This window comes from Lolium perenne, chromosome 4 (assembly GCF_019359855.2).
Source record: "Lolium perenne isolate Kyuss_39 chromosome 4, Kyuss_2.0, whole genome shotgun sequence".
In the NCBI taxonomy this organism is placed as follows: Eukaryota; Viridiplantae; Streptophyta; class Magnoliopsida; order Poales; family Poaceae; genus Lolium; species Lolium perenne.
Genome location: NC_067247.2, coordinates 94,956,764 through 95,028,852, shown reverse-complemented (window position 1 = coordinate 95,028,852; position 72,089 = coordinate 94,956,764). Strand labels below are relative to the sequence as shown.

Below are 72,089 nucleotides of genomic sequence, written 5' to 3'. Positions count from 1 at the left end.
GGGCCGAATTTCTCCGTCCGGATGGAAAAAACGTCGTTCGGGGGCCTCGTCGGGGAGACAAGTGGAGATGCTCTTAGAGCCCTGTTTGTCTATTTTTTTTTTGTTTGTACCGTAAAGGATGAAGATCTATAAATTCGGTCCAAAACCGTAGATTATGAAACCAAGCAACGGGACATGCTTCGCATCAACTGCTTATGCCGTGCAATGGTACTCCCTCCGTTCGGGATTATAAGCCCGTAGTACAAGGTATATACATTATATCATTAGAAAGTTTAGATACTTTGCTTTCTAATGATATAATTTTTGTTTTGTACAGTTCAGTTCATATTATGTTGATCAAATTGAAGACCTATGTTTACGCGTTAGCCTTATAATCTCGAACGGAGGTAGTACATATATAGCAGATCTTCACACGCGCCTAAAATGGTTTATTGCACGCAATTAATGTTACCGTCATCACGAAAGGGTGGGCGATGCGCGTCTAGAGTGGTTTCTTTAACCGTGTGTGATGGAGTAAACTTTCGTAAATGATTATAGTCCGACAATCGTATGCGAATAGAATGACCTTCTCAAACGGTTTTTCTCCGTTCATCGCCTATGATCGCAACATATTTTGTTTTTATTCTTTCATGGTCATCTCATTTCGCACACGACTTTTGATATGTCCTCGTATTCGATTGAAACATTGCAAACATTTTTTTCTCCTGACCAACTAGTTCTACCTACAAAGCAATGATAATAGCAGATGTATGCCGAGTTGAATACTCATGAAAATATAGTACCAACTCTAAATTATAATTGAGTGCACATCTGATACATCATATCATATATATACATACATTTGCGACATAGCTACTTTTGATAGCCATATGTACAACACAGAGAGATACAGAGAAGAAGAGAATCTTTAGCTTTTTTTCTGAAATGGGGAAAAATCACCCCAGCTTCTGCATCTAAGGGATGCACATTGCTTTTTTATTAGATTATCCACAACATCTTACATGAGCAATACAAAAAATCAAACTTGAAGCGACCTTGCTAAACCTACAGAGGGATGAAGGGGGTGACAAAACACAACTCACATCATCGAAACAACCAAATGCCTTCCCAAGCCGCCCAATAGCAGGTGAGAAGCACATCCAGTCAAGTAGACTCTCAGCGCACGCCAATACACACGCCACAGAATTCGCTACCGCCGTCTTCCTTGCACCCATCTTCAAGAGGGATCACCGCATTGACCTTGCCAGACCTGTCGTCGATGTCACCATGACACCGGACAAATCCACCATCCTGCACGCGTCAAGCAGTCCGCGCCCGTCTTCGATACCCTGCAGCTTTTCTTGGTTACGTCTTTCTCTCCGTGATGATAATGTACTTTGCAAGGATAGATGTATTTCTACATCTTTCTCCTTGATTCACCTTCAACGTGGAAAACATTGCAGGTAGAACACTCCACTTGTGATATTGCTTCCTCCAGAAGGGTACACGCTACTCGTTGCAGGGGTGACACTTGCGCTTTTGCAAATATTCATTCAAAGAATCTGAAATATAGTAAAAAATGTTTTTTAATGTGAAAATGATATAGGCATATAGAAATAATTATCATATATGCCAATTGAAATAACTAGTCACTTAGGTGCAACTGCGGATGGCATGGTACAAGGTGGAAGGAAAGTTGTGAGCCTCCTTATATTCTTGCCATCAAGCTGTTTTCCATGTGGGCATGACAAGGACATGCATTGTCTGCACATAATTATCATGACTGTGAGAAAAGCTATCATATTTTTTTTTATGTAATCTACACTCAGATGCTACTTTTCGTTTCATTGTTCTTATTCAGTTTTACCAAAATAAGATCTATGTTAGACAAGTACAGAATTTAAAAAATGCATTATTATAGATGGTAATACACAATCGTCCTAGTGCATATGTGGATCTAACACAACTATATATGTCTTGTTATGAAATTAACCATATATCCAAAGGGATTAAAAAAAATACCACATACAAGATAGTGCATAGATAGATCTAAAGCATAGACCACCCTAATAGCAAACTAGTTAACAAATCAACCGTACATTTGAAGGATTTAGAAATGACAAAGGATATAACAACCTTTTGGAGGGAGCAGCCGTGGCGTCGGTGCACCTCACACTTTCCATCGTGCGTGCTAGGTCGGGAGGCTGAGCATCTCCACCAACATCGATGAACAAAGGTGACGAGGCAGATGTAGCTCGTCACCGAAGTGGATGAATATCGCACCAGAGATGCAACATATCGCTGATGTTTGCTTTGACCAGGTGCACCTTTTGTTATATTGCTCGTAAGCTCATAAGAGGGCATGTCAGATGTTATGGGGGTGATGTCCTCTAGAGATGTGTGGTCCCTTTTTATAAGGTAGAGTTCCACAAAATTGATCCTAATTGGCCACTGAACAAAGCACATGATGCGTGAAAGAGAACCATGTGTGATATTTGCAAACGGTTGGCTCATCATAAAACGTGTGTGCCATCATAGTGCACGATTCAGTTCTTAGTAACCGTGTGCGATGTGATATCCTATGTGGAAATCACACCAAAAATATGCCAACATATATATCTACACTCAAAAAAATCATGAATCACTATAATTTGACAAACAAAGTGTCCATGTAGCATGAATTAGAAAAACCTATTTTATTGCTAGTTATATTTGCCAACAATTGGCAAATAACGACACATTACTTGTAGTTATTTCACAAGACCTCAGTTCACAAATTAAGTTCAACACTGATGATGACCAGTACACATCATAACACATTAACCCATGCACATCTCACACGGGGGTTATAACTAGGCAAACACCATTATTTTCAACGGTGAATTTGAACATGTAGATTGTTATCTCATGCAGTTCAAATGTCTTCACAACATAAGGCCAACCGATGGTTAAGATGCCAATATCCCTAGTCTTGTCCATCTTCAGAAGAACTTCCTGCTCGGTGTTGACTAAGTGATGACACGATATACCCATTGGCAATCCATCGGCCAGGGGTACCTCCTTGTGTAGTTGACCGAGAAGTACTAAAATAGAAATAAAATCATTAATATGTAAGTCTATTACTAGTTCTATCTGCATTGTTGATAGAAAATTCCAAGTACCATTAACCATGACTTGCTATAATTAGTTACCATCTTCCTTTTGGCTATGATTACATTTGACTTTGTCATCCGGCAAACATACAAAGGAACATTAGGAACACCTTCATGCACGCACCTCCTAAGCCGATTGAATTGTGACCTAGTCATCTTTAGTTAATTGGCATATACGATGTGACACTCAAACGAATTTTCCCCTGTAACATTATAGCGTACATATAATATACAAAAGCATGTAAAATTCGTGATAATTACAAGATAACTGTACAAACAAGTCCACATAATGATTAATCAAATCTCGAGGATAAACTTTAATTTGTTTTGTTGTTGCACTCTGTGCTGAACATGGCATCGCTACCATGGTAATTTCACTGAAAACTGTGGGCACCATTCCTACATTATCAGAAATGAACAATGAATATCCTATATCTGGATAAAATGAAAACCCTACTGCATAAGAGCAAGAGTGAAAACAAGAAAAGCCTAATAAATCATCTAAGCTTTGCTAGGGGAGATTAATATCCATCTAAAATCTGTACAACTACTATGGATCCAAGGGAGATTTAGCTTCATCTACACTTGGCCGGATATAAATAATCCCCTTGAATTCGATATATACCGGAGGCTGTTTCGTGCAAAAAAATCTAATACTAGCAGAAAAGGGAGGAATAATAACTGAGCCTATGAGTTGTAGATATGCAGTCGAGGAGACGGCTCCTTCAGTTCACCGCCCGTTGATCATAGAAGAGAAGACTAGTAGAGTGAAAAGAGGAGACTAGGGGTCACCGAGGGTATTTCAGATCCATTCTCCACTTAAATGCAAGAAAGGTTGTGCGCTTCCGTCAGTCGCCTAAAGAAATAACGTGTGAAAATACTTATTAATAACTATTTACTCCCCAAAATTACTGAAGTGATGGTAGAAAAATCATAACACCCTTCTCCCCCAATATATTTGAAAATTATTTTTGAACCAATTTGGATAAAAATATGAGGAAAAGACCTACACATGACCAAAGTATAAAATACCATTCGAGATAGCTATCAGAAACAATGACACCAGAAATAAATTAATCAGAAGTAATTGTATACATATGGTTTAGAAGAAATTATCGTATGTGAACTTGCAAATATACGCTGACGCTTTTTCCAATCGAAATTGTTTGCGTATAGTCACACATGGTCCAAATCTTTTTCCGTGTGTTACGTTTTCACATTGCGAGCCAGTTGATACCAGGCATACGGTTGACGTTTTAGGAGATCAACGTAGTAACGCACAACACACGGAAAAGGTCTTTCATGTGCCATGACTTTAGAAGGCCCGATCGTGGTGACATGCTTTACATTGAAAGGTAGATATGTTCGACTTCTCTCTGCACAACATGCAACTTCTCTTTCATAAAAAAGTTTAACTTGGTTTAATCGAACGATAATTCACAATAAATAAGTTATGCATTCTCAGAATGAAAGGTAGATATGCTCGACTTGTCTCTGCATAGAACTGGCCAAAAGACAAACATAATAAGTCGTGGTTAGCCCTGGCCGCATGCTATTTGCTGGGTTATTTCCAAAAAAAAAAAAAAAAAGCTACTAGGATGGGTCAAGACACTCAAAAGGTCAGATATTTTTCCTGCACAAACCTAGGGTCAATACAGTTTGCGTACGTGTTAGCTTAATCATTATCCAGACGGCACAATTGTTGATAAGGGCATCTCCAGCGGCGCGACGCATTTCGGACGTCCGAAATGTCCGTTTACGTCGCGCGGCGGACGCGAGACAGACCGTTTTTGTCCGCGCGTCCGTTTGCACCCTGGGGTGGCTCCAGCGGCGCGACGTATTTCCGCGTTTGCATCAAATATGAAGTTTTGAAACAACAAATAGGATTTCAACGAAGTCATAGTTATTACATTTAAATTTTGAAAAGTCTACATCAAAATCAAAATAAGATACTAGTCCTCTAGGCATGATCTTCATGGCCAGCCATGGTCCATTGATGCTCAATCAGATCCGTCTGCAGCTGTTTGGAGACGGTATCGTTTGTGACTTCTACATTCATATGTAGATAGTCGGCCCAAGTAGAAGCTCCAGGAATTGGCGCAACCAACTTACCTTGGAATTCCCATTGGTGCTCATTACGGCCATCAGGACGCTCGTTCTCAACGATTATGTTGTGCATGATCACGCAGCATGTCATCACCTCATGCATGGTCTTCAGCGACCATGTTCTTGCCGGGTGACGGACAATTGCCCACCAAGCTTGGAGCACACCAAATCCACGCTCCACATCTTTCCTGCAAGCCTCTTGCATCTTGGCAAACCTCCTCGTCTTCTCGGAGTTTGGATTACGGACAGTCTTCACCAATGTGGCCCAGTCAGGGTAGATGCCATCAGCAAGATAATACGGCTTGTCATATGCATTTCCATTGATCTCATAGCTCACCCGGGGAGCTTTGCCTTGCATGAGCCTTTCGAAAACCGGTGATCGGTGCAACACATTGATATCATTGTTGGAACCGGCCATGCCAAAGAATGAATGCCAAATCCATAAATCTTGAGATATTACAGCTTCAAGAATGACAGTCCGTCCCTCCTCATGCTCGCTGTACTGACCCTGCCATCCAAATGGACAGTTTTTCCACTCCCAGTGCATGCAATCTATGCTGCCAATCATTCCTGGGAAGTCTCTAGACTCGTTGATAGATAGGAGGCGCCTTGTATCCTCAACAGTTGGCTCCCTACAGTAATACTCTCCGAACACGGCAATCACGGCTCGGGAAAACCTGTACATGGACTCAAGGCAGGTGCTCTCACCCATTCGAAGATACTCATCGAATATATCAGCAGCCATTCCATATGAGAGCATGCGAATAGCCTGATACGTCTCCAACGTATCGATAATTTCTTATGTTCCATGCCACATTATTGATGTTATCTACATGTTTTATGCACACTTTATGTCATATTCGTGCATTTTCTGGAACTAACCTATTAACAAGATGCCGAAGTGCCAGTTGCAGTTTTCTGCTGTTTTTGGTTTCAGAAATCCTAGTAACGAAATATTCTCGGAATTGGACGAAATCAACGCCCAGGGTCCTATTTTGCCACGAAGATTCCAGAAGACCGAAGAGGAGACGAAGTGGGGCCACGAGGTGGCCACACCCTAGGGCGGCGCGGCCCCCCCTTGGCCGCGCGGCCCTATGGTGTGGGCCCCTCGTGCCGCCTCCTGACCTGCCCTTCCGCCTACTTAAAGCCTCCGTCGCGAAACCCCCAGTACCGAGAGCCACGATACGGAAAACCTTCCAGAGACGCCGCCGCCGCCAATCCCATCTCGGGGGATTCAGGAGATCGCCTCCGGCACCCTGCCGGAGAGGGGAATCATCTCCCGGAGGACTCTACGCCGCCATGGTCGCCTCCGGAGTGATGTGTGAGTAGTCTACCCCTGGACTATGGGTCCATAGCAGTAGCTAGATGGTTGTCTTCTCCCCATTGTGCTTCATTGTCGGATCTTGTGAGCTGCCTAACATGATCAAGATCATCTATCTGTAATTCTATATGTTGCGTTTGTTGGGATCCGATGAATAGAGAATACTTGTTATGTTGATTATCAAAGTTATGTCTATGTGTTGTTTATGATCTTGCATGCTCTCCGTTACTAGTAGATGCTCTGGCCAAGTAGATGCTTGTAACTCCAAGAGGGAGTATTTATGCTCGATAGTGGGTTCATGTCTCCGTGAATCTGGGGAAGTGACAGAAATCTCTAAGATTATGGATGTGCTGTTGCCACTAGGGATAAAACATTAGTACTATGTTCAAGGATATAGTCACTGATTACATTACGCGCAATACTTAATGCAATTGTCTGTTGTTAGCAACTTAATACTGGAGGGGGTTCGGATGATAACCTGAAGGTGGACTTTTTAGGCATAGATGCATGCTGGATAGCGGTCTATGTACTTTGTCGTAATGCCCAATTAAATCTCACTATACTCATCATAATATGTATGTGCATGGTCATGCCCTCTTTATTTGTCAATTGCCCAACTGTAATTTGTTCACCCAACATGCTGTTTATCTTATGGGAGAGACACCTCTAGTGAACTGTGGATCCCGGTCCAATTCTCTATACTGAAATACAATCTACTGTTTTCTGCAAACAATCATCTTCCACACAATACGGTTAATCCTTTGTTACAGCAAGCCGGTGAGATTGACAACCTCACTGTTTCGTTGGGGCAAATTACTTTGGTTGTGTTGTGCAGGTTCCACGTTGGCGCCGGAATCCTTGGTGTTGCGCCGCACTACATCCCGCCGCCATCAACCTTCAACGTGCTTCTTGGCTCCTCCTGGTTCGATAAACCTTGGTTTCTTTCTGAGGGAAAACTTGCTGCTGTGCGCATCATACCTTCCTCTTGGGGTTCCCAACGAACGTGTGAGTGACACGCCATCAAGCTCTTTTTCTGGCGCCGTAGCCGGGGAACTGAAGAAAAGTTACACCACAGGGATCTCTGACTCCCACGTCAACTTTGCGCCAGCAGCTCTTTTTCTGGCGCCGTTGCCGGGGAGATCAAGACACGCTGCAAGGGGAGTCTTCACATCCCAATCTCTTTACTTTGTTTTTGTCTTGCTTAGTTTTATTTACTACTTTGTTTGCTGCACTAAATCAAAATACAAAAAAAATAGTTGCTAGTTTTACTTTATTTGCTATCTTGTTTGCTATATCAAAAACACAAAAAAATTAGTTACTTGCATTTACTTTATCTAGTTTGCTTTATTTACTGTTGCTAAAATGGCTACCCCTGAAAATACTAAGTTGTGTGACTTCACAACCACAAATAATAATGATTTCTTATGCACACCTATTGCTTCACCTGCTACTACAGCAGAATTCTTTGAAATTAAACCTGCTTTACTAAATCTTGTTATGCGAGAGCAATTTTCTGGTGTTAGTTCTGATGATGCTGCTGCCCATCTTAATAATTTTGTTGAATTATGTGAAATGCAAAAATATAAAGATGTAGATGGTGACATTATTAAACTAAAATTGTTCCCTTTCTCATTAAGAGGAAGACCTAAAGATTGGTTGCTATCTCTGCCTAAGAATAGTATTGATTCCTGGACTAAATGCAAGGATGCTTTTATTGGTAGATATTATCCCCCTGCTAAAATTATATCTTTGAGGAGTAGCATAATGAATTTTAAACAATTAGATACTGAACATGTTGCTCAAGCTTGGGAAAGAATGAAATCTCTGGTTAAAAATTGCCCAACCAATGGACTGACTACTTGGATGATCATCCAAACCTTCTATGCAGGACTAAATTTTTCTTCGCGGAATTTATTGGATTCAGCTGCTGGAGGTACCTTTATGTCCATCACTCTTGGTGAAGCAACAAAGCTTCTTGATAATATGATGATCAATTACTCTGAATGGCACACGGAAAGAGCTCCACAAGGTAAGAAGGTAAATTCTGTCGAAGAAACCTCATCCTTGAGTGATAAGATTGATGCTATTATGTCTATGCTTGTGAATGATAGGACAAATGTTGATCCTAATAATGTTCCGTTAGCTTAATTGGTTGCACAAGAAGAACATGTTGATGTGAACTTCATTAAAAATAATAATTTCAGCAACAATGCTTACCGGAACAATTCTAGTAACAACTATAGGCCATATCCTTATAATAATGGCAACGGCTATGGTAATTCTTATGGAAATTCTTACAACAATAATAGGAACACACCCCCTGGACTTGAAGCCATGCTTAAAGAATTTATTAGTACACAAACTGCTTTTAACAAATCTGTTGAAGAAAAGCTTGGGAAAATTGATATACTTGCTTCTAAAGTCGATAGTCTTGCTTCTGATGTTGATCTTTTAAAATCGAAAGTTATGCCTAATAGGGATATTGAAAATAAAATTGTTACTACAGCAAATGCCATCCAAGTTAGAATTAATGAGAATATAAGATTAATGGCTGAACTGCGTGCTAGGTGGGATAGAGAAGAAAATGAAAAACTAGCTAAAGAGAAGAATGTAGCTAAAGTTTGGACTATTACCACGACTAGTAATGCTAATGCTACACATGTTGCTGCACCTCCTACTATTAATAATAAAAGAATTGGTGTTAGCAATGTTTCCACTTCTAATGCAAAGCGCGAGAAACTGCCTGAAATCGCTAAATCTGAAATCGCTGCGATAAAAGCTGCTGAAATTTTTCCAACATTGGGGATGATGATCCCATTGCTTTAGATTATAATGGTTTGAATTTTGATGATTGCCACATCTCTGAAGTTATAAAGTTCTTGCAAAAACTTGCTAAAAGTCCTAATGCTAGTGCTATAAATTTGGCTTTCACGCAACATATTACAAATGCTCTCATAAAAGCTAGAGAAGAGAAACTAGAGCGCGAAGCCTCTATTACTAGAAAGCTAGAGGATGGTTGGGAGTCCATCATTAAGATGAAGGTTAAAGATTTTTATTGTAATGCTTTATGTGATCTTGGTGCAAGTATTTCCGTTATGCCTAAGAAAATTTATAATATGCTTGACTTGCCATCGCTGAAAAATTGTTATTTGGATGTTAATCTTGCTGATCATTCTACAAAGAAACCTTTGGGGAAAGTTGATAATGTTCGCATTACCGTTAACAATAACCTTATCCCCGTTGATTTTGTTGTCTTGGATATTGAATGCAATGCATCTTGTTCCATTATATTGGGAAGACCTTTTCTTCGAACTGTTGGTGCTATCATTGATATGAAGGAAGGTAATATAAAATATCAATTTTCTCTCAAGAAAGGTATGGAACACTTCCCTAGAAAGAGAATGAAGTTACCTTTTGATTCTATTATTAGAACAAATTATGATGTTGACATTTCGTCTCTTGATAATACTTGATACACACTTTCTGCGCCTAGCTGAAAGGCGTTAAAGAAAAGCGCTTATGGGAGACAACCCATGTTTTTACCTACAGTACTTTGTTTTTATTTTGTATCTTGGAAGTTGTTTACTACTGTAGCAACCTCTCCTTATCTTAGTTTAGTGTTTTGTTGTGCCAAGTAAAGTCATTGATAGTAAAGTTCATACTAGATTTGGATTACTGCGCAGAAACAGATTTCTTTGCTGTCACGAATCTGGGCTGTTTTCTCTGTAGGTAACTCAGCAAATTATGCCAATTTACATGAGTAATCCTCAAATATGTACGCAACTTTCATTCAATTTGAGCATTTTCATTTGAGCAAGTCTGGTGCCTCGATAAAATTCGTCAATACGAACTGTTCTGTTTTGACAGATTCTGCCTTTTATTTCGCATTGCCTCTTTTGCTATGTTGGATGAATTTCTTTGATCCATTAATGTCCAGTAGCTTTATGCAATGTCCAGAAGTGTTAAGAATGATTGTGTCAACTCTGAACATGTTAATTTTTATTGTCGCTAACCCTCTAATGAGTTGTTCTAAGTTTGGTGTGGAGGAAGTTTTCAAGGATCAAGAGAGGAGTATGATGCAACATGATCAAGGAGAGTGAAAGCTCTAAGCTTGGGGATGCCCCGGTGGTTCACCCCTGCATATTCTAAGAAGACTCAAGCGTCTAAGCTTGGGGATGCCCAAGGCATCCCCTTCTTCATCGACAACATTATCAGGTTCCTCCCCTGAAACTATATTTTTATTCCATCACATCTTATGTGCTTTGCTTGGAGCGTCGGTTTGTTTTTTGTTTTTTGTTTTGCTTGAATAAAATGGATCCTAGCATTCACTTTGTGGGAGAGAGACACGCTCCGCTGTAGCATATGGACAAGTATGTCCTTAGTTTCTACTCATAGTATTCATGGCGAAGTTTCTTCTTCGTTAAATTGTTATATGGTTGGAATTGGAAAATGATACATGTAGTAATTGCTATAAATGTCTTGGGTAATGTGATACTTGGCAATTGTTGTGCTCATGTTTAAGCTCTTGCATCATATGCTTTGCACCTATTAACGAAGAAATACATAGAGCATGTTAAAATTTGGTTTGCATATTTGGTTTCTCTAAGGTCTAGATAATTTCTAGTATTGAGTTTGAACAACAAGGAAGACGGTGTAGATTCTTATAATGTTTACAATATGTCTTTTATGTGAGTTTTGCTGCACCGGTTCATCCTTGTGTTTGTTTCAAATAACCTTGCTAGCCTAAACCTTGTATCGAGAGGGAATACTTCTCATGCATCCAAAATACTTGAGCCAACCACTATGCCATTTGTGTCCACCATACCTACCTACTACATGGTATTTTCCGCCATTCCAAAGTAAATTGCTTGAGTGCTACCTTTAAAATTCCATCATTCACCTTTGCAATATATAGCTCATGGGACAAATAGCTTAAAAACTATTGTGGTATTGAATATGTAATTATGCACTTTATCTCTTATTAAGTTGCTTGTTGTGCGATAACCATGTTCACTGGGGACGCCATCAACTACTCTTTGTTGAATTTCATGTGAGTTGCTATGCATGTTCGTCTTGTCTGAAGTAAGAGCGATCTACCACCTTATGATTAAGCATGCATATTGTTAGAGAAGAACATTGGGCCGCTAACTAAAGCCATGATCCATGGTGGAAGTTTCAGTTTTGGACATACATCCTCAATCTCATATGAGAAAATTATTAATTGTTGTTACATGCTTATGCATAAAAGAGGAGTCCATTATCTGTTGTCTATGTTGTCCCGGTATGGATGTCTAAGTTGAGAATAATCAATAGCGAGAAATCCAATGCGAGCTTTCTCCTTAGACCTTTGTACAGGCGGCATAGAGGTACCCCTTTGTGACACTTGGTTAAAACATGTGCATTGTGATGATCCGGTAGTCCAAGCTAATTAGGACAAGGTGCGGGCACTATTAGTATACTATGCATGAGGCTTGCAACTTGTAAGATATAATTTACATGATACATATGCTTTATTACTACCATTGACAAAATTATTTCATGTTTTCAAAATCAAAGCTCTAGCACAAATATAGCAATCGATGCTTTTCCTCTATGGAGGACCATTCTTTTACTTTCATTGTTGAGTCAGTTCACCTATTTCTCTCCACCTCAAGAAGCAAACACTTATGTGAACTGTGCATTGATTCCTACATACTTGCATATTGCACTTATTATATTACTCTATGATGACAATATCCATGAGATATACATGTTATAAGTTGAAAGCAACCGCTGAAACTTAATCTTCCTTTGTGTTGCTTCAATGCTTTTACTTTGAATTATTGCTTTATGAGTTAACTTTTATGCAAGACTTATTGATGCTTGTCTTGAAGTACTATTCATGAAAAGTCTTTGCTATATGATTCACTTGTTTACTCATGTCATATACATTGTTTTGATCGCTGCATTCACTACATATGCTTTACAAATAGTATGATCAAGGTTATGATGGCATGTCACTCCAGAAATTATCTTTGTTATCGTTTTACCTGCTCGGAACGAGCAGAACTAAGCTTGGGGATGCTGATACGTCTCCAACGTATCGATAATTTCTTATGTTCCATGCCACATTATTGATGTTATCTACATGTTTTATGCACACTTTATGTCATATTCGTGCATTTTCTGAAACTAACCTATTAATAAGATGCCGAAGTGTCAGTTGCTGTTTTCTACTGTTTTTGGTTTCAGAAATCCTAGTAACGAAATATTCTCGGAATTGGACGAAATCAACGCCCAGGGTCCTATTTTGCCACGAAGCTTCCAGAAGACCGAAGAGGAGACGAAGTGGGGCCACGAGGTGGCCACACCCTAGGGCGGCGCGGCCCCCCCCTTGGCCGCGCGGCCCTATGGTGTGGGCCCCTCGTGCCGCCTCCTGACCTGCCCTTCCGCCTACTTAAAGCCTCCGTCGCGAAACCCCCAGTACCGAGAGCCACGATACGGAAAACCTTCCAGAGACGCCGCCGCCGCCGATCCCATCTCGGGGGATTCAGGAGATCGCCTCCGGCACCCTGCCGGAGAGGGGAATCATCTCCCGGAGGACTCTACGCCGCCATGGTCGCCTCCGGAGTGATGTGTGAGTAGTCTACCCCTGGACTATGGGTCCATAGCAGTAGCTAGATGGTTGTCTTCTCCCCATTGTGCTTCATTGTCGGATCTTGTGAGCTGCCTAACATGATCAAGATCATCTATCTGTAATTCTATATGTTGCGTTTGTTGGGATCCGATGAATAGAGAATACTTGTTATGTTGATTATCAAAGTTATGTCTATGTGTTGTTTATGATCTTGCATGCTCTCCGTTACTAGTAGATGCTCTGGCCAAGTAGATGCTTGTAACTCCAAGAGGGAGTATTTATGCTCGATAGTGGGTTCATGTCTCCGTGAATCTGGGGAAGTGACAGAAATCTCTAAGATTATGGATGTGCTGTTGCCACTAGGGATAAAACATTAGTGCTATGTTCAAGGATATAGTCACTGATTACATTACGCGCAATACTTAATGCAATTGTCTGTTGTTAGCAACTTAATACTGGAGGGGGTTCGGATGATAACCTGAAGGTGGACTTTTTAGGCATAGATGCATGCTGGATAGCGGTCTATGTACTTTGTCGTAATGCCCAATTAAATCTCACTATACTCATCATAATATGTATGTGCATGGTCATGCCCTCTTTATTTGTCAATTGCCCAACTGTAATTTGTTCACCCAACATGCTGTTTATCTTATGGGAGAGACACCTCTAGTGAACTGTGGATCCCGGTCCAATTCTCTATACTGAAATACAATCTACTGCAATACTGTTCTACTGTTTTTCTGCAAACAATCATCTTCCACACAATACGGTTAATCCTTTGTTACAGCAAGCCGGTGAGATTGACAACCTCACTGTTTCGTTGGGGCAAAGTACTTTGGTTGTGTTGTGCAGGTTCCACGTTGGCGCCGGAATCCCTGGTGTTGCGCCGCACTACATCCCGCCGCCATCAACCTTCAACGTGCTTCTTGGCTCCTCCTGGTTCGATAAACCTTGGTTTCTTTCTGAGGGAAAACTTGCTGCTGTGCGCATCATACCTTCCTCTTGGGGTTCCCAACGAACGTGTGAGTTACACGCCATCATAGCCGCAGAGCATTTTTGGTAGGAGGTGAAGCCTAGCGCACCTGTTGCATCGGACCTGCATTGGAAGTAGGGGTCGAAGTTCCTGACGCCCCGTAGAAAGACCAAGAACAGGTCCCTTGACATCCTGTATCGGCGCCGGAAATATTTTTCCGGATAGATCGGATTGGTGAGGTGGAAGTAGTCCTTGTGGAGGCGGGCCTGCCCTGCCACTCTGTTACGTGGCAGGTTTTTCGACCGCCCCTTCACAGAGCCCCGGTGCTGCGGCCCCGGGTTTGAGGTGAACTCGTGGATCATGGAGGCCGCAGTAGTTGCCAATGTGTGCGCCGACTGATCGGACTCGTCGTCCGAAGAGGAGTCAACGATCTCCGCGCGGAACTTCTCCACCATATGCCACGCGTCCATCTGCGTCGATACGAACTGTTGATCAATGGCCGCGCACAAATCGCGCCGAAAAATGGAGAAGGAACCTACCGGCGCAATAGGTCGAACAGGTCGTGGGCGGCGCGGAAGGGCGGCGCAACCGGCAACATTTCGCCCGAAAACAGCCTGCAGGTTCGCGCCGGAGCCAACCCCGAGTATGATCCTGCTCTCCCGTGCGGCGACAACGGTGCCGGCAGCGAGTACTGCGGCGCTGCGGCGGACGGCGGAAGGGCGGGGGCGTCGCACTAGGGCACCAACGAGGGTGAAAAAAGAAATCAGGTCCAAGCGGTCGATTTTGCTCTCGCTGACTTGCGGGACCGGGTAAGAAATGGAGGACGCTCGCCGCGTCCGCCGAGCGTCCGCGGAGACGCAAACCTGCCGCATATTTGGGCCAGGTTTGCGTCTCCGCGGACGGGCCGGTCACTTTGCGTCGTCCCGCTGGAGCAGGGCCCAGACGCATTTCCGGTCATGGCGGACGAAAACGGTCGCTCAGCGACCATTTGCGTCGCGCTGCTGGAGATGCCCTAAGAAAAGTTCAGTCGACATCAGTATACCAGAAAGATCATCATCCTGAGAAGAAAGGTAAAGGTCGACTCGTCCTGACGGACAAAGACCTTTCACCTGTACCCGTGTCCTATTTTTTGTGTGCCGTTCGGAGCGCAATACTGATCAGTATTCAATGCAACTCGCTGGTCGATCAAGCTGACGGTTCCACCGTGCCGTCTTGTTTGAAAGAAAATCTACTCCCGCTCCCAGGCCAGGAGATATCGTGGCACTCCCTCGCTCTGGCTCCCGTGCAGACCATGATTTGTTGACTGAGAGATAGTGGCGTGACAACGCGTCGGGTGGAATCTTTCCTCTTCCGGTGGTCGCCGAGACGTCGTGAAGAAGCTCCGCGTGTACGCAATTTGTTTCGTGCGTGCACGTACGGTTCTCTCGTCGCGTCGTTCCACAACCACAAAGACAGAGTGTTGGCAACTACGACCACTACTGCGCACTCCCCTGTGATACCACGTAGACGCCGCAGAAGCCCCCTGTGTGTTCTTGCATTTTGACTTATAGAGCAAGTTTCAGTTCTATCTAGTTTGATTTTGACAAATTCAGCCGCCTATGCAAAACGATGTCCGGCCAATGTCCGCCTCAGCCTCCGCATCAAAGCGATGCATACGGATAGGCCGAATTGGAGCACCCAGCGCATGTTACCGCGCTTGGGGAGGCGCACTGCCAAATTTAAGCATTGCGAATATATCCATATCCGATTTGAGCACTGCCTAAACTGAAAAATGCACTAAATCACTAACCGTACATGATTTGTGCCATGGTATGATCTACTACGTGAACGATTTGCATATGCTTGTCATTCCACCGGTGTTTCAACAGGGCTTGAGGGAGTGGATCAAGATCCCACCGCCCCAACAGCATGGGATGTACGCCTAATGTTGGTACGACGAGTGGGTGCATGTCACCTATTACTACGGCCAGATGGTCCTGCGGAGGAATTGGCCGGAGATCGTCTACAAGTACGATCTCTAGTAGAACGACATGGTGGAGTTAAGATGACAATCTACAAGTCCAACAACTCCACCCGCAGGCATTATACCTTCCCCTGTCCACAGCTAGGCGACGGCCTCCTTGTTTATCTATGTCTGGCTATATGTAATAGTAGTGTAGCATGGCGAACAGATAAACTTATGAACTAGTGTGGTGGCTTTTGACCAGGGGTTTAACCCTTGATGTTTAAGGGGCATGTCATCCGCTTAATGATGATAACTTTTGATCTGGGGTGTCCGCGTGAACCCCTGATCGCTATACAAATGGGATAACCTGCATACTAATTTGATGGTACCTATGTGTTTTATTTGTGCTACTTGTGTGCTATAGGATTTGTAATGGTAATATCACCACATTTAAAGTAGGTAACCATAACAGAGATCTTTCACATAATAGACCAGCTTTGTTTTCTTCACCAAGTTAAGTCACTTACGCGAGCAAGCAAACAATGGACCAAAACTGCACAAAAAACACGATATAGGAAAGCAAACGGAATGCAGAAACTGACGGGCCAGAACCGAAAAAGGGAAAAAACCATGTAAGCAACAGAACTAACCATTAATGTATTGCACAAAACTTGGTGCACCGAAATAGTGGGTACAAAATCGTAGGTTAAAGTCAAACAGAACATACATACTCGATGGGAAAATAAATCAATTCAGACCGAGTAATTGGAGTACGAATGCGTCTTCTCTAACCTTTTCCATTTCAGATACTTCTCATCAACTTCCAACATGCATGGTTCACCTCTACAACATGCAAAGGACGTGCACCGAATTCAGAATTCCGCACGAAAAGCTCAGCTGCGGGGAAATTCCCATGTCTGAATATTACCTCAAACCTGATATTACCTGATGCACGTGCTCCCCCCGTCTTTGCAAGACCGCATCAGGTTTCTGTTTTCTTACTAATCTATTCAAAGATTTCTCAGATCTCGATCTGAACTTTTCTGACTAGACCACAAACGCGCAATAATGCCTTTTTAGTAAAAATCTCAAAGCTTAATTAGTAGCATCTGCAGAATGTTTGGACTGAAATAGTATGAACAAGAGATTTGCATGCGCGATCCATTTATCTTGAAAGTATGTGGATCTCTCATAGGAATGCCATAGAACTAGTATTACCAATTGTAGATTTAATGGCACCAATTTTGGCGGATAAATCGACCATTACCTATTGATTATTTGAAAACATGGAGAATTTTGACCACAAATATTCTGCAATAGTGCAATGTCATCTACTCTAGCTAGAAAGAAGGTATAGCATTTCTCCGAGAAAAAAGTCCGGGGGACCAAATTCCGTGGCAATTGCTCTCAATATTCCATCCCATATCTCATGGAAAATAACGTGAGATCGGAATATATAATTTGGTTTTCTCCTCTTCTTGACTGAGCGCCCAAGCTGACTTGGAATACGACTAGCCTGACTAAACATATTAGATACAGTACAGTACTATATTCCTTACGCTGAACTTGACCGAAATTAGTTTTTTGCTTCCAAATTTGATCACACGCAAGTACATCTTCGCCCAAATTTGGGCTTCTAGCTGCCAGAAGCAAGTCTACATTTCCAACCGTGATCATCAACTACATATATATCTTCTGGTTCATCTGCCTGTTGCAGTCCATGGATGGAAAGGTGGGGAGACGAGTAGATAGCCATCGGGTGGCAGGTCCTTGTCTGAATCTGAATGAATAAAAAGCCACAAAGTTCCTCCCGTGCTGCACGCAGAGCACCTTCGTCTTCGTCTGGTGTTCTAAGCTGCGCGCGGATGTTCTCTTTGGGGGGTCGGAAGGAAGCACGTCCCTCTCGTCTTTTGGCCGCTCCGGGTCCAGCAGGAGTGGTGTCTTTGTTTCTTCTCGGCGGAAGCTTTGTCGTTCCCATTTGTACTTGTTCCTTCCGTGCTTGTTCTTTTGCCTTTAGACCTTGTGACGGTAGCCGACGAGGGCTCGTCTTCGTCTAAAACCACTGCATGCCGACTGGTCAGATCCGTATTAGGGCATGAGCAATGGTGGCATACACAACTAGCTGCTCCATGTAAAAAAGTTGTCAGAAGCAACATGGTGAATTTTATCTCTCCAATGGAAGCTACTACCTTAGTCAGGAAAAAGAGAGAATGGACCCCACAAATATGACACTATGTATCTCTTTCTCTCTCCAAAAAGCCATGCTTTAAGGCTTAAGATCCCACTTCTTGAAGAGGAAGCTGCCTCCTCATCCGAACCTACTTTGGACCACCCGAACCTAGCTAAAGGTGTGAGGCAGTACCTCTAGGGCAGTGCATTGGGCATGCCCTTACTTCTCTCAAAAAAAGAAGATCCGTATTACTTCTCTCAAAAAAAGAAGATCCGTACTACTAGATCGCACCAGCAACAAAAAAGAATCACGCATTGACTCGTTGTTCTCGTCGGTGTCGGTGCATGGGTGTTGTTGGCTTGTGTTTTTTTGTTCTGACAAGTCCTTGGCTTGTCCCTAGGGTGACGGTTGGTTTCCGTAATTCTCGGGCGAACAGTTTGGCGAACCGGCGGCGATCAGATCTAGCAACCAGTCTCCGTTCCCGTCTCCGACGAGTCCACGCCACAACCCCATTCTCAGTCTTCTCCTTCTCCTGGTCGGGGAAAGGAGGGTTCACCGTGCCTGGTTCGCGGCTCTGGTGCCTTCCGTGTTAAATCCACCCATTCACCATCACCATAGACCTTTCACATGTGCTAGGGCGCGTGATCGTAAAACACCTTCACCTAGAGTGCTCGGGTCAGCAGGGTAGGCGGGGAAGGAAGAGATGGACAGGGTAGAGGGGATGATGAGGGGTTTGAAGCTGTCGGAGGCAGAACGCAGGGGAGTGAAAGTTGGACAGGGCTCGCTGTCCAGGAGCAACAACAGCAAGCATGAAAAGGCGGTGGGGAAGGTGTTGGCAAGCAAACCGGTCTTTACTGAGGCGATCAAGAGTGCATTAGGGCCCATCTGGTGTCCGATGAGAGGTATTGAGTGCAAGGAGATTGGAGAGAATGTGTTCCTTTTTACCTTTCTTCAGGCGGGAGGACGGAAGAAAGCTGTGGAGAATGGGCCCTGGATGTTCGATAAGAGCCTGGTTGTGCTTGAAGATTTTGATCCGACGAAAACTGCGGAGGAATATGGTTTTGAAACCATCCCGATCTGGATCAGAGTCTACAAGATGCCTTTGGGGATGATGAGTAGACAGAATGGCGAACTAGTGGGAGATAGAGTTGGAGAATTCATGGAGATGGAGGGTGTGGAAGATGGGATGGCGGTCGGAAAGTGCCTTAGGGTCAAGGTGAAACTGAACATTACTGAACCCCTTATGAGGGGTACAACCTTGGAGGTGGATGACAAGGGAAGAACCATTTGGTGCACGTTTCAGCACGAGTTTCTACCTGATTTTTGGCATGTATGTGGCATTGTCGGTCATGTGGACAAAGAGTGCAATATAAAGGTTAGCAAAGGAGAAGAACCTAAGTATGGGAACTGGCTAAAGTGGTTACCACCGAAGAGTTTGGGAAGAGAGGGACGGAGAGGATGGAATGACAGTGGGGGAAGGAGGAGCTATGGTGGCTACGGATGGGGTAGTAGTGGGAGCATCCCGGGTAGTGATGGTCCATCCTGGAGGAGAAACGAAAAGCTAGTGCCGAGTGGTCCACATGGAGGAAACGATGGGAAGGAGGTCATTAGGCCTTTGAAGGAGGGAGGAGAGGAGCAGCAAAATAAACACTAACCAGGGACAATTTAAATGGCCTTGGGACGTTGATGGTGATAGAGGAGGCTGAGGGAGCATGTAGAGGAGAAAAGGCAAACCTAGAGGATGGGAAGGAAGGGAAGAAGGCCGGGGAAGGAGAGAGGTGTGTCGGTGTTAAGGAAGGAAATGGGAAGGGAGGTAGATTCAGGAGGCTCCCACGGGCGGGTAAGGAAGGTACAGAAGAGGAGGGGGAGAGGGTAGATGACTGATGCGTGTGGTTGGCACGTCCGTTGGGAACCCCAAGAGGAAGGTGTGATGCGCACAGCGGCAAGTTTCCCTCAGTAAGAAACCAAGGTTTAATCGGACCAGTAGGAGTCAAGAAGCACGTTGAAGGTTGATGGCGGCGAGATGTAGTGCGGCGCAACACCAGTGATTCCGGCGCCAACGTGGAACCTGCACAACACAACCAAAGTACTTTGCCCCAACGAAACAGTGAGGTTGTCAATCTCACCGGCTTGCTGTAACAAAGAGTTAACCGTATTGTGTGGAAGATGATTGTTTGCAGAAAACAGTAGAACAAGTATTGCAGTAGATTGTATTTCAGTAAAGAGAATTGGACCGGGGTCCACAGTTCACTAGAGGTGTCTCTCCCATAAGACGAACAGCATGTTGGGTGAACAAATTACAGTTGGGCAATTGACAAATAAAGAGAGCATGACCATGCACATACATATCATGATGAGTATAGTGAGATTTAATTGGGCATTACGACAAAGTACATAGACCGTCATCCAACTGCATCTATGCCTAAAAAGTCCACCTTCAGGTTATCATCCGAACCCCCTCCAGTATTAAGTTGCTAACAACAGACAATTGCATTAAGTATGGTGCGTAATGTAACTAGTGACTACATCCTTGAACATAGCACTAATGTTTTATCCCTAGTGGCAACAGCACAACACAACCTTAGAACTTTCTCGTCATCGTCCTGTGTCAATGCAGGCATGAACCCACTATCGAGCATAAGTACTCCCTCTTGGAGTTACAAGCATCTACTTGGCCAGAGCATCTACTAGTAACGGAGAGCATGCAAGATCATAAACAACACATAGCTTAACTTTGATAATCAACATAACAAGTATTCTCTATTCATCGGATCCCAACAAACGCAACATATAGAATTACAGATAGATGATCTTGATCATGTTAGGCAGCTCACAAGATCCGACAATGATAGCACAATGGGGAGAAGACAACCATCTAGCTACCGCTATGGACCCATAGTCCAGGGGTAGACTACTCACACATCACACCGGAGGCGACCATGGCGGCGTAGAGTCCTCCGGGAGATGATTCCCCTCTCCGGCAGGGTGCCGGAGGCGATCTCCTGGATCCCCCGAGATGGGATCGGCGTTGGCGGCGTCTCTGGAAGGTTTTCCGTATCGTGGCTCTCTGATCGGGGTTTCGTCACGGAGACTTTTTATAGGCGGAAGGGCAGGTCAAGAGGCGGCACGGGGCCCCACACCACGTGGCCGCGCGGCCAAGGGGGCCGCGCCGCCCTAGGGTGTGGCCCCTCCGTGGCCCCTCTTCGTCTCTCCTTCGGACTTCTGGAAGCTTCGTGAGAAAATAGGCCCCTGGGCTTTGATTTCGTCCAATTCCGAGAATATTTCCTTACTAGGATTTCTGAAACCAAAAACAGCAGAAAATAGCAACTGGCACTTCGGCATCTTGTTAATAGGTTAGTTCCAGAAAATGCACGAATATGACATAAAGTGTGCATAAAACATGTAGATAACATCAATAATGTGGCATGGAACATAAGAAATTATCGATACGTCGGAGACGTATCAGCATCCCCAAGCTTAGTTCTGCTCGTCCCGAGCAGTAAAAACGATAACACAGATAATTTCTGGAGTGACATGCCATCATAATCTTGATCATACTATTTGTAAAGCATATGTAGTGAATGCAGCGATCGAAACAATGTATATGACATGAGTAAACAAGTGAATCATATAGCAAAGACTTTTCATGAATAGCACTTCAAGACAAGCATCAATAAGTCTTGCATAAGAGTTAACTCATAAAGCAATAATTCAAAGTAAAGGCATTGAAGCAACACAAAGAAGATTAAGTTTCAGCGGTTGCTTTCAACTTGTAACATGTATATCTCATGGATATTGTCAACATAGAGTAATATAATAAGTGCAATAAGCAAGTATGTAGGAATCAATGCACAGTTCACACAAGTGTTTGCTTCTTGAGGTGGAGAGAGATAGGTGAACTGACTCAACATTGAAAGTAAAAGAATGGTCCTCCATAGAGGAAAAGCATCGATTGCTATATTTGTGCTAGAGCTTTGATTTTGAAAACATGAAACAATTTTGTCAACGGTAGTAATAAAGCATATGCATCATGTAAATTATATCTTATAAGTTGCAAGCCTCATGCATAGTGTACTAATAGTGCCCGCACCTTGTCCTAATTAGCTTGGACTACCGGATCATCACAATGCATTGTTTTTACCAAGTGTCACAAAGGGGTACCTCTATGCCGCCTGTACAAAGGTCTAAGGAGAAAGCTCGCATTGGATTTCTCGCTATTGATTATTCTTCAACTTAGACATCCATACCGGGACAACATAGACAACAGATAATGGACTCCTCTTTTATGCATAAGCATATACCAACAATTAATAATTTTCTCATTTGAGATTTGAGGATTGTTGTCCAAAACTGAAACTTCCACCATGGATCATGGCTTTAGTTAGCGGCCCAATGTTCTTCTCTAACATATGCATGCTTAACCATACGGTGGTAGATCTCTCTTACTTCAGACAAGACGGACATGCATAGCAACTCACATGAAATTCAACAATGAAAAGTTGATGGCGTCCCCAGTGAACATGGTTATCGCACAACAAGCAACTTAATAAGAGATAGAGTGCATAATTACATATTCAATACCACAATAGTTTTTAAGCTATTTGTCCCATGAGCTATATATTGCAAAGGTGAATGATGGAATTTTAAAGGTAGCACTCAAGCAATTTACTTTGGAATGGCGGAAAATACCATGTAGTAGGTAGGTATGGTGGACACAAATGGCATAGTGGTTGGCTCAAGTATTTTGGATGCATGAGAAGTATTCCTTCTCGATACAAGGTTTAGGCTAGCAAGGTTTATTTGAAACAAACACAAGGATGAACCGGTGCAGCAAAACTCACATAAAAGACATATTGAAAACATTATAAGACTCTACACCGTCTTCCTTGTTGTTCAAACTCAATACTAGAAATTATCTAGACCTTAGAGAAACCAAATATGCAAACCAAATTTTAGCATGCTCTATGTATTTCTTCATTAATGGGTGCAAAGCATATGATGCAAGAACTTAATCATGAGCACAACAATTGCCAAGTATCACATTACCCAAGACATTAATAGCAATTACTACATGTATCATTTTCCAATTCCAACCATATAACAATTTAACGAAGGAGAAACTTCGCCATGAATACTATGAGTAGAAACCAAGGACATACTTGTCCATATGCTACAGCGGAGCGTGTCTCTCTCCCATAAAGTGAATGCTAGGATCCATTTTATTCAAACAAAACAAAAACAAAAACAAACCGACGCTCCAAGAAAAAGCACATAAGATGTGATGGAATAAAAATATAGTTTCAGGGGAGGAACCTGATAATGTTGTCAATGAAGAAGGGGATGCCTTGGGCATCCCCAAGCTTAGACGCTTGAGTCTTCTTGATATATGCAGGGGTGAACCACCGGGTGCATCCCCAAGCTTAGAGCTTTCACTCTCCTTGATCATGTTGCATCATACTCCTCTCTTGATCCTTGAAAACTTCCTCCACACCAAACTCGAAACAACTCATTAGAGGGTTAGTGCACAATATAAATTGACATATTCAGAGGTGACACAATCATTCTTAACACTTCTGGACATTGCATAATGCTACTGGACATTAATGGATCAAAGAAATTCATCCAACATAGCGAAAGAGGCAATGCGAAATAAAAGGCAGAATCTGTCAAAACAGAACAGTTCGTATTGACGAATTTTAAAATGGCACCAGACTTGCTCAAATGAAAATGCTCAAATTGAATGAAAGTTGCGTACATATCTGAGGATCATGCACGTAAATTGGCTTAATTTTCTGAGCTACCTACAGGGAGGTGGACCCAGATTCGTGACAGCAAAGAAATCTGGAACTGTGCAGTAATCCAAATCTAGTACTTGCTTTTCTATCAACGGCTTAACTTGGCACAACAAAACACAAAACTAAGATAAGGAGAGGTTGCTACAGTAGTAAACAACTTCCAAGACATAAATATAAAACAAAGTACTGTAGGTAAAAACATGGGTTGTCTCCCACAAGCGCTTTTCTTTAACGCCTTTCAGCTAGGCGCAGAAAGTGTGTATCAAGTATTATCAAGAGACGAAGTGTCAACATCATAATTTGTTCTCATAATGGAATCAAAAGGTACCTTCATTCTCTTTCTAGGGAAGTGTTCCATACCTTTCTTGAGAGGAAATTGATATTTTATATTACCTTCCTTCATATCAATAACAGCACCAACAGTTCGAAGAAAAGGTCTTCCCAATATAATGGGACAAGATGCATTGCATTCAATATCCAAGACAACAAAATCAACGGGAACAAGGTTATTGTTAACGGTAATGCGAACATTATCAAATTTACCCAAAGGTTTCTTTGTAGAATGATCAGCAAGATTAACATCCAAATAACAATTTTTCAGCGGTGGCAAGTCAAGCATATTATAAATTTTCTTAGGCATAACAGAAATACTTGCACCAAGATCACATAAAGCATTACAATCAAAATCTTTAACCTTCATCTTAATGATGGGCTCCCAACCATCCTCTAGCTTTTTAGGAATAGAGGCTTCGCGCTCTAGTTTCTCTTCTCTAGCTTTTATAAGAGCATTTGTAATATGATGCGTAAAAGCCAAATTTATAGCACTAGCATTAGGACTTTTAGCAAGTTTTTGCAAGAACTTTATAACTTCAGAGATGTGGCAATCATCAAAATTCAAACCATTATAATCTAAAGCAATGGGATCATCATCCCCAATGTTGGAAAAAATTTCAGCAGCTTTATCAAAGGCGATTTCAAGCAGTTTTAGCAGTTTCAGTGCAGTTTTTCGCTTTGCATTAGAAGTGGAAACATTGCTAACACCAATTCTTTTATTAGTATGAGTAGGAGGTGCAGCAACATGTGTAGCATTAGCATTACTAGTGGTGGTAATAGTCCAAACTTTAGCTATATTCTTTTCTTTAACTAGTTTTTCATTTTCTTCTCTATCCCACCTAGCACGCAGTTCAGCCATTAATCTTATATTCTCATTAATTCTAACTTGAATGGCATTTGCTGTAGTAACAATTTTATTATGATGATTCTCATTAGGCAAAACTTTTGATTTTGAAAGATCAACATCAGCAGCAAGACTATCGACTTTAGAAGCAAGTATATCAATTTTCCCAAGCTTTTCTTCAACAGATTTGTTAAAAGCAGTTTGTGTACTAATAAATTCTTTAAGCATGGCTTCAAGTCCAGGGGGTGAACTCCTATTATTGTTGTAAGAATTCCCATAAGAATTACCATACCCGTTGCCATTATTATAAGGATATGGTCTATAGTTGTTACTAGAATTGTTCCGGTAAGCATTGTTGTTGAAATTATTATTTTTAATGAAGTTTACATCAACATGTTCTTCTTGTGCAACCAATGAAGCTAATGGAACATTATTAGGATCAATATTAGTCCTATCATTCACAAGCATAGACATAATAGCATCAATCTTATCACTCAAGGAAGAGGTTTCTTCGACAGAATTTACCTTCTTACCTTGTGGAGCTCTTTCCGTGTGCCATTCAGAGTAATTGATCATCATATTATCAAGAAGCTTTGTTGCTTCACCAAGGGTGATGGACATAAAGGTACCTCCAGCAGCTGAATCCAATAAATTCCGCGAAGAAAAATTTAGTCCTGCATAGAAGGTTTGGATGATCATCCAAGTAGTCAGTCCATGGGTTGGGCAATTTTTAACCAAAGATTTCATTCTTTCCCAAGCTTGAGCAACATGTTCAGTATCTAATTGTTTAAAATTCATTATGCTACTCCTCAAAGATATAATTTTAGCAGGGGGATAATATCTACCAATAAAAGCATCCTTGCATTTAGTCCATGAATCAATACTATTCTTAGGCAGAGATAGCAACCAATCTTTAGCTCTTCCTCTTAATGAGAAAGGGAACAATTTTAATTTTATAATATCACCATCTATATCTTTATATTTTTGCATTTCACATAATTCAACAAAATTATTAAGATGGGCAGCAGCATCATCAGAACTAACACCAGAAAATTGCTCTCGCATAACAAGATTCAGTAAAGCAGGTTTAATTTCAAAGAATTCTGCTGTAGTAGCAGGTGGAGCAATAGGTGTGCATAAGAAATCATTATTATTTGTGGTTGTGAAGTCACACAACTTAGTGTTTTCAGCGTTGGCCATTTTAGCAACAGTAAATAAAACAAACTAGATAAAGTAAATGCAAGTAAACTAATTTTTTTTTGTGTTTTAGATATAGCAAACAAGATAGCAAATAAAGTAAAACTAGCAACTAATTTTTTTTGTATTTTGATTTAGTGCAGCAAACAAAGTAGTAAATAAAACTAAGCAAGACAAAAACAAAGTAAAGAGATTGAGAAGTGGAGACTCCCCTTGCAGCGTGTCTTGATCTCCCCGGCAACGGCGCCAGAAATTTGCTTGATGCGTGTGGTTGGCACGTCCGTTGGGAACCCCAAGAGGAAGGTGTGATGCGCACAGCGGCAAGTTTCCCTCAGTAAGAAACCAAGGTTTAATCGGACCAGTAGGAGTCAAGAAGCACGTTGAAGGTTGATGGCGGCGAGATGTAGTGCGGCGCAACACCAGTGATTCCGGCGCCAACGTGGAACCTGCACAACACAACCAAAGTACTTTGCTCCCAACGAAACAAAGGAGGTTGTCAATCTCACCGGCTTGTCTGTAACAAAGAGTTAACCGTATTGTGTGGAAGATGATTGTTTGCAGAAAACAAGAGAACAAGTATTGCAAAGAGATTGTATTTCAAGAAAGAGAATTGGACCGGGGTCCACAGTTCACTAGAGGTGTCTCTCCCATAAGACGAACAGCATGTTGGGTGAACAAATTACAGTTGGGCAATTGACAAATAAAGAGAGCATGACCATGCACATACATATCATGATGAGTATAGTGAGATTTAATTGGGCATTACGACAAAGTACATAGACCGTCATCCAACTGCATCTATGCCTAAAAAGTCCACCTTCAAAGTTATCATCCGAACCCCTCCAAAGATTAAGTTGCTAACAACAGACAATTGCATTAAGTATGGTGCGTAATGTAACTAGTGACTACATCCTTGAACATAGCACTAATGTTTTATCCCTAGTTGCAACAGCACAACAAAACCTTAGAACTTTTCTCACATCGTCCCAGTGTCAATGCAGGCATGAACCCACTATCGAGCATAAGTACTCCCTCTTGGAGTTACAAGCATCTACTTGGCCAGAGCATCTACTAGTAACGGAGAGCATGCAAGATCATAAACAACACATAGCATAACTTTGATAATCAACATAACAAGTATTCTCTATTCATCGGATCCCAACAAACGCAACATATAGAATTACAGATAGATGATCTTGATCATGTTAGGCAGCTCACAAGATCCGACAATGATAGCACAATGGGGAGAAGACAACCATCTAGCTACTGCTATGGACCCATAGTCCAGGGGTAGACTACTCACACATCACACCGGAGGCGACCATGGCGGCGTAGAGTCCTCCGGGAGATGATTCCCCTCTCCGGCAGGGTGCCGGAGGCGATCTCCTGGATCCCCCGAGATGGGATCGGCGTTGGCGGCGTCTCTGGAAGGTTTTCCGTATCGTGGCTCTCGGTACTGGGGGTTTCGTCACGGAGACTTTTTATAGGCGGAAGGGCAGGTCAAGAGGCGGCACGGGGGCCCCACACCACAGGGCCGCGCGGCCAAGGGGGGGGGCCGCGCCGCCCTAGGGTGTGGCCCCTCCGTGGCCCCTCTTCGTCTCTCCTTCGGACTTCTGGAAGCTTCATGAGAAAATAGGCCCCTGGGCTTTGATTTCGTCCAATTCCGAGAATATTTCCTTACTAGGATTTCTGAAACCAAAAACAGCAGAAAATAGCAACTGGCACTTCGGCATCTTGTTAATAGGTTAGTTCCAGAAAATGCACGAATATGACATAAAGTGTGCATAAAACATGTAGATAACATCAATAATGTGGCATGGAACATAAGAAATTATCGATACGTCGGAGACGTATCAATGACCAAGGAAGGAAACGTACTGCAGATGCTATGGATGTGGATGACCAGAAGGAGCTGAAGAAGAGTAAGAAGGAATTTGGCAACAAAAACAAAGAAGCGGGGCTGTCGAAACAGCCCTGCGAGTCCCAATGAAGTGTGTGTGCTGGAATTGCCGGGGGTTGGGGAACGACCCGGCAATTCATGGTCTTCTGGATCTCCAGAAGAAGGTGGACCCTGACGTATTGTTCCTGTCGGAAACAAAGATGTGTAAGGAGAAGCTGGAGGGTTTGAAGTGGAAGCTTGGGATGCCAAACATGATTGTAAAAGACTGTGTGGGAAGGAGTGGCGGGCTGGTTTTGTTCTGGAAAAATGAAGTCAATCTGAAGCTTGTGGGTTTTGTCTCCAAATACCATATTGATACAGAGATAACGGAGACTGATGGTTTTGTGTGGCGCTTTACTGGAATATATGGTGAGCCGAAGTCTGATGGGAAGGATAAGACATGGAAATTGATGAGAAATCTGAAACATCAAAGTAATAAACCTTGGCTATGTTGTGGTGACTTCAATGAGGTGCTACACTCGTGGGAGAAGGAAGGAGGGGCGGCTCGGCCCCAGGGTTGTATGGATAAGTTTAAGGTCTCATTGGAGTTCTGCGGGATGGATGATCTTGGCTTTGTTGGCGATCCATTCACTTGGCGAAATCATAGCCATTCGGCTAGCAGTTATATTAGAGAAAGATTGGATCGGGCAGTGGCAACCCGAGAATGGAGGGAGAGGTTCCCGGCGTTTAAAGTCACAAACGATGATCCTCGACACTCTGACCACCGACCTGTGGTTGTTGATACGCATGGTTCAGAGGAAAGATTGAGTAGCTCGGCTCGGATCAGGGTGCCAAAATTTGAAGCTCGGTGGATGGAAGAGGAGGCATGTATGGGAATTGTTAAAAATGCTTGGGAGCTAGAGGTGGAGGTTAAAAAAGGAGGGGTGGTCGAAGGAGTGAGGGGTGTACTGGGGCAACTGGTGGATTGGAGCAAAAATGTCCTGGGAGATCTAGATAAACGGATATGCAAGCTGAAAAAGGAATTGGAAAGGTGGAGGAGAGAAGGAATTGGACCTGAACAAGTGAGAAGGGAAGCTGTGCTTCGGTTTAAGTTGAGTCGGTTGGAGGAACAACGTGATACTTATTGGAAGCAGAGGGCCCATGTTGACTGGATGAAGGGGGGTGACAGAAACACAAAGTATTTCCATTCAGTAGCCACAGAGAGGAGGAAAATAAATAGGATCAGTAAGTTAAGAAGGGGGGATGGGGTGCTGGTGGAGGAGGAGGAGGCCATGAAAGAGGTGGCATCTAACTATTTTTTAAATTTGTTCCAATCTACCCCAGGTACCCGGATGGAGGAATTATTGCAGCATGTACAACCTCGGGTAACAGATGAGATGAATGAGTCCTTGTGCAAGCCTTTCTCCAATGAGGAGGTGATGGTGGCACTTGATGGCATTGGAGACCTCAAAGCACCGGGACCCGATGGGATGCACTCCATTTTTTACAAAAAGTTCTGGGATGTTGTTGGAGGAAAAGTGACCGAAGAGGTACTGCATGTGTTAAATGGGGGTCCCATGCCTGATAATTGGAATGATACATGTGTTGTTCTAATCCCCAAGATCAACAATCCAGAAGGTATGAAAGATCTCCGACCCATTAGTCTTTGCAATGTGGTGTATAAGATCATCTCGAAGATCCTTGCAAATAGGCTGAAGTTGATCTTGGATGCTATCATCTCTCCAAACCAAAGTGCTTTTGTCCCAGGGCGTTTGATCACGGATAATATTCTGTTGGCCTATGAATGTACACATTATATGAAGTCCAGGAGACGGGGGAAGGAAGGCTATGCAGCAGTCAAGTTGGATATGAGCAATGCCTATGATAGAGTTGAATGGGACTTTGTGGAGAGAATGATGAGGAGACTTGGTTTCGCGGAGAGATGGATTAATTTGATCATGATGTGTGTGACAACAGTGAAATATCAAATTCGAATAAATGGTTCACTAACAGATGAGATTATTCCACAAAGAGGATTGAGACAAGGAGACCCCCTCTCGCCATACCTTTTTCTTTTTTGTGCTGAAGGTTTCTCAGCACTAATGAACCATGCGGAGGAAGATGGAAGTTTGGAAGGAATCCGTATATGCTGCGCCAAGTTTTAATCACCTCTTATTTGCAGATGATTCTTTGGTACTTATTAAAGCTACTAGCGAAAGTGCCAGGACGCTGCAGAATGTGCTACAACTATATGAGATGTGCTCGGGGCAAACCATTAATTTTGACAAATCGTCAGTCATGTTCAGTGAGAATACGAGTAATGCAAGAAGGAACCAGGTCCTTGGCGAGCTGCATATCAGAGCTGAAGCTAGGACAGAGAAGTACTTGGGACTACCAATCTATGTTGGAAGATCCAAATCGAAAGTGTTTGCATATCTTAAGGATAGGGTATGGAAGAAGATTCAGGGTTGGAAGGAGAAGATGTTGTCTAAAGCTGGGAAAGATATCCTGATAAAGGCATGTGCGCAAGCCATTCCAGCGTTTGCGATGTCCTGTTTTGATCTTACTAAGACACTATGTGAGGAGATTAGTACGATGATATGTCGCTACTGGTGGGCTCAGCAGGAGAATGAGAACAAAATTCATTGGTTGAGCTGGGAGAAATTGACAAAACCGAAGAGTGAAGGAGGACTTGGCTTCCGAGATCTTTATGGTTTTAACATGGCTATGTTATCGAGGCAAGCATGGAGACTATTGGATAATCCAAACTCGTTGTGTGGCAGGGTGCTTAAAGCAAGATACTTCCCTACTTCTTCTATCCTTGAGGCTACTGCAGCACCTGGTATTTCTTACACATGGCGTAGCATTCTTAAAGGTGTGTCGCTACTCAAGGAGGGTTTGGTATGGAGGATTGGTGATGGAACACAAGTAAACCTGTGGTCGGACCCTTGGCTTCCTCGGGATGGTTCGAGGCTTCCCATTACCCCAAGGAGACAGAGTTTACTCACCAAGGTTCATGAACTAATAAATCCAGCTACTGGCCAATGGGATGAGGAATTGGTACGTGACACATTGTGGGATGCAGATGCTAACATTGTTCTGAAAATCCCAGTTAGGGAAGATTTTGAAGATTTCCCGGCATGGCACTATGATGAAAAGGGGGTCTTTACAGTCAAGTCAGCATATCACCTATACATGACTGTCAATTACCCAGATAACCCAGGTGGATCAGGTAATGGTGATGCGCAAATTCAGTGGAATAATATTTGGAAGCTGGCAGTAGTTCCAAAGATCAAACAATTCATGTGGCGGTTGGCCCATAACAGTCTACCTCTGAAGATGAGCATCAAGAGGAGAGGGATAGAATGTGACACTTTGTGTGTCTGCTGCAGAAGATTTGATGAGGACGGAGTCCACCTTTTTCTCAAATGTAAGGAGGTAAGGAAGGTTTGGAAATTAATAGGGATGGAGGATGTCTGTGATCGAATGTGCGCATACAGTACTGCAGCTTCTGTGGTGCAACAAATACTCTGTCTCAAAGAGGCCGATAGGATTTTGGTCTGCTGTACTCTATGGCGCTGGTGGACTACAAGGAACAAACTAAATTCAGAGGGACTGGAACTGTCGGTGGAGGGTACTGTGAAACAGGCAAATTACTGGGCGGCCGAATCGCGACAGTACTGTAAGAGGATTCAGATAATGGGAGTCGGCACTAGCGGGGTGATGAACAAGCCACAATGGTGTCCACCGTCGGGAGATGTGCTTAAACTAAATTCTGATGGATCATTTTCAGCGGAAACAGGTACTGGAGGATGGGGCTTTGTTATTCGAGACCAACATGGCGTGGTCAGAGGATCTGGTGCTGGCTTTCTGGCGCAGGCGGGCAGCGCTGCTTATGCTGAAGCACACGCATGTCAAGAAGCCCTGTCAGCGGCAGCAAGTTGGGGCATGGGACATGTCCATGTTGAATCGGATGCCCAAAATCTAATCAAGGCCCTCCAGGAGACAAGTTTCGATCGCACCGAAGAAGGGACCGTATATCGGGACATGCGTGCTTTCTTACGTCTGAATTTCACGTCTGTTTCCTTTTCGTTTTGCCCAAGGGCATGTAATGTTTTGGCACATGAATTAGCAGCTGTTGGTGTGCGTAGGAGAGAGATCCAGTCGCTGTGGCTGAACTCTTTGCCTGCTGATGTATTTGTTCTGAAGACCAGCATGTCTGCTGTGTCTGTTAAGTAATGGAATCAGGTGTTCCAGCTCAAAAAAAAAAGTCCTTGGCTTGTGTTGCTACTGCAAATGACAGTTAGTCTTCGACGTTTCATAACATGTCTTACAACGGTGTTATGTTTGTTTTTAGTCAAGTTGCGCAAGAAAATGAACTAAAAGTTATCTCGGCACATGATACTTGTCACAATGAGAAGCAAAGTGGAGTGAGTCATGAGCGAGAATGCTACGGGAGGGGTGAGTTGGCACAGTTTTTTTTTCATTGTTAAAATTAATTATCTTGAAAACCATTCTTCCAACCATTTTCACTTTTTGATCCTCGCACCGAGATTTTCAAAACTAGATCTTATGTTGCTAAGTTTCGGGAACTATACTTCTAAAACAATCACAACTGTTCATCACAGCTGTACTTTGGTGTACTCCGGGTCTCACTACGAGCGTAGTTTGACATACTTTCGGTTTCAACACAACTATATACTTCGGTATACTTCATGTTTTACCAGTGGCGGAGCTATGTTGTGGCCGACCTAGACCGTGGCCCGCCCAACTCAGCCCGAAATAGTGAAGGGTTTGAAGGTATATTTGGCTGTGAAAGAGAAAAAAATGGTCATCTTCTTTGGGCTGGCCCAACCAGCTGTTTCTGCCAAGCTCCGCCAGTGTGTTTTACTATGGGTGTATTTTAGTGTACTTTGGCATTCTCGCCATAGTTGTACCTTTGGATACCTGATGTTGAATTTGTAAGTGCATTTCGGAGTGGTGTTTTAGCACATGGGAGCATATGCTCCCTTTATTTTGAAATGCATGTAACACATATTTTAAAATTTCAAAAAAGTTGAAACGGAAAATTCGTACGTACATCTTCACATGCTACACGCTCACAAAGTCGTTTCATGAAAAATCGACTTGTCGTGTGGCTTGTGTAAAAAAGACAAAATTCAATGCTTAAAATAATGCTTTTCAGAAGATAAATTTTCTCTTTTTTACATAGACCACAAAAAATATTGATTCCTCGCGAAACTTGACAAACACACCGTATATTATGGAAATGTACATATAGAATTTTTTGTCAAAATTTTTCGACATTTCAAAACATAATTTTTTGGTATAGGGAGCATATGCACCCGGGAGCCGAATTGAATTTCCGAGTGCATTTGGGTTATACACTTTCTAAAGTACGTGCGTGAAAGTACACCCGGGTGCAAAATTACACTCGCAGAGACAGCTCCGCTCATGACACGTGTCAACATGGGAGCGCTTCGCGTTGCACAAACGGACCCTCCTGAAGATTGGCGCTTTGCTAAATCTACTCATACCAGGTTACTAGTTTAAGTTACTACCCACAATAACTAGCCTAATTGTACGTTTAGATCAGCGTTTTACTATGTATATAGCCCAACTATAAATAACTGGCCCAGCGTGGCTGTAATAAGCCCTTTGTCAATCTGAAAAGTCCATTAGGTAGAAAACCGGGGAGTAGCTATACACCGACCTGGTCGGTCGGTGCAACGCACCGCACACCCCCGCAACTCGGGGCGGTTCAGTGGGCCGCGGCCCATCCCAACAGGTAAGCTTTTTTTCCTTTTTCTTTCCTTTTTGCTGTTTTATCTTTTCTGTTTATATTTCCATTTTTAAAATCTAACAACTTTTTTGGAAACACAAAACTATTTTTTGAGATAGAATATTTCGTAAAATTTGAACATTTTGAAAACTGAACAAATTTTAGAATTTGAACAGTTTTAAATTTGAACAAATTTAAAATTTGAACATTTTTTAAAGTTGAACATTTTTAACTGAACAATTTCAAAGTTTGAACAATTTTAAAATTTGAACAGTTTCAAAGTTTGAACATTTTTCAAAAATTTAAATTTGAACGGTTGTCAAATTTGAACGGTTTTCAGATTTGAACGATTTTCAAATTTGGACATTTTTTAATTTAAACATTTTCTCAATTTGAACAATTTTTAAAAATTAAAATTTTCGAATCTGAAAAAATATAACAAAAACCGAAAACAGAAAAAAGAAAAGAAAAACAGAAAAAGAAACCAAAAAAGAAGAAAGAAAAAGCAAAAACGAACTGCACAGCCTAAACAGACCTAAATGGGCCCGGCCCATACCCGACCAGGGGGTGTGCGGTGGCCGGTAGCCACCGACCTGGTCGGTGTATAGGTTTTGCCAGAAAACCGGGAGGGCCAAACGGCAAAACCTATACACCGACCAGGTCGGTGGCTACCGGCCACCGCACACCCCCTGGTCGGGTATGGGCCAGGCCCATTTGTGGCTGTTTAGCCTTGTTTTTTCTTTTTTCTTTTTTATCTTTTCTGGTTTCTTTTTTCTGTTTTCTTTTCTTTTTTCTGTTTTCAGTTTTGTTTATTTTTTTTAGATTCAAAAATTTTGATTTTTAAAAATTGTTCAAATTGAGAAAATGTTTAAATTAAAAAATGTTCAAATTTGAAAACTGTTTAAATTTGAAAATCGTTCAAATTCGAAAACTGTTCAAATTTGAAAATTTGAAAATTGTTCAAATATGAAAATCGTTCAAATCGAAAAATCGTTCAAATTCGAAATTTGTTCATATTCAAAAAACGTTCAATTTTGAAAATTATTCGAGTTAAAAAATTGTTCAAATTTCGAATTTTGAAAAATATTCAAATTCAAAAAAATGTTCAAATTTAAAAACTGTTTTAATTTCAGAAAACTGTTCAAATTCGAAAAAAGTTTTTAAAAGTGTTAGATTTTAAAAAACGAAAATATAAACAGAAAAGAAAAAAACAGAAAAGAAGAAAGAAAAAGGAAAAAAAACTCACCTGATGCAATGGGCCGCGGCCCACTAAATTACTGGATCGTGGGGGGTGTGCGGTGCCTTCCACCCACCGACCAGGTCGGTGGCGAGGAGCTCCCGGGCCAACCAACTGGGAGTTGGGTTAGGGCCCACGAAAAAGCTCGGCCGATAAGGCCCAACGGCGGCACTGAAACCCACGGCCGCCGCCGCCGCCCGTGCGCACCCGAAACTTCGGCGGAGGCAGGCAGGCAGTGCAGGGGGAGGGAGATGGTGGCGATCTCGATGTACCGCGGCAACCTCCACCGGGCCGGGGACGACGCCGCGCGCCAGTGGCAGGTGCCCCCACCGACCCTCTCGGCGTCCCGGTTCCGCCGCCTGCTCCGCAGCCGCTCCCTCGCCGTCTCCCGCCTCGCGGGGGCTCACCGGCCCAACTCCCGCCTGGGTGAAGCCGCCGCGGAGCCCGCGAGAGGGGCGGAAGAGGTAGACGGGGATCAGCAGCAACATCAGCAGGAGGAGGAACATCAGCAGGAGGAGGGGCATGATGTGCAACCGCATCAGCAGCAGGAAGAGGAAGGGCATGATCTGCAGCAGCAGGAGGGGGAGGAAGAGGGGCAGGATGAGCACCAGCAAGGGGAGGACATGGGAGAAGAGGAGGAGCAGGAGGAGGGGGCGGTGGAGGATGTGGAGATGGACGATGCGGGGGAGGTGGTCGTCGGAGACGGGGATGCTAGCGGCAATGGGGATCCTGAAGAAGGCCAAGGCGAGAGCGAAGGCTTCGACCCCAACCCGGAGGTGAGGCCTGTTCAAACTCTTGGCTTCTGGTAGCTCCCTGCTGCTCTATATGGAATTGTAGCTGAAATTGTGCCAAGTGCTATCAACCCTAAATATAGATTTTGTCGCATGTAGATTGAGATTTTGTCGCGCATCGAAACGTCCAATAACTGTTGGCTTGGGAGATTTAGGTCATTGGAGGATGTCCACCTGCGGAATTTAGAATTGGTACTTTCGTGGTGGTTATGTATTAGAATCTAAATATTTAGCAGTACTGAAAATATGATGAAATTCCTAGGTTGGACTGTCCTGTTTGTCAGTGGCGGAGCCAGAATTGGAGCAAGCCCCGGGCCAAAAACTAATCCCAGAAAAACTACTCCAAAGAAGCTCATCTCATAACATAAAATATTTAGTACCATTTTCAAAATGAACATACAATTTAACTGAATCCAACAACGTATAAATGAAAATCAGACAAGACTAAAAGTTGTAATACGGGATTAAAAAAGACTAGGTGTCCATAAATACTTGTCGTAGGTTTAATAAATCTAGACTTATTTTTGTCTATATTTGAATAAATTTGCGATAAGTATTAATTTAGGCCGGAGGGATTACAAAAATAACGGCTCAAGTCTGGACAGTCATTTAATAAATTCACTTTAGACACTGAGATGAATAGAATTAATCAATTAAGTACTACTAGCTCAATCAAAGTAGGAGCCGCAGCCGAGCCAAGTCAATTACCAAGTCCAGTGATTGAGTGGAGTGTACTAGGAAAAGCGAAGTCGTAGAGCAGAGGAACAACACATCACCAGCAATCGAGCAGCGCCGGCCAGCAGTCGCGCAAGCATGGAGGGATGGAGGCAGCCAGGCAGGGCAGCGGATCAGTGCAGTCGCAGCAAAGCAGCCGATCAGTGTAGCGTGAGGTTCGCGTAGAAGGAGATTTGATACCCGGGCCAAATCGAAAATATGTATAGGTAGTAAGCTGGTAAAGTTGCCGCGCCCCGGGCCATGGCCCTTGTTGCCCGGGGTGTAGCTCCGCCCCTGCTGTTTGTAGATTAGAATAAGCAATAAAACTTTTGCGATTTACTCGATAATAAAGGGACAACAGTTGGCTCCTTGGCAAGGACCAGTAAGCAAGCGTGCACATGAGCACGACTCCTACTTATCGACCAATATATTTGCGTTTACAGAAGAATAAGAAAGAAGCATGTTTAGTTGCTAAACATTAGATTCTGTGTTTGAAGCAACGAAAGAAATATCTGCTAACAACATAAAAGGCTACTTTTCCTTCATACGGATGTTGGAGATGTAATCTTGTATTTTTCTTCATGGTAATTCTTATGGAAACAAATGAACTTCTATACGCATTATCTTGGCCTACCTGAATTCAGAGATGCACTTGGAATAGAATTTGAATTTGACATCCCATTTTGCAAACTAAATGCTGTACTATGGGAAATAAAATTTGACAGTTATATAGTGAAGTGTTAATCACTAATTGTAAATGTCAAATTGGCCCTTGCCCAATTGCTTTATGATTCTTTTCACTTGCTTGGGACCATGTCCACTTGAGTGTGACCACGCCTGCGTCATTGCTGGTTACACAGAATGTGGAAGAAACATGTGCACTTTTCCTTCATGCGTTGGTGTTCTTAGAGTTTTAGAATTGGTACGTTCGTAGCATTATGGTGGTTCTATATTAGAATCTAAATGTTTAGCAGTGCTGAAAATTGGATGAAATTCTTGGGTTGGACTGTTCTGTTTCTAGGTTTGAATATGAATGAAGCTTTTGAGATTTACTCGACAATTAATCTTCTTTGTTGCACTCGATAACAGTCTGATCTTTGGTGCGAATACAAGATATTGCTGGTTGCTTCTGAACACCAGCTTTGTTGAACAACAATTTAATAGTTTTACTTGGACATTTTATCAGTGCTCTGTGATTCTTTAGTAGAATTCATTAACCACACAGACGATCCACACATAATTGGGCACCTAACCACAGACTATCTACATTCTGTTTTTTTCATTGGGACCTCTGACTCTGAATTTTATTTCTTATTATAGGTGAGTTACCATGATGGAGTTGAAGAAAGGAAGAGAGAGTTGACTGACAAGCTAGATACCTTAAGTAAGAAAAAGCACGATCTTGTGCAGATGCTGAAGCAGGTATTAATTGCGCTGACTCGATTTTTTTCTTATTGTGTTGACTTTGATTGTGGTTCAGAACATGTTGCTATGTGCTCCATAGCTTCTACTTTGTTTTTTCACTTAAATGCGTGACTGAATGTTGAATACTGGGTAATATTGGGTGGTAGACAACTTCATATTTGATAATTTCTCTGGGTTTCTCTACTTCTGTCATGTACTCAGTACCCACTTGAAAGACACTGATTCAAACGAGTCTCTGTTCCATTTGAAAAATATCTAAATCCAAAAATATTAGACTTGCTATCCTGAATATAAAAACAATTAAATAATTTCCTAGTTTAAATATGCATCAACTTCTAATAAAGTATCTGGAAATTTTTGTAGAAAGTTCAGGAAAAGTTCTTTAAAGTAATTGGATTTGTGTATGCTCCCTCTGTTCCAGTGTAGTCTGCACAGAAGGCTGGACCCGTATAGCAAGGAAAGGTAGTGGAGCATTGCTTTATTTTTTCTTACTGTTTTGTCCCTATGTGTGCGTTCGGTGCTTGGGCATCGGGACGTTTCGTTTTCTTGGCCCAACCAGAAAAGGAGGGGTAGAATAGCCGAATAGGAAAGAATTGCTGAGAGTGCACCTAGAGTGGCAATACACAGACTAATATGAAAAAAGGGTAAAAACTTACGCGCAATTGAAATTGAAACAGAGGGAGTATATTTTAACTGAAGTAACTGACATGTCAAACGACAAAATCCGTACTAGGTGTTTGAACGTATGCAATTTATAATACCCCCTCTGTCCACAAAAAGAAATCTCAACTTTGTCTAAACTTTTATGTATTTACACACTAAAACATGTCTAGATACATTCATATTTTGACATACTTGAGACATCCTTTTGTGGACGGAGGGAGCATTTCTTTCACTTGTTATTCTCCTTACCAAGTATTTTAGGAAGATATTAGTCATGTTGCTACACATGCACTGTCTTCAAATGCTATACATCGTGAGTATACAGTTCTATTAGTACCAGAGTGGAACGGATATTGATCGGATAATGGATGGTAGTAGTACTTCGTTGGATTACTCTGTGGATATCGATCTTCTTGTTGATCTGTGAAAGTAATCTGACCGCTTCAGAATATAAGCGATAACTTGCAATTTATTGCATGATTTAAAATGAGCCAGCTCTAAATTAAGTCTCATTATTAGCGTATCAGTGGTTGTATGCTCTATTTTAGTTTCTTTGAGCAATTTGTCATCGGTATTCGCTATTCAATGTACTCAGCACATTTGTTTGGCTGTTTGAACAGATTTTAAATGCTGAAGAAGAAATCAGAAAGCGTAGCATACAGGCTTCGTCGCGTGCTGCCATGCCTCAACCATCAGAAAACGCAGCTGATGGAAGCTTTGTTCCTAGACAGGTGCCTAGAATGACCGTTGATGTCAATTTCAGCGAGTTTGCTGGGGAGTCAGATGCTGGTTCCAACCAGGGCACACCTGGACGCCCCATGCATCATGTTCACAATATTTCTCCTTCAACAACCTCGCTTGCTAGGTCTCCATTTGGTTCTCTCCACCACAATTCTGTAAGTTGTTGCACTGTTCATGTTTCGAGTTCTAAGCTACATTCCTCTGTTGGATGCTATAGTAAATCAGTTTTAGGTAATAAGTGAAACGAGACTGCAGATAGTGAGTCTAACTACATTAGTGAATATACATTGTAGTACTAAATAATGCTGATATTCTGAAAGTTCTGAGACTTGAGAATGTGTTATACAGTATTAATTTGATGGGTTTGGCTAGATGAGTTATTTCTACAATATAAGAATTTCTGTGATAAAGCAGAGTCCTTCTGTTTGTTTTGATCAATAATTACTTGTGATCTTACAGGGCCACACTCCACGAAGTCCTTTCTCTACAGCAAGTCCATCTCGCTTCGCAGGTACTGGACATCACGGGCATCCTTCAGCATCACTACCAGGAAGTAACTTTGTAGCCTCGTCGCCTTCCCCTGCTGCATCCGGTGGCTCTTCCTCTGTATTCAGAGACTATCGCCCACCCAATTCAACATAATTCCAAGAATAGTCAAGTTAGCATCAGATGGAGCTTGAAGGCAGTGACGTATATGAGAGTCACCGTGAATAGTTCAATGTTGTTTGTATTCCTCCCTGCTTTGTTACTCTGTTGATGATATAATTAGTATGTGGATAGCACCTCCTCGGAGAATAAGGTCATGTTGATGCATCAGTTTGTATCTCAAGCAGTGCTAATGCTACCGAAAGGAAGTCATGGCCTCCTTGTGTTAAGATCAAAATGTGGTAATGACTATAATTATTAAAATTAGAACCTAGCTGTTATTAATCTAAAAAGTCATTTGACAATGTAAAATAGGTTTCCTGATGGTTCGTCACCACAGAAAGGTCGAGCTGAAACCCTGAAAGTATATATAAGGGTTAATAAGAGCATCTCCAGCCGCGTCCCCCAAAGCATCCTCCAAACCGCGTCGGATTAAGCGTTTGGGGGACGTGTTTTGTTCGTGCCGTCTTTGGGGGACGTCGCTCCCCAGCCGCGTCCCCCAAAGGCCGCCCCCAATCAAGAATTCAAATTTTGCATTCAAAAGAGATCGTTCCCGCCGATCAGAGTAGCGGCGATCACAGTAGCGGCGATCATATTACAGACCATATAGTGCATGCTAAATTAGAAGAAGGGGTTGGTCGACGGCGACGTATCCTGAGTTGACGCAGGCCCGTCGATCACGACGACCTCGTCGCGATCTGGCTGGTGCTGTGCATGCTCCGTCTCCTCCGCCGCCGTCGCATAGGCTGACGATGGTATAGCAGTCGAAGACGCGGCAGTCGGCTCTTGCGCCGCAGTTGCTGCCGCTGCCGCTTCCTGGGCCGCCGCGTCGGCCGCCGCCATTTTGGCTTCGATATCGTCGAGGATCTGGCCTTTGAAGAAGTTGTGCGCCGCCCGCGTCCAGGGAGACATTCCCTCTGTCAACGCTCTCAGCAGGGACATGTCGTCCCTGCGTTTCTTGAGCTCCAATTTCTCCTCTTGCCTCTTGAGCAGCTCCGCCCACCTTTCGTCGTTCTTTTTGGCGCGGGAGAGAAAGGTCGAGGAGACGTCCGCGAGGCATTTCGTGATCGACGCCTGCGTCTTCTCACACGACGCGGCGTCGGCCAAGGCGGCCTTGGCAGCCTTGTTGCCAGTACTATATGGGCTTTATCATGGGCTTGCGTTGGTGGCGGCGAGAAGACTCCCGGAACGTACACCGGCACGTTCGTACTATATGGGCTCGCGTTGGTGGCGGCGAGACACCCGGCCATTAAGTGCTGGTGCTGGCGCGCCGCCAGAGCCTTCTTCTCCTGCTCCGCCGCCCTCCGTCCTTTCCGCTCCGCCGTTGACATCTTCCGGCGCAGACAATCTTCATGCCACTGATCATCGGTCCATCCTTCCAGCTTCTTCTTCGGGGCCGGCGCCTTCCGCGGCTTCGCGAACGGCGCTTTCGCCCCTTTCGTCGCATTGCCCGATGGCTTCTTGGCCGCTTTCTTGGCCATCTTCTTGGGGGCTACCGGCAGCGTCATGGAATGGGGAGAAGGTAGCGGCGGCGGGTGGACGGCGGGAGGGAGAAACAAATCGGCGGGGAAAGGAGAAACAAATCGGCGGGGAAAGGAGAAATGAATCGGCGGCGGGGGAGGCCAGAAATGCGCGGCGGATAGGTGCGATATGACGGGAGGGGCGGGATTTGGCGGGAGTGGGAGACGATTTTTCACTGAGCCGCTGACATGTGGGAGCCCGCCTCGGTTCACCTCGCTTTTCGTTGTGTTCGGCGTCCCCGGTGCGTCCCATGTGGGACGGGGACGGGCTCGGGGCGCTGGACACTGTATCGAGCCGCGCCGGACAAAAATGGGCTTTGGGGGACGCGGCTGGAACGCATTTTTTGTCCGGCGCGCCCCAAATCCCTTTGGGGGACGCGGCTAGAGATGCTCTAAGATATATGCATATATCAAATTAATCCTATATATAATGCAGTATTTGGTCTTTCTGCGCAAAATTATATTATTGCTGGGACGATATTGAGTTTTTATCTAGATGATATTTGCTTACTGTAGCACACCTCTGTGCTCATTGCTCACACAAAGAGGAAAGTGATGGTGAGACTTTCACAGTTTCCAACAAGATGACACATACACCACTCTCCACTTCAGAAGTGTTATTGTATTGAAGCGTGGAGCACGCAGCATCAGTTTGGACTAAAATAACCAATACATTTCCATAAGATCTCGTGGCTCCCAAACAGATCTAAAGTTGAGACTGCAGCAAGAGTACTATAAAGAAGTCGTAGAGACATACACCATGTCTAACAAATGCTAGTGCTCCAATTCCTTCAGGACGCGGAAGGCCGTAAGCTACAGAAAATAGGCAGTATAGATTAGTCCAGGTGACGAGAAATTAACTGAATCATTAGATGGTACATGCAATAAGAAAAACTATGTACATGTTCTGTAACATTGTGAGTGTAAGCAAATAGTTCGCACATGCTACGACCAGTAAGATATGCTTACGCATCAACATAATGGTGCAAGAAACCAACCAACAGCTCAAATTGTCGGCAAGGCCCCAGGCCATCATCACTACTCCGCATTACTGCATTGAATGCCCCTATCATTTGGGTGCTTGTCAGATATCTGCCACCAGCAATAAGGCAAGCTTGTCTATATTTTGTGATCCATTCTGACAAAGTTTTGGATGACATATTATATCCAACTCACTATTTTTGTCCAGAAGAAGAGATGGCCAGTGTTACCGTTTTCATTTGGTGGTGACAGTATCTAAGGCATGTTAACTAAACTGAACAGTGTTAAAACTAAATATAGGAGTTTCATCACAACAAAGACCCAGAAGAAAAGTAGAGTTTGTAAATAGAGAAGTTTGCCAATCGATGTTGAACACAGATCAAATGAGCAAAAATGCATAATGAGATGGACCTCCAAGATGAAACAAGCAACCAGAGTCCAGGAGATCTGCAAGATCTCTGTACTTCTAAAGAGCGGAAACTAAATTTTGATCAAATTGAGCATGTTTCTTCATAGTCATAGCAACAGATCTATTGCCACATGCATACTCCCAAACAATATGGGCCTCATAGAAGAGGATCCACCGTACATTAAAAATGTATGATTACGAACAAGAATGATTGGAGCATCTACCTCATCTGATGCTGACACAAAATTATAGACCTTCCGCATCCCCTAAAATTGGGCATAGAAGTCCTGCAAGGTTCGTAACAATATTTAGAAACAAGACTTTAACACAATAGTTAGCTAGAACATCGAAACATTGGTAACATGATAAAGACATATTCCTCATTACTCTGTGATGTACAAGTACAACCAACAGCATTATCTACAAGTCATGTGCAATCTTTTGAAAGAAAAGTAGTGCAGGCAAGCAAAATTCAGGAAATAATAATATCACACCTCATGGATCTTTATCCTAATAATCAAATGATAAATATCTGGTCAAAGAGAAGTGCATACATTGACTGGCCTCAAGTTTAACTTTAGCCAATGAGAGGAAATAACAAATAAAGTAATCATCTATACGGTTACTATTACGGCAGCATTGTTCTGTATCATCAGAATGATCATCCAGTTTGAAACGTTTCAGTGCCAACCCGAGACTGGCATGAAATTGTGTTTTTCAATCTACACTTCCTCAGTTCAGGAATGGCACAACACCACAAACCCGAGACTGGCATGAAGGTCAACCTGCCTGCCTATTGCACTTCATTGATATCACTACCAGCAATCACGCTTGCTTACCGAAATACTGGTTTTGCATTACAGTATTTTATTCATTTTCAAGTAAATGTGTAACACATCTCTAAATATAAGATATATCTTGTTTATGACCACTATAGGAAACCTGCAGACAAAACAGCCACACACTCAAATTTGCAGAAGAAAGGCAAAAGAGGGAATGAATAAAGCAACGAACCATCTATATGGTTACTAATATTATGGTGGCATTGCTCTGTACCATCGCAAAGACCATCTAGTTTTGAAACGTTTTACTGCCATTTATCCATGGGCCCTACGAGTTATCCTCATATCTAGTGGTGTTTTCCAATTTACATTTCTTCAGTTCAAGAGTGGCACAACACCAAAAACCTAAGACATGTCCCATGCATGAACATCAACATGCATATTGCACTTCACTGATATCACTACCCAGCAATTACGCTTGCTTACTGAAATAATGGTTTTGCATTGCAGTATTTTATTCCTTTTCAGGTATATGTATAAAACATCTCTATATATAAGATATATCTTGTCTATGACCACTACAGGAAACTTGCAGACGACACAGCCACACATGGTAATTTGTAATTAATTATGCCACAAATTTCGTTGTCCATATAAGATTTGGACAAAGGAAGCAGCTATGAGCTAGTTTACCTTGAGCATTACGCAATACCTCTAAAATGTACTACAGCAAGTCAAAACCAACTACCACAGGACAGGAGTAGTAAGTCTCTAGACAGAATACAAGTCGCTCACGAAACTAATCTAATCTACTATGATCTAATCGAGATGAAGAAATCAACAATCCATCGAACTGATGAAGTAGCTAAAAATAATAGCACCGGGAAAGGCGGAACCAATATGTCAGACCTGGAACCATGTGGCGGCGGTGGCGAGCGCGGAGGAGAGGCGGCACTTGTTCTTGGAGTCCTCGCAGTCGTGGAGGGTCTCGAAGTCGGTGGCGGGGAGCTTGCGCGTGATCCATCCGATGTCGAGGTAGACGTAGCGCGGCGGCGGGGGCAGGTCGACCTTGACGCGGACGACGTCGAACCAGATGAGGAAGCGGCGGACCTGCACGCCCTGGAGGTCGGTGAGGGAGCCGTAGCGGAGGACCCCCGTGACGCGCGCCTCGAAGTAGGTGAGGAACTCGAAGTGGACGCTGCAGGGCCCCGCGAGGTCGACGGTGAGGCTGCCGTTGTCGGCGAGCGAGAAGGCGGTGACGGTGGAGGGGAAGAGGCCCGCGGGGAGGCCGTAGAGCGGGAGGAGCTCGTAGAGGGTCCCGTTCTTCTCCGCCGGCGGCGGCGGCGGCGGAGGGGGAGTCTGGGTCGGGGGCTCCGCGGGTGGTGGCGGAGGTGGAGACGGGGTCGGGGGCTCCGACGGTGGTGGCGTCGGGGGTGGTGAGGTCGGGGGCTCCGCCGCCGCCGCGGCGCCGGCGAGCAGGAGGAGCGGGAGGAGGAAGAGAGAGATGGGCGGCATTGAAGGGGGAGGGAAATTGAATGAGTTTTTTTTTTTCCTTCCTCCGTTTCTCTTGTGGTCTGCGGTTTTTGCTTCCCAAAGTGTAGAACCTGTGTTTGGTCAAGCGCTCCGAGCTGGGAAATGGCTTGAAGCAACCAAATTCAAAAATCGAATCAACTAGACGGATATACCGTGGCATTGTTCGTGACTCAATTTACCGCTCCATCTTGTCTGCGTAGAGATGTCTTATACTGATACGTAACTCTCTTATATTGGCTATTTGTACCTATCAGAGTAAATAAGAGTTATCGAATGTTTCGGCGTGGTAAAGGTTCAGTTATTGTAAGCCCTAGCCACATATAAATTTGTACCACGATGTTTCGACAGATACTAGACTTTGCCTTCAACTTGTACCACCTCCTCCCACCGATTACTTCATGTTATACTATCAGTAATCGATTACTATCAGTGTTTGTGGGCCTGCTTGTCAGGTTTGATTACTTTTCTTGTAACTGCTTCTAGTAAAACTGCCAATCTATTCAAAACAGTCCCTTACTTTTTAGGAAATAGGAAAGTATCATTGTTTATGACTAATAAAATATAGTAGCAAATTATTAGTATATTTCTGTACCATGGAAATACTGCTTTTTATTAACATAATCTCAGTCACATCATATGTTTGTCCATCACATGTTCTGTGTGTTCCTGTCACAAATCTGGATGCATATCCAATGATAGTTTGGGACGAATGAGACTTAACATGATCTCAGTCCCCTGATGCTTAGCAAAATCGTTAATGGAAGCAACTTAACACAACATTTCCTTGGAATAATCATGACGATCTTACTACTGCTGGTGAATTTTCTTGTGAGTGTTTTGCTTCTATTGGCCAGCCATATTGCTCCAAGGCTAGAAAAATGCAACAAATATGCTGTATATCAACATTGGTTCCAACAAAAGAACATAATTTCTTACAAAAAAGTGTTGCTTCCAATGCAACAAATATTTTATTTGAATCAACGTTGCTTACAGGAGATCATATAATTTGCTTTGAAAAGAAGGTATTTACTTCAAATGAAACAAACATTAGTTTTCACTATCAATGCTTCCTGAAGTGGAATATTTTTCTTTTGCTAGTATCCTAATTAGCTTCAGGCAGACAAGAATAATGAATGAGTGTTGGAAGGTACAAAATGACAAAACCGTTTTCCAATACTTTGAGTTGCATTAGAGGAATTTATGTCGGGGAACAATGATCTAATTGCTATGGTGGGACATTTATATATTAATGATTCATATACTTACACATGATAATGACTAGGACCCATTGATACGTCACAAACGTATCTATAATTTTTGATGCTCCATATTTGTTTTACGACAATTCATATATGTTTTATTTACACTTCATTGCACTTTTATACATTTTCCGACCACTAACCTATTTACAAGATGCCACGGTGTCAGTTCCCTGTTTTCTGCTGTTTTGTATTTCAAAAATGTTGTACAGGAAATATTCTCGGAATTGGACGAAACAAAAGCCGAAGTCAATATTTTACCGTAACGAAGACGAAGTCCGAAGGGGGGACGATGATGCGCCACAGGGCGGCCATGCCACCCCATGGAGTAGCCAAGGGGGCCCGTGCCAAGGGGTGGTGTGGCCCCCCCAGGCGTCCACCGACCTCGCCCTTCCGCCTATTTATTCACGATCTCGGGAAAAACCTAAATACCCGAGCCTCCATCCATGAAGAGTTCCATCACGGCCGCCATTGCAGACCCTAGCTCGGGAGGGTTCTGAAGCTCTTCCCGGCACCCTGTCGGAGGGGGAGATCATCACCGGAGGCCTCTACATCGCCATAGTAGTAGCTAGATGGTTGTCTTCTCTGGACTATGGATCCATAGCAGTAGCTAGATGGTTGTCTTCTCCAATTTGTGCCTAATGTTTAGATCTTGTGAGCTGCCTAACATGATCAAGATCATCATTATGTAATGTTACATGTTGTGTTTGCTGGGATCCGATGAATATTGAATACTATGTTGAGATCGATTATATATTTGTCATATCACTACAAGAAAAGTTATGATAGACAACGTCCCAAAATCGTCCGCTAAGGGGTATTTTTCGTCGCCTATGGGCCTAACCCGACGACATGGGTTCTGTTGTCGAAACTGCGTCAGGCAAAGTCCTACGACGTTTTTTTCGGTTCGTCGCGCTTGGGCGCCCTTCCGCCACGGAAAATCGGACCGTTGCAGAAGTGTTTCCGGGAGCCCGTTGACTGCTGACGTCATGCAAACTGACACGTGGCAGACGCCGTTAACCGGCTGAAACCCCGTGGTAGATGGTAGGCCCACACGAGGCCTGCCACGTCTTAAGCGGGCCAGCCCATTAAGTTTGCGGGCCGGGCCAGCTGACTTAGTTTGACCGGTCAACTATATAGCTGGGCTGGTCCATTAGTTACGTGGGCCGGGCCTAACCTCTCAGGTTGACTGGTCAAAACTTTAATGGGCCGGCCCAGTAAGCATGTGGGCCGGGCCGAATGCACTCGTTTGACCGGTCAATAGGCAGAAGGGCCGGCCCACAAGACATGTGGGACCCACTTTCCTGTTATCGGGCTGGCCCATTTACCAAGTGGGGTCCACCTTAAAGCAAGTGGGCCGACCCAAGATGTTATTGGGCCGGCCCAATTAGCATGTGGGTCCCACTAACCTGCTATCGGGCCGGCCCATTTAGTACGTGGGGTCCATAATAGATCAAATGGCCTGGCCCAAGAAGATAGTGGGCCGGGCCAAAAACACAGGTGGGTCCCACTTTCCTTTTAAAGGGCCGGCCCATTTAGTATGTGGGGTCCACCTTATAGCAAGTGGGTCGGCCCAACAAGAAAGTGGGCCGGGCCAAAAACACAGGTGGGTCCCACTTTACTGTTAAAGGACCGGCCCATTTAGTATGTGGGGTCCACCGTATAGCAAGTGGGCCGGCCCAACAAGATAGTGGGCCGGGCCAAAAACACAGGTGGGTCCCACTTTCCTGTTAAAGGGCCGGCCCATTTAGTATGTGGGGTCCACCGTATAGCAAGTGGGCCGGCCCAACAAGATAGTGGGCCGGGCCAAAAACACAGGTGGGTCCCACTTTCTGTTAAAGGGCCGGCCCATTTAGTATGTGGGGTCCACCATATAGCAAGTGGGCCGGCCCAACAAGATGGTGGGCCGGGCCAAAAACGCAGGTGGGTCCCACTATCCTGTTAAAGGGCCGGCCCATTTAGTGTGTGGGGTCCACCACAAAAGCTTTTGGGCTGGCCCAACAAGTTAGTGGGCCAGCCCAATTAGTATGTGGGGTCCACGGTAAATCAGGTGGGCTGGCCCGACGAGTTAGCGGGCTGGCCCAATAATCTTGTGGGGCCCACTTTTCTATTACTGGGCCGGCCCAGTAGTGGGTGGGGTCCACCTTAAAGCAAGTGGGCTGGCCCAATAAGTAAGTGGCCCAGCCCGTTTAGTTGGTGCTTATATGCCGACATAATAGGCGCTTTAGGATTTTGCGGGCCAACACATATGTGATTTCGCTTAATTGGGCCGTTTAAGTGATGGGAATTTGTGATTTAGATACTGAGAATATTTACGCAGCACATGATTTCTGTCGGATAGCCTCACTTACCACAAGCACCAAAGAAAAAATGCGCGAAAGAACTATAAAAACTAACTAAATATTACATCAGCTGCAAGGCTTTGAAAAAATATTACAGAACCCAAAGAAATTGAATGGTAATTAAACCTAGCAATACAATGAAGCGATTCGGCAATCTTTTAAGTTGTCCATGCAGCACCTATATCTGAAACAAAGACATTACAAGTTAAGACAACAACAATGGAAAGGCAAAGACACTACAATATTGTTTGCCAAAGAATTTGGAACTCATCATTTCATCGTTATAACAAGATCATTGTAATGCGCACAATAAGCAAACAAAGAGTGCATGCCGCATACCAATAGCCAATATAACAGAGCATGTTAGAATGAAACAGCAGACTTACTACGCCGAAGTCCCATGCAAACCAACATGTTCAAGGAGTACAAGATTGGCATGAACAACATAGTAGCAGGCTATAAATTTTGTAACAACGACTGAGCAAGATGAAGTTATGATGGCTACATCTACAGAGCAGGGAATGTAAACCAAAAATAGAAGTTACGATGGCAAAAGCTAAAGAGGAGGGAATGTGAACCAACATGTGCCAAGTGCAATTACTTCATTTTGGCCGTGAACTAAATAATACTCCTGAACTTATAGTGAAGGGGATGCAAATCAAGATGTTTCGGGATATAAACTTGTAATGAGCAACACATAGAGGATAGTTAATGCTGGAGCTTAGGATGGACCAGATACAGAATATAGTGGGATCACCTGTGAACTTGTATAAGAGGGAATGCAAACCAATATGTTCAGCATTCCATATGTGAGCGTCATGCCAAGTCAGAGAAACAAGTCAATAATGCAGCTTTTGAAGAACAAGATGGCACGCAAAATTATTATCTAGTAGTATGACAAGTTTATTTGTACTACAGGCTAGATAGCAGAGTGATAGCATGCCAAACTAAGTCCTTACTTTGTTAGCTTACAATGAACTAGATACAAAACAATGGCATTACCTGTAGTACAGGGAATGCAAGCCAACATGTTCATGGAGTAAAAAATTGGCACAAACAACATAGTAGCAAGCCATAATTTTTGTAACAACGGCTGAGAAAGATAAAGTTATGATGGCTAGATCTACAGAGCAGGGAATGTAAACCAAATATAGAAGTTACGATGCCAAAAGCTATAGAGCAGGGAATGCGAACCAACATGTGCAATTACTTAAAATTGGCCATGAACTAAATAATAGCAGGATGTTACTATAATAGCTAGGAATAAAACAGATAGGAGTTATAATGGCATCACTCATAAACTTGTAGATAAGGGAAACAAATCAATTTGTTTCGGAATATAAAGTTGTAATGAGCAACACATATAGGATAGTTAATGCTACGGCTTAGGATGGACCAGAAACGGAATATAGTGGGATCACCTGTGAACTTGTAGAAGAGGGAATGCACACCAATATGTTCACCATTCTATATGTGAGCGTCATGCCAATTAGGAGAAACAAGTTAATATTGCAGCTTTTGAAGAATCAGATGGCAGACAAAATTATGATGGAAGTAGCTGTTGTGACGAGTTCAAATAAATTTGTACTGCAGGATAGCAGAGCGATAGCATGCAGGAACTAATAGCAGGCAGTTACTTTGTTAGCTTACGACGAAGTAGATAGAAATAACAATGGCATCACCTGTAGTACAGGGAATGCAAACCAACATGTTCAGGGAGAACAAGATTGGCATGAACAAAATAGTAGCAGCCTATAATTTTTGTAACAACGACTGAGCAAGATAGAAGTTATGATGGCTACATCTACAGAGCAGGGAATGCAAACCAAAATGTTCAATCGCTTAAAGTTAGCAATGAACTAGAAAATGGCAAGGTGTTACGGTCATATCTAGGAATGAACTAAAAGAGCTTCAGACAAACAAGCATCTGAACCCAGAACATGGCGCTAAAACAAGGGACTTACATTAGGAGAAGCACTATGTGGGAGTCACAGTAGATCTTCCTGGGGTTCATAGATCCGGTGATGAAGTACGCTACATATGCTACTTGGGGTTGGAGAGACGGCCATTACAATTCATGGTTACTCATCTCATCTGCAAAAAATGTAACGGCGCGTCATTAGCACAAACAGGTTCCCCCAAGATTAAACAAGAACTTGCAGGCAAGCAATAGAAAAGCGACAGTAGAAGAGTTTAGATCATGCACGGCGCCGGTGAAGCAGATCCGGTTCATGCACAGTGGTGTCGGTGAGCAAGATCCGATGCGGTGGACGACGGATCCGGCGAAGCGGCTCCGGTGGGGTGGACGATACCGCAGCTGAAGCGATCGCGTAGATGGCCGGATGAGCATATGGTTTCGAGGTTCGGCGGGGATGATCCGGTCCGGTTGATGACGGCGTCGATGAAGCGGCTCCGGCAGGCAGCCGGATGACGAGGATCGCGAGGCCTTGGGTAGGCCAGGGAAGTCCGGCGGGGATGTTCCGGTGCGGTGGTCGTGGAGGTGGGAGAGAGAGGGACTTGGGAAGTTCCGGTGGGTGGTCTGGGGGAAATGAATTTTTTTTGGGAGGGTTTCCGGGCTAGGGAGGTGGTGATCGAAAAAATGACGGGCAGACCCCCCCACCAACCGACTTTGCTGCCATCTCCAGAGGGTTATAATGGGAATTTGGAAGCGTGTGAAATTTTTGTATTTTGTGGGCGGGAAGTTTTGCCGCTATGAGATTTTGAATTTGGCTACTGTCCAACTATAATGATAAAAAATTGTGAGACCGTACTAGTACCTCTGTTCAAGGCCGAGTGCAAAATCAAATCATCATCACCTTGAATATCGGTCACTACCATGATCATGATCTATCTCTGAAATTAGTGTATCCGCTAGATCTTGCAAAGTATAATGATAAAAAGAATTGTGAGACCGTACTAGTACTTCTCTTCTAGGCCGAGTGCAACATCAAATCATCATCACGTTGAAAATTTGTTACTACCATGATCATGATCTATCTCTGAAATTGTTGCATCTATTGCAAAGTATAATGCTAAAATTTTGAGTGAGCGTACTAGTACTTCTGTTCAAGCCCGAGTGCAACATCAAATCATCATCACGTTGAAAATGTGTTACCATGATCATGATCTACCTCTAAAAATGGGCGCATCCGCTAAAACTTGCAAAGTATAATGATACAAATTTGTGAGACCGTACTAGTACTTATGTTCAAGGTCGAGTGCAACATCAAATTATCATTACATTGAAAATTGTGTTACCATGATCATTATATTTCTCTGAATTTGGCGCATCCGCTAAATCTCGCAAAGGATAATGATAAAAAAATTGTGAGATTGTACTAGTTCTTATGTCCAAGGCCGAGTGCAAGATCAAATCATCATCACGTTGAAATTTGTTACAATGATCATGACATATCTCTAAAATTGGTGCATCCGCTAAATCTTGCACGTGGCGCATCTCGGTGCGGAGCAACAGGTCGGTGCTATCAAGGTTGAGGCGTCGGTAGCATCATCGGGCTCTCCTCTCTTGATAGATCTTCTACATGGCGCGGCGCACCACCCGCCGAGAAGCAGTCACATGTGAGACCGAGGTGGAGACGTCCCCGACATCCTCGAGGCGCGGCTGCCTGATACGTCTCCGATGTATCGATAATTTCTTATGTTCCATGCCACATTATTGATGTTATCTACATGTTTTATGCACACTTTATGTCATATTCGTGCATTTTCTGGAACTAACCTATTAACAAGATGCCGAAGTGCCGCTGTCGTTTTCTGCTGTTTTTGGTTTCAGAAATCCTAGTAACGAAATATTCTCGGAATCGGACGAAATCAACGCCCAAGTTCCTATTTTCACCGGAAGCATCCAGAACACCCGGAAGGACCAGAGGGGGCACTGGGCCCTGCACCATAGGCCGGCGCGGCCCAGGCCCTGGCCGCGCCGCCCTATGGTGTCGTCGCCCCTTCGACCCTCCTGCGCCGCCTCTTCGCCTATATAAAGCCCCTGGATCGAAAACCCTGATACGATTGACGAAAACCACAGAAACCATCCAGAGCCGCCGCCATCGCGAGGCCAAGATCTGGGGGACAGGAGTCTCTGTTCCGGCACGCTGCCGGAGCGGGGAATTGCCCCCGGAAGGCTTCTCCATCGACACCGCTGCCATCTCCACCGCCATCTTCATCACCGCTGCTGCTCCCATGAGGAGGGAGTAGTTCTCCATCGAGGCTCGGGGCTGTACCGGTAGCTATGTGGTTCATCTCTCCCATGTACCTCAATGCAATAATCTCATGAGCTGCTTTACATGATTGAGATTCATATGAGTTTGTATCACAATTTATCTATGTGCTACTCTAGCAATGTTATTAAAGTAGTTCTATTCCTCCTGCACGTGTGTAAAGGTGACAGTGTGTGCACCGTGTTAGTACTTGGTTTATGCTATGATCATGATCTCTTGTAGATTGCGAAGTTAACTATTGCTATGATAATATTGATGTGATCTATTCCTCCTACATATGCATGAAGGTGACAGTGTGCATGCTATGTTAGTACTTGGTTTAGTCTTTTGATCTATCTTACACTATAAGGTTACTTAAACATGAGCATTATTGTGGAGCTTGTTAACTCCGGCATTGAGGGTTCGTGTAATCCTACGCAATGTGTTCATCATCCAACAAAATTGTAGAGTATGCATTTATCTATTCTGTTATGTGATCAATGTTGAGAGTGTCCACTAGTGAAAGTGTAATCCCTAGGCCTTGTTCCTAAATACTGCTATCGCTGCTTGTTTACTGTTTTACTGCGTTACTACTGCTGCAATACTACCACCATCAACTACACGCCAGCAAGCTATTTTCTGGCACCGTTACTACTGCTCATATATATTCATACCACCTGTATTTCACTATCTCTTCGCCGAACTAGTGCACCTATTAGGTGTGTTGGGGACACAAGAGACTTCTTGCTTTGTGGTTGCAGGGTTGCATGAGAGGGATATCTTTGACCTCTTCCTCCCTGAGTTCGATAAACCTTGGGTGATCCACTTAAGGGAAAACTTGCTGCTGTTCTACAAACCTCTGCTCTTGGACACTGTCTACAGGAAAAGGAGGGGGAAGTAGACATCAAGCTATTTTCTGGCGCCGTTGCCGGGGAGGAAAGGTAAAAGGTACTCACACTCCGGACCTCGGCTACTAAGCTATTTCCCGGCATTGTAAGTACTCGAAGCTATTTCCTTTAGATCCTGCAATTGCAACTTTTTGTTTCTTGTTTACACTAGTTTGGCATAATGGACAAGAATGATCTTCTTATTCTATTTCCTGATTTAAAACATGGATTGTTTGATGCGAAAATTAAAAAACCTATGGAATCTTATTTGCATGCTGGTAGTAATATTAGTATGAACGCTTTGAACACCATTGTTGATAATGATATAGAAAGTTCTAAGCTTGGGGAAGCTGGTTTTCATGATCTTTTTAGTCCCCCAAGCATTGAGGAGAAAATTTTCTTTGATGATACTTTGCCTCCTATTTATGATGATTATAATGATAGTGGTCTTTTGGTGCCACCTACTATGGAGAGTAAATTTTGTTATACTATGCCTCCTACACTTGATGAGAATAATAATGATAGCTACTTTGTTGAATTTGCTCCCACTATTACTAATAAAATTGATTATGCTTATGTGGAGAGTAATAATTTTATGCATGAGACTCATGATAAGAATGCTTTATGTGATAGTTATATTGTTGAGTTTGCTCATGATGCTACTGAAAGTTATTATGAGAGAGGAAAATATGGTTGTAGAAATTTTCATGTTACTAAAATACCTCTCTATGTGCTGAAATTTTTGAAGCTACACTGGTTTTATCTTCCTATGCTTGTTACTTTGCTCCCCATGAACTTGTTTATTTACAAGATTCCTTTTCATAGGAAGCATGTTAGACTTAAATGTTTTTTGAATTTGCCTCTTGATGCTCTCTTTTGCTTCAAATACTATTTCTTGCGAGTGCATCATTAAAACTGCTGAGCCCATCTTAATGGCTATAAAGAAAAGAACTTCTTGGGAGATAACCCATGTGTTATTTTGCTACAGTACTTTGTTTTTATTTTGTGTCTTGGAAGTTATTTACTACTGTAGCAACCTCTCCTTATCTTAGTTTTGTGTTTGGTTGTGCCAAGTGAAGCCTCTAATCGAAGGTTGATACTAGATTTGGATTTCTGCGCAGAAACAGATTTCTATCTGTCACGAATCTGGGATTTTCTCTCTGTAGAAAAATCAGAAAAATATGCCAATTTACGTGCGTGATCCTCAGATATGTACGCAACTTTCATTAGTTTTGAGTTTTCTGATCTGAGCAACGGAAGTATTTATTCAAAATTCGTCTTTACGGACTGTTCTGTTTTGACAGATTCTGCCTTTTATTTCGCATTGCCTCTTTCGTTGTGTTGGGTGGATTTCTTTGTTCCATTACCTTCCAGTAGCTTTGAGCAATGTCCAGAAGTGTTAAAAATGATTGTGTCACCTCTGAACAGTGAGTTTTTGATTATGTACTAACCCCTCTAATGAAGTTTATGAGAAGTTTGGTGTGAAGGAAGTTTTCAAGGGTCAGGAGAGGAGGATGATATACTATGATCAAGAAGAGTGAAAGCTCTAAGCTTGGGGATGCCCCGGTGGTTCACCCCTGCATATATCAAGAAGACTCAAGCATCTAAGCTTGGGGATGCCCAAGGCATCCCCTTCTTCATCGACAACATTATCAGGTTCCTCCCCTGAAACTATATTTTTATTCCATCACATCTTATGTGCTTTTCTTGGAGCGTCGGTTTGTTTTTGTTTTTTGTTTTGTTTGAATAAAATGGATCCTAGCATTCACTTTATGGGAGAGAGACACGCTCCGCTGTAGCATATGGACAAGTATGTCCTTGGTTTCTACTCATAGTATTCATGGCGAAGTTTCTTCTTCGTTAAATTGTTATATGGTTGGAATTGGAAAATGATACATGTAGTAATTGCTATAAATGTCTTGGGTAATGTGATACTTGGCAATTGTTGTGCTCATGTTTAAGCTCTTGCATCATATGCTTTGCACCCATTAATGAAGAAATACATAGAGCATGCTAAAATTTGGTTTGCATATTTTGTTTCTCTAAGGTCTAGATAATTTCTAGTATTGAGTTTGAACAACAAGGAAGACGGTGTAGAGTCTTATAATGTTTACAATATGTCTTTTATGTGAGTTTTGCTGCACCGGTTCATCCTTGTGTTTGTTTCAAATAAGCCTTGCTAGCCTAAACCTTGTATCGAGAGGGAATACTTCTCATGCATCCAAAATACTTGAGCCAAACAACACTATGCCATTTGTGTCCACCATACCTACCTACTACATGCTATTTCTCCGCCATTCCAAAGTAAATTGCTTGAGTGCTACCTTTAAACAATTCAAAATTTATCACCTCTGATTTGTGTCAATGTTTTATAGCTCATGAGGAAGTATGTGGTGTTTATCTTTCAATCTTGTTGGGCAACTTTCACCAATGGACTAGTGGCTTCATCCGCTTATCCAATAATTTTGCAAAAAGAGCTGGCAATGGGATTCCCTGTCCCAAATTAATTAACAAAAATAGACACTCCTCCATGGTATGTGATTGTTGGACGGCACCCGAAGGATTCGGTTAGCCATGGCTTGTGTAAGCAATGGTTGGGAGGAGTGTCATCATAATAAAACTAAAATAAAAAGGCACTCCTTCATGGTATGAGATTGTTGGCAGGCACCCGAGGATTCGGTTAGCCATGGTTTGTGAAAGAAAGGTTGGAAGGAGTGCCACCCAAAATAAAATAAAATGGGAGCCGCTCTTTGAAGGTTTGTCTGGCAAGGGGGTTAGAGTACCCGCTACCATTCGTTGACAACAACATACACCTCTCAAAACTTTATTTTTATGCTCTCTTTATGTTTTCAAAATAGAAGCTCTAGCACAAATATAGCAATCGATGCTTTCCTCTTTGAAGGACCTTTCTTTTACCTTTATTGTTGAGTCAGTTCACCTATTTCTCTCCACCTCAAGAAGCAAACACTTGTGTGAAATGTGCATTGATTCCTACATATTTTCTTATTGCACTTATTATATTACTCTATGTTGACAATATCCATGAGATATACATGTTACAAGTTGAAAGCAACCGCTGAAACTTAATCTTCCTTTGTGTTGCTTCAATGTTTTTACTATGAATTATTGCTTTATGAGTTAACTCTTATGCAAGACTTATTGATGCTTTCCTTGAAGTACTATTCATGAAAAGTCTTTGTTATATGATTCACTTGTTTACTCATGTCATATACATTGTTTTGATCGCTGCATTCACTACATATGCTTTACAAATAGTATGATCAAGGTTATGATGGCATGTCACTCCAGAAATTATCTTTGTTATCGTTTTACCTGCTCGGGACGAGCAGAACTAAGCTTGGGGATGCTGATACGTCTCCGACGTATCGATAATTTCTTATGTTCCATGCCACATTATTGATGTTATCTACATGTTTTATGCACACTTTATGTCATATTCGTGCATTTTCTGGAACTAACCTATTAACAAGATGCCGAAGTGCCAGTTGCTGTTTTCTGCTATTTTTGGTTTCAGAAATCCTAGTAACGAAATATTCTCGGAATCGGACGAAATCAACGCCCAAGTTCCTATTTTCACCGAAAGCATCCAGAACACCCGGGAAGGACCAGAGGGGGGGCACTGGGCCCCCAGACCATAGGCCGGCACGGCCCAGGCCCTGGCTGCGCCGCCCTATGGTGTCGTCGCCCCTTCGACCCTCCTGCGCCGCCTCTTCGCCTATATAAAGCCCCTGGATCGAAAACCCTGATACGATTGACGAAAACCACAGAAACCATCCAGAGCCGCCGCCATCGCGAGGCCAAGATCTGGGGGACAGGAGTCTCTGTTCCGGCACGCTGCCGGAGCGGGGAAGTGCCCCCGGAAGGCTTCTCCATCGACACCGCTGCCATCTCCACCCCCATCTTCATCACCGCTGCTGCTCCCATGAGGAGGGAGTAGTTCTCCATCGAGGCTCGGGGCTGTACCGGTAGCTATGTGGTTCATCTCTCCCATGTACCTCAATACAATAATCTCATGAGCTGCTTTACATGATTGAGATTCATATGAGTTTGTATCACAATTTATCTATGTGCTACTCTAGCAATGTTATTAAAGTAGTTCTATTCCTCCTGCACGTGTGTAAAGGTGACAGTGTGTGCACCGTGTTAGTACTTGGTTTATGCTATGATCATGATCTCTTGTAGATTGCGAAGTTAACTATTGCTATGATAATATTGATGTGATCTATTCCTCCTACATATGCATGAAGGTGATAGTGTGCATGCTATGTTAGTACTTGGTTTAGTCTTTTGATCTATCTTACACTATAAGGTTACTTAAACATGAGCATTATTGTGGAGCTTGTTAACTCCGGCATTGAGGGTTCGTGTAATCCTACGCAATGTGTTCATCATCCAACAAAAGTGTAGAGTATGCATTTATCTATTCTATTATGTGATCAATGTTGAGAGTGTCCACTAGTGAAAGTGTAATCCCTAGGCCTTGTTCCTAAATACTGCTATCGCTGCTTGTTTACTGTTTTACTGCGTTACTACTGCTGCAATACTACCACCATCAACTACACGCCAGCAAGCTATTTTCTGGCACCGTTACTACTGCTCATATATATTCATACCACCTGTATTTCACTATCTCTTCGCCGAACTAGTGCACCTATTAGGTGTGTTGGGGACACAAGAGACTTCTTGCTTTGTGGTTGCAGGGTTGCATGAGAGGGATATCTTTGACCTCTTCCTCCCTGAGTTCGATAAACCTTGGGTGATCCACTTAAGGGAAAACTTGCTGCTGTTCTACAAACCTCTGCTCTTGGAGGCCCAACACTGTCTACAGGAAAAGGAGGGGGAAGTAGACATCACTGCCCTTCTACGAGCCAGCGTCGACTCAAGGTATGAATCCATGTGGTGTCGCGCCCCTTCTGCCGATGAAGTGTGTGCCTTAGATTTATTGTTCTTCTCTTATGATTATTTTGAGCCAAACATGTGTGCTCTTTCTCTGAATATATTGCTTGAAAAGCTTACCAAGTTACTTAAATTCACTTCGTTCTTAATCTTGCGTGCTAATATTGTTATTTTTGCTGACGGTGGTGCGCGCAAGGAGAATTATTTGTGGGTGTGTTGAGCTGTTAGGCATAAGTCGAAATCCTCAGCTAAACGAGGACTCAGCTTAACACATAAAAAAGGTGTTCAATCTCGCCCACAATGCCCTCTTCTTTCCTCTCCCTTTATTGGAACTTGTTTTTCAGACAAGGAAAGTTGCACGTGTAATGTGAGTAAAACCCTCTTAGCCAAAATCATCTACGAGCAAGATTTTCAGTATTGTAGATGCCCCAATTGACTCTCATCCCCAAAGTAGTTTTTTATGTCAGTATAGACTTCTTTACTGGATGTATACTATCGTACATGGCATGCATTTTCCTAATGAGCAGCATTTTATTGCTATTCTAGCCAACCTGATCGATCTTTCAAGCTTCATGCACGAGATGCCATGTTTAATTTACTCCCTCGCTCTGATCCATATTTCTTGGTGTGAAATGATTGTGAATCGGAGGGAGTACTTTTCTTAGATAGTACTATATCATTTCAAAAAAAGTACTACTACATCACAAATGCATCAAAAGAGTACTACATCACAAGACCACCACGGTTGTACTAGTAGAGTTTAATGCTGAACTTCCAAAGGGATTAAGATTACACATATGAACTTTAAACATGACTGATACGCGTACAGCACGCGTCCGTTGGGAACCCCAAGAGGAAGGTGTGATGCGTACAGCGGGAAGTTTTCCCTCAGTAAGAAACCAAGGTTTATCGAACCAGTAGGAGCCAAGAAGCACATTGAAGGTTGATGGCGGAGGAGTGTAGTGCGGCGCAACACCAGGGATTCCGGCGCCAACATGGAACCTGCACAACACAACCAAATTACTTTGCCCCAACGTGACAGTGAGGTTGTCAATCTCACCGGCTTGCTGTAACAAAGGATTAGATGTATAGTGTGGATGATGATTGTTTGCAGAAAACAGTAGAACAAGTATTGCAGTAGATTGTATTCGATGTAAAGAATGGACCGGGGTCCACAGTTCACTAGAGGCGTCTCTCCCATAAGATAAATAGCATGTTGGGTGAACAAATTACAGTTGGGCAATTGACAAATAAAGAGGGCATGACCATGCACATACATGATATGATGAATATTGTGAGATTTAATTGGGCATTACGACAAAGTACATAGACCGCTATCCAGCATGCATCTATGCCTAAAAAGTCCACCTTCAGGTTATCATCCGAACCCCTCCAGTATTAAGTTGCAAACAACAGACAATTACATTAAGTATGGTGCGTAATGTAATCAACGAATATATCCTTAGACATAGCATTGATGTTTTATCCCTAGTGGCAACAGCACATCCACAACCTTAGAGGTTTCTGTCACTCCCCCAGATTTAATGGAGACATGAACCCACTATCGAGCATAAATACTCCCTCTTGGAGTTACAAGTATCAACTTGGCCAGAGCCTCTACTAGCAACGGAGAGCATGCAAGATCATAAACAACACATAGATGATATTGATAATCAACATAACATAGCATTCACTTATTCATCGGATCCCAACAAACACAACATGTAGCATTACAGATAGATGATCTTGATCATGTTAGGCAGCTCACAAGATCCAACAATGATAGCACAATTAGGAGAAGACGACCATCTAGCTACTGCTATGGACCCATAGTCCAGGGGTGAACTACTCACTCATCACTCCGGAGGCGACCATGGCGGCGTAGAGTCCTCCGGGAGATGATTCCCCTCTCCGGCAGGGTGCCGGAGGCGATCTCCTGAATCCCCCGAGATGGGATTGGCGGCGGCGGCGTCTCTGGAAGGTTTTCCGTATCGTGGCTCTCGCATCGGAGTTATTATCGACGAAGGCTTCTTATAGTCGGAGAGGTAGGTTTAGGGGCGACGCGAGGGGCCCACACACTAGGCCGGCGCGGCCAGGGCCTGGGCCGCGCCGCCGTAGCGTCTGGCCGCCTCGTCGCCCCACTTCGTTTCTCCTCCGGTGTTCTGGAAGCTTCGTGGAAAAATAAGATCCTGGGCGTTGATTTCGTCCAATTCCGAGAATATTTCCTTACTAGGATTTCTGAAACCAAAAACAGCAGAAAACAGCAACTGGCTCTTCGGCATCTCGTTAATAGGTTAGTGCCGGAAAAATTCTTAAATATGACATAAAGTATGCATAAAACATGTAGGTATCATCAATAAAGTGGCATGGAACATAAGAAATGATCGATACGTTGGAGACGTATCAGCATCCCCAAGCTTAGTTCCTGCTCGTCCCGAGTAGGTAAACGATAACAAAGATAATTTCTGAAGTGACATGCCATCATAATCTTGATCATACTATTGTAAGCACATGTAATGAATGCAGCGATCCAAGACAATGGTAATGCAATGAGTAAACAATTGAATCATATAGCAAAGACTTTTCATGAATAGTACTTTCAAGACAAGCATCAATAAGTCTTGCATAAGAGTTAACTCATAAAGCAATAATTTCAAAGTAAAGGTATTGAAGCAACACAAAGGAAGAGTAAGTTTCAGCGGTTGCTTTCAACTTGTAACATGTATATCTCATGGATATTGTCAACATAAAGTAATATAATAAGTGCAATATGCAAGTATGTAGGAATCAATGCACAGTTCACACAATTGTTTGCTTCTTGAGATGGAGAGAAATAGGTGAACTGACTCAACATAAAAGTAGAAGAAAGGCCCTTCGCAGAGGGAAGCATCGATTGCTATATTTGTGCTAGAGCTTTGGTTTTGAAAACAAGAAACAATTTTGTCAACGGTAGTAATAAAGCATATGCATCATGTAAATTATATCCTACAAGTTGCAAGCCTCATGCATAGTATACTAATAGTGCCTGCACCTTGTCCTAATTAGCTCGGATTACCTGGATTATCACCGCAATGCATATGTTTTAACCAAGTGTCACAAAGGGGTACCTCTATGCCGCCTGTACAAAGGTCTAAGGAGAAAGCTCGCATTGGATTTCTCGCTTTTGATTATTCTCAACTTAGACATCCATACGGGGACAACATAGACAACAGATAATGGACTACTCTTTAATGCTTAAGCATTCAACAACAATTAATTTTCTCATATGAGATTGAAGATATTTGTCCAAAACTGAAACTTCCACCATGGATCATGGCTTTAGTTAGCGGCCCAATGTTCTTCTCTAACAATATGCATGCTCAAACCATTCAACTCATGGTAAATCGCCCTTACTTCAGACAAGACGGACATGCATAGCAACTCACATGATATTCAACAAAGAGTAGTTGATGGCATCCCCAGGAACATGGTTATCGCACAACAAGCAACTTAATAATAGATAAAATGCATAAGTACATATTCAATACCACAATAGTTTTTTAGGCTATTTGTCCCATGAGCTATATATTGCAAAGATAGAGGATAGAAATTTAAAGGTAGCACTCAAGCAATTTACTTTGGAATGGCGGAGAAATACCATGTAGTAGGTAGGTATGGTGGACACAAATGGCATAGTGTTTGGCTCAAGGATTTTGGATGCATGAGAAGTATTCCCTCTCGATACAAGGCTTAGGCTAGCAAGGCTATTTGAAACAAACACAAGTATGAAGCGGTACAGCAAAACTCACATAAAAGACATATTGTAAGCATTATAAGACTCTATACCGTCTTCCTTGTTGTTCGACTCTTACTAGAAATTATCTAGACCTTAGAGAGACCAATTATGCAAACCAAATTTTAGCAAGCTCTATGTATTTCTTCATTAATAGGTGCAAAGTATATGATGCAAGAGCTTAAACATGAGCACAACAATTTCCAAGTATCACATTATTCAAGACATTCTACCAATTACTACATGTAGCATTTCCCGTTTCCAACCATATAACAATTTAACGAAGAAGATTCAACCTTCGCCATGAATATTATGAGTAAAGCCTAAGGACATATTTGTCCATATGCAACAGTGGAGCGTGTCTCTCTCCCACACAATGAATGCTAGGATCCATTTTATTCAAACAAAACAAAAACAAAAGCAAACAGACGCTCCAAGCAAAGTACATAAGATGTGATGAAATAAAAATATAGTTTCACTAGAGGAACCTGATAATGTTGTCGATGAAGAAGGGGATGCCTTGGGCATCCCCAAGCTTAGACGCTTGAGTCTTCTTGAAACATGCAGGGGTGAACCACCGGGGCATCCCCAAGCTTAGAGCTTTCACTCTCCTTGATCATATTGTATCATCCTCCTCTCTTGATCCTTGAAAACTTCATCCACACCAAACTCAAAACAACTCATTAGAGGGTTAGTGCACAATCAAAATTCACATGTTCAGAGGTGACATAATCATTCTTAACACTTCTGGACATTGCATAAAGCTATTGAAAGTTAATGGAATAGAAAAATCCATCAAGCATAGCAAAACAGGCAATGCGAAATAAAAGGCAGAATCTGTCAAAACAGAATAGTTCGTAAAGACGAATTTTATTGAGGCACCAGACTTGCTCAAATGAAAATGCTCAAATTGAATGAAAGTTGCGTACATATCTGAGAATCACTCACGTAAATTGGCATAATTTTCTGAGTTACTTACAGAGAATTAGGCCCAGATTCGTGACAGCAAGAAATCTGTTTCTGCGCAGTAATCCAAATCTAGTATGAACCTTACTATCAAAGACTTTACTTGGCACAACAATTGTCACGCCCCGAAACCGGGCCTAGTCGTGACAACGCCACATATTTATAACCTTGCGATTATAAACATGTAAGGCTCGAAATAAACATACTTATAAAGCTAAAACATCACTTTATTCAATATCTTTTCTATTACACGAATCATTATACATATTTATTTTCCCTTCCCGTAGTACTACGCCTACACTTTTCCGTCATCTCCAAACATTGCTCACTTCTGTAAAAAAAAATGGAGATGGAAAGGGTGAGTATATAATTATACTCAGCAAGTAGACACAACGGAAGAGAAAGATCATCGACGGATTAGCAGGAATCAAAAGGATATCAGTGAGATAATTAACTGAACTGAAGGAAATGAGGAACAACGATAAATTTCACAGAGATTGACACGGAAATGATTGGCATCACACATGACAGCAAGCTTCCCAACCCGGGGGTCACAGGGGTTAATATTAACGCTTTTACACTCTGCAGAGGGGTACTCCGACATCGACAGTCTTGACTAGGTTGCGCTAGTCAAGCAGTGTTCTTTTACCAGCTAAGACCCGGACATTCTGACCTACTGATGCCGATGGCTCCTACGGATCCATCACCAACACGTTCCCGAACAGAGGCCATCCCCAGTGGAGAACACAGACAGTCCCATACCTGAACTGTGACCGGTACAATATGTTTGCCGTCGTGACACCAATACAACAAGATCAAGGATATTCGCAGGTAAGTGATACAATCACTGTCATGAGGTCAACAACCTCACGGCTCCACATGAGCTCCCGCGGATTAGACGATTTCAACAAATCGGAGATGACTACCCGTCTCTCTCCGACAACATAACGATCAAACATGACCAAAGATCGAGGTGCAACAATATATTCAACAGATAATCAACGGATCAAAGGAAGTGGATCATGGCAGAGTAACAACTTACATGAGCAAGTGATCAAAGGAACTAACAATGAAGTAAAATAATAGCAGATGCACTATTGGCAGATCAAAGGAATAGAAGAACATCTACTTGCAAGATCAGTGGATTAGAACGGACACTACTTGCCTTAGTAGGAAAAATCCGTGAACTATGTCAGCAAAATCCATGGAGAAGAAATCTTGTCGCTATATAAACCACTAGCAGTGCAAACAGCAAACTACGGCCTGACTACCATCTTCGTCTAAGCAACATCTCCGGCTGTGTGTATATTTTTGCCTGAATGAAATCGACGACCATTGCTCTCCCTAGCCTAATCTCTCTCTCTGCTCTAATCTCTCCAAGTTGACCGATGTGATATTGTGTGTGTATAGTACACAGCGAGTATTGAGCTTCCTCAGCTATTTATAGGAAGCTCACGCTGTCCAAAATATCTAAGCTGGCCGCTGTACCGCTTAACGCCTGGAGCAGTGTAGAAGTAGCCGGCCGATCGACATCCTCCTTCTTGACTCTTCGACGCTGCTAAAGAAACATGGGCCGACATGCCATTTTACTTTGACTTACCTCATGGCTTACACGTAGCGGCCTGCTGATCAAAATATTTCCAGAACCTCTCCGCTTCCTATACTATGCAGCCACGTACCCTCTCCTATTTGTCTAGTATTACTACTAGTCTCGTGTAATACCACACGAGTGCATGCATGCACATATACATGTCCAGCTCAACCACAATTTTTCTAACTCTCTCCTGCTAGCTATCCTTGATGGACCGAAACTATCAACTCAATCATGTAATTAAGTACCATCTAACTGAATATTTGAACAAACCAAATCATTACTGTATTTCATTCTGAACAAGGAATCATCACATAATCCTATTTTTTCTTTGCTCAAATTTTATCTAAACAAAAGAAATGTGTTTCACTAACAATTATTAAATTAACTAATAACCATGAAAATCCTGGTTATTACATCCTCTCCACCTTATTAGAATTTCGTCCCCGAAATTCCAAAACAAACTTTCAATTTCTAACACTAAGATGCATGATTTTATCTAAGAATTATGCGAAAGATTTCTGGTGGTTGTGAACAAGAAACATGCATCATGCTACGGAGCAAAATCAAGCAAATGCATATTATAAATACTAGTGTACAGTTCTAGCAGAACATAACATCATGGTACGTGATAGTATGGTATTACAATCAGAGGAATTTCACATGAATAAAAACAACTAGATCGGATCGTTTCTAACTTACGCGCTAAAACTACCCCATTATTCCCACATAGGTTGCAAAATTTTAAGTTTATTTAGCCTAAGCTCTGATACCACTAAATTGTCACGCCCCGAAACCGGGCCTAGTCGTGACAACGCCACATATTTATAACCTTGCGATTATAAACATGTAAGGCTCGAAATAAACATACTTATAAAGCTAAAACATCACTTTATTCAATATCTTTTCTATTACACGAATCATTATACATATTTATTTTCCCTTCCCGTAGTACTACGCCTACACTTTTCCGTCATCTCCAAACATTGCTCACTTCTGTAAAAAAAAATGGAGATGGAAAGGGTGAGTATATAATTATACTCAGCAAGTAGACACAACGGAAGAGAAAGATCATCGACGGATTAGCAGGAATCAAAAGGATATCAGTGAGATAATTAACTGAACTGAAGGAAATGAGGAACAACGATAAATTTCACAGAGATTGACACGGAAATGATTGGCATCACACATGACAGCAAGCTTCCCAACCCGGGGGTCACAGGGGTTAATATTAACGCTTTTACACTCTGCAGAGGGGTACTCCGACATCGACAGTCTTGACTAGGTTGCGCTAGTCAAGCAGTGTTCTTTTACCAGCTAAGACCCGGACATTCTGACCTACTGATGCCGATGGCTCCTACGGATCCATCACCAACACGTTCCCGAACAGAGGCCATCCCCAGTGGAGAACACAGACAGTCCTATACCTGAACTGTGACCGGTACAATATGTTTGCCGTCGTGACACCAATACAACAAGATCAAGGATATTCGCAGGTAAGTGATACAATCACTGTCATGAGGTCAACAACCTCACGGCTCCACATGAGCTCCCGCGGATTAGACGATTCCAACAAATCGGAGATGACTACCCGTCTCTCTCCGACAACATAACGATCAAACATGACCAAAGATTGAGGTGCAACAATATATTCAACAGATAATCAACGGATCAAAGGAAGTGGATCATGGCAGAGTAACAACTTACATGAGCAAGTGATCAAAGGAACTAACAATGAAGTAAAATAATAGCAGATGCACTATTGGCAGATCAAAGGAATAGAAGAACATCTACTTGCAAGATCAGTGGATTAGAACGGACACTACTTGCCTTAGTAGGAAAAATCCGTGAACTATGTCAGCAAAATCCATGGAGAAGAAATCTTGTCGCTATATAAACCACTAGCAGTGCAAACAGCAAACTACGGCCTGACTACCATCTTCGTCTAAGCAACATCTCCGGCTGTGTGTATATTTTTGCCTGAATGAAATCGACGACCATTGCTCTCCCTAGCCTAATCTCTCTCTCTCTGCTCTAATCTCTCCAAGTTGACCGATGTGATATTGTGTGTGTATAGTACACAGCGAGTATTGAGCTTCCTCAGCTATTTATAGGAAGCTCACGCTGTCCAAAATATCTAAGCTGGCCGCTGTACCGCTTAACGCCTGGAGCAGTGTAGAAGTAGCCGGCCGATCGACATCCTCCTTCTTGACTCTTCGACGCTGCTAAAGAAACATGGGCCGACATGCCATTTTACTTTGACTTACCTCATGGCTTACACGTAGCGGCCTGCTGATCAAAATATTTCCAGAACCTCTCCGCTTCCTATACTATGCAGCCACGTACCCTCTCCTATTTGTCTAGTATTACTACTAGTCTCGTGTAATACCACACGAGTGCATGCATGCACATATACATGTCCAGCTCAACCACAATTTTTCTAACTCTCTCCTGCTAGCTATCCTTGATGGACCGAAACTATCAACTCAATCATGTAATTAAGTACCATCTAACTGAATATTTGAACAAACCAAATCATTACTGTATTTCATTCTGAACAAGGAATCATCACATAATCCTATTTTTTCTTTGCTCAAATTTTATCTAAACAAAAGAAATGTGTTTCACTAACAATTATTAAATTAACTAATAACCATGAAAATCCTGGTTATTACAACAATGCAACAAAACTAATATAAGGAGAGGTTGCTACAGTAGTAAAAACTTCCAAGACTCAAATATAAAATAAAAGTGCAGTAGTAAAATCATGGATTGTCTCCCATAAGCGCTTTTCTTTAACGCCTTTCAGCTAGGCGCAGAAAGTGTGTATGAAGTATTATCAAGAGACGAAGCATCAACATCATAATTTGTTCTAATGATAGAATCAAAAGGTAACTTCATTCTCTTTCTAGGGAAGTGTTCCATACCTCTCTTGAGAGGAAATTGATATTTAATATTACCTTCCTTCATATCAATAATAGCACCAACAGTTCGAAGAAAAGGTCCTCCCAATATAATGGGACAAGATGCATTGCATTCAATATCCAAGACAACAAAATCAACAGGGACAAGGTTATTGTTAACGGTAATGCGAACATTATCAACTCTCCCCAAAGGTTTCTTTGTAGAATTATCAGCAAGATTAACATCCAAATAACAATTTTTCAATGGTGGCAAGTCAAGCATATTATAGATTTTTCTAGGCATAACGGAAATACTTGCACCAAGATCACATAAAGCATTACAATCAAAGTCATTTACCTTCATCTTAATGATGGGCTCCCAACCATCCTCTAGCTTCCTAGGAATAGAAGTTTCACGATTTAATTTCTCTTCTCTAGCTTTTATGAGAGCATCTGTAATATGTTTTGTGAAAGCCAAATTTATAGCACTAGCATTAGGACTCTTAGCAAGTTTTTGTAAGAACTTTATAACTTCAGAGATGTGACAATCATCAAAAATCAAACCATTATAATCTAAAGCAATGGGGTCATTGTCCCCAATGTTGGAAAAAATTTCAGCAGTTTTATCACAGGCAGTTTCAGCAGTTTCAGGCAGTTTTTCACGCTTTGCATTAGAAGTGGAAACATTGCCAAGACCAATTATTTTACCATTAATAGTAGGAGGTGCAGCAACATGTGGAGCATTAGCATTACTAGTGGTGGTAATAGTCCAAACTTTAGCTACATTATCTTCTTTAGCATTTTCTTCTTTTTCCCACCTAGCACGCAATTCGGCCATCAATATTATATTCTCTTTAATTCTAACTTGGATGGCGTTTACTGTAGCAAATGACTTAATATCATTATTTTCATTAGGCATAACTTTCGATTTCAAAAGATCAACATCAGCAGCAAGACTATCGACTTTAGAAGCAAGTATATCAATTTTTCCAAGCTTTTCTTCAACAGATTTGTTAAAAGCAGTTTGTGTACTAATAAATTCTTTAAGCATGGCTTCAAGTCCAGGGGGTGAATTCCTATTATTGTTGTAAGAATTCCCATAAGAATTACCATAGCCGTTGCCATTATTATAAGGATATGGCCTATAGTTGTTACTAGAATTGTTCCGGTAAGCATTGTTGTTGAAATTATTATTTTTAATGAAGTTTACATCAACATGTTCTTCTTGGGCAACCAATGAAGCTATCGGAACATTATTAGGATCAACATTTGTCCTACCATTCACAAGCATAGACATAATAGCATCAATCTTATCACTCAAGGAAGAGGTTTCTTCGACAGAATTTACCTTCTTACCTTGTGGAGCTCTTTCCGTGTGCCATTCAGAGTAATTAATCATCATATTATCAAGAAGCTTTGTTGCGTCGCCTAGAGTGATGGACATAAAGGTACCTCCAGCAGCTAAATCCAATAGGTTCCGTGAAGAAAAATTCAGTCCTGCATAAAAGGTTTGGATGATCATCCAAGTAGTCAGTCCATGGGTTGGGCAATTTTTAACCAAAGATTTCATTCTTTCCCATGCTTGGGCAACATGCTCATTATCCAATTGTTTAAAATTCATTATGCTACTTTTCAAAGATATAATTTTAGCAGGAGGATAATATCTACCAATAAAAGCATCCTTGCATTTAGTTCATGAATCAATACTATTCTTAGGCAGAGATAGCAACCAATCTTTAGCTCTTCCTCTTAATGAGAAAGGAAACAATTTTAATTTTATAATGTCACCATCTATATCCTTATAATTTTGCATTTCACATAATTCAACAAAATTATTGAGATGGGCAGCAGCATCATCAGAACTAACACCAGAAAATTGCTCTCGCATAACAAGATTCAGTAAAGCAGGTTTAATTTCAAAGAATTCTGCTGTAGTAGCAGGTGGAGCAATAGGTGTGCATAGGAAATCATTATTATTTGTGGTTGTGAAGTCACACAACTTAGTATTTTCAGGAGTACCCATTTTAGCAATAGTAAATAAAGCAAACTAGATAAAGTAAATGCAAGTAACTAATTTTTTTGTGTTTTTAATATGGAGAACAAGATAGTAAATAAAGTAAAGCTAGCAACTATTTTTTGTGTGTTTTGTTTTAGTGCAGCAAACAAAGTAGTAAATAAAATAAAGCAAGACAAAAACAAAGTAAAGAGATTGGAGGTGGAGACTCCCCTTGCAGCGTGTCTTGATCTCCCCGGCAACGGCGCCAGAAAAAGAGCTGTTGCCGTGGGAGTTGGCAATCTCTGGGGTGTAACTTCTCTTTAGATCCCCGGCAACGGCGCCAGAAAAAGAGCTTGATACGCGTACAACACGCGTCCGTTGGGAACCCCAAGAGGAAGGTGTGATGCGTACAGCGGCAAGTTTTCCCTCAGTAAGAAACCAAGGTTTATCGAACCAGTAGGAGCCAAGAAGCATGTTGAAGGTTGATGGCGGCGGAGTGTAGTGCGGCGCAACACCAGGGATTCCGGCGCCAACGTGGAACCTGCACAACACAACCAAATTACTTTGCCCCAACATGACAGTGAGGTTGTCAATCTCACCGGCTTGCTGTAACAAAGGATTAGATGTATAGTGTGGATGATGATTGTTTGCAGAAAACAGTAGAACAAGTATTGCAGTAGATTGCATTCGATGTAAAGAATGGACCGGGGTCCACAGTTCACTAGAGGCATCTCTCCCATAAGATAAATAGCATGTTGGGTGAACAAATTACAGTTGGGCAATTGACAAATAAAGAGGGCATGACCATGCACATACATGATATGATGAATATTGTGAGATTTAATTGGGCATCACGACAAAGTACATAGACCGCTATCCAGCATGCATCTATGCCTAAAAAGTCCACCTTCATGTTATCATCCGAACCCCCTCTAGTATTAAGTTGCAAACAACAGACAATTGCATTAAGTATGGTGTGTAATGTAATCAACGAATATGTCCTTAGACATAGCATTAATGTTTTATCCCTAGTGGCAACAGCACATCCACAACCTTAGAGGTTTCTGTCACTCCCCCAGATTTAATGGAGATATGAACCCACTATCGAGCATAAATACTCCCTCTTGGAGTTACAAGTATCAACTTGGCCAGAGCCTCTACTAGCAACGGAGAGCATGCAAGATCATAAACAACACATAGATGATATTGATAATCAACATAACTTAGCATTCACTTATTCATCGGATCCCAACAAACACAACATGTAGCATTACAGATAGATGATCTTGATCATGTTAGGCAGCTCACAAGATCCAACAATGATAGCACAGTTAGGAGAAGACGACCATCTAGCTACTGCTATGGACCCATAGTCCAGGGGTGAACTACTCACTCATCACTCCGGAGGCGACCATGGCGGCGTAGAGTCCTCCGGGAGATGGTTCCCCTCTCCGGCAGGGTGCCGGAGGCGATCTCTTGAATCCCCCAAGATGGGATTGGCGGCGGCGGCATCTCTGGAAGGTTTTCCGTATCGTGGCTCTCGGTACTGGAGTCATTATTGACGAAGGCTTCTTATAGTCAGAGAGGTAGGTTTAGGGGCGACGCGAGGGGCCCACACACTAGGCCGGTGCGGCCAGGGCCTGGGCCGCGCCGCCCTAGCGTCTGGCCGCCTCGTCGCCCCACTTCGTTTCTCCCCCAGTGTTCTGGAA

General features: G+C 42.7%; 3 protein-coding genes across 3 annotated transcripts; 2 read left to right on the top strand and 1 right to left on the bottom strand.

Moving 5' to 3' along the window:
* Nucleotides 1–28,417: 28,417 nt before the first annotated feature.
* On the top strand, nucleotides 28,418–32,549 carry LOC127347014 (uncharacterized). The gene is made up of 3 exons (XM_051373247.1): nucleotides 28,418–29,555; nucleotides 29,655–29,948; nucleotides 30,493–32,549. The coding sequence occupies exons 1-3, from the start codon at nucleotides 28,418–28,420 to the stop codon at nucleotides 32,547–32,549; spliced, it is 3,489 nt and encodes a 1,162-aa protein (XP_051229207.1).
* Nucleotides 32,550–35,518: 2,969 nt separating this feature from the next.
* LOC127293358 (uncharacterized) lies at nucleotides 35,519–40,620 on the top strand. Its single transcript, XM_051322954.2, has 4 exons — nucleotides 35,519–36,105; nucleotides 38,155–38,256; nucleotides 39,543–39,818; nucleotides 40,123–40,620. The coding sequence occupies exons 1-4, from the start codon at nucleotides 35,581–35,583 to the stop codon at nucleotides 40,303–40,305; spliced, it is 1,086 nt and encodes a 361-aa protein (XP_051178914.1). The 5' UTR covers nucleotides 35,519–35,580; the 3' UTR covers nucleotides 40,306–40,620.
* A 1,815-nt stretch (nucleotides 40,621–42,435) lies between these two features.
* On the bottom strand, nucleotides 42,436–45,580 carry LOC127293357 (uncharacterized). The gene is made up of 3 exons (XM_051322953.2): nucleotides 44,910–45,580; nucleotides 43,443–43,505; nucleotides 42,436–42,641 (listed from the first exon to the last, which is right to left on the bottom strand). Exons 1-2 carry the CDS (start codon nucleotides 45,513–45,515, stop codon nucleotides 43,485–43,487), a joined length of 627 nt encoding a protein of 208 aa, XP_051178913.1. The 5' UTR covers nucleotides 45,516–45,580; the 3' UTR covers nucleotides 42,436–42,641; nucleotides 43,443–43,484.
* Between the last annotated feature and the right edge of the window lie 26,509 nt (nucleotides 45,581–72,089).

What these genes read in the sequence shown, in the direction of transcription:
- LOC127347014 (XM_051373247.1), top strand. Translation starts at nt 28,418, where the DNA reads ATGAAGTGTGTGTGCTGGAATTGCCGGGGGTTGGGGAACGACCCGGCA. An exon ending in GAGGAAAATAAATAGGATCA is followed by an intron (nt 29,556 to 29,654) that starts GTAAGTTAAGAA and finishes AATCTACCCCAG; the next exon opens with GTACCCGGATGGAGGAATTA. An exon ending in CAAGATCAACAATCCAGAAG is followed by an intron (nt 29,949 to 30,492) that starts GTATGAAAGATC and finishes TCTTATTTGCAG; the next exon opens with ATGATTCTTTGGTACTTATT.
- LOC127293358 (XM_051322954.2), top strand. Translation starts at nt 35,581, where the DNA reads ATGGTGGCGATCTCGATGTACCGCGGCAACCTCCACCGGGCCGGGGAC. An exon ending in GCTTCGACCCCAACCCGGAG is followed by an intron (nt 36,106 to 38,154) that starts GTGAGGCCTGTT and finishes TTCTTATTATAG; the next exon opens with GTGAGTTACCATGATGGAGT. An exon ending in GTTCTCTCCACCACAATTCT is followed by an intron (nt 39,819 to 40,122) that starts GTAAGTTGTTGC and finishes GTGATCTTACAG; the next exon opens with GGCCACACTCCACGAAGTCC.
- LOC127293357 (XM_051322953.2), bottom strand. Translation starts at nt 45,515, where the DNA reads ATGCCGCCCATCTCTCTCTTCCTCCTCCCGCTCCTCCTGCTCGCCGGC. An exon ending in CCGCCGCCACATGGTTCCAG is followed by an intron (nt 43,506 to 44,909) that starts GTCTGACATATT and finishes CGAACCTTGCAG; the next exon opens with GACTTCTATGCCCAATTTTA.